Source organism: Macrotis lagotis, chromosome 5 (assembly GCF_037893015.1).
Source record: "Macrotis lagotis isolate mMagLag1 chromosome 5, bilby.v1.9.chrom.fasta, whole genome shotgun sequence".
In the NCBI taxonomy this organism is placed as follows: Eukaryota; Metazoa; Chordata; class Mammalia; order Peramelemorphia; family Peramelidae; genus Macrotis; species Macrotis lagotis.
In genome coordinates this window covers 230,350,567-230,422,655 of record NC_133662.1, presented here as the reverse complement: position 1 = coordinate 230,422,655, position 72,089 = coordinate 230,350,567, and the positions used below count along the sequence as shown (strand labels likewise).

General features: G+C 38.3%; 1 protein-coding gene and 1 long non-coding RNA gene across 3 annotated transcripts in view; one reads left to right on the top strand and one right to left on the bottom strand.

Moving 5' to 3' along the window:
- The window catches only part of LOC141488628 (uncharacterized), a 14,075-nt gene extending 11,651 nt beyond the window's left edge, over positions 1–2,424 (bottom strand). For both annotated transcript variants that reach the window (XR_012468741.1, XR_012468742.1), the window contains exon 1: positions 1–2,424. This exon is cut by the window's left edge. This is a non-coding gene — a long non-coding RNA (uncharacterized LOC141488628).
- Positions 2,425–31,683: 29,259 nt separating this feature from the next.
- On the top strand, positions 31,684–46,155 carry S100A10 (S100 calcium binding protein A10). The gene is made up of 3 exons (XM_074188869.1): positions 31,684–31,789; positions 41,764–41,916; positions 45,720–46,155. Exons 2-3 carry the CDS (start codon positions 41,785–41,787, stop codon positions 45,879–45,881), a joined length of 294 nt encoding a protein of 97 aa, XP_074044970.1. The 5' UTR covers positions 31,684–31,789; positions 41,764–41,784; the 3' UTR covers positions 45,882–46,155.
- Positions 46,156–72,089: the final 25,934 nt, after the last annotated feature.

The window sequence follows — 72,089 nt, the reverse complement described above, 5'->3', positions numbered from 1 at the left end:
ATTTAATATTGAGGTAGCCTGGACTGATCCAAGTCAGGAAGATATGGGTCCCAATCCCACCTATAACATTACCTATTTGTGTGACCTCACTGTAGCTCGGTTTCCTTATTTGTAAAACAGAGACAATAATACTTGGTGTACCTATCCTACAGGATTGTTGTGAAGCTTAAATGAGATGACAGATAGGAGGCTTTTTGCACACTTTAAAGTACTATATATATATATATATATATATATATATATAGAGAGAGAGAGAGAGAGAGAGAGAGAGAGAGAGAGAGAGAGAGATTGTGAGGGTCAAATGAGAGTATAAATGTATTTTTCAGTCCCTAAAGTATTGCATAAATGTCCTTTGTTGTTGCTAGGCAACAGGCACCAGATCCTTAGTCTCCAATGATTTCATTCCCCAAGTCTTTTACAGTTAATTCTTCCGCATACCAGCTTTCCCCAATGCAGTTTCCTTATATCATGGGTGGGCATGAGAAATTAAATGGAAATTTGTGAGGTGTTTTGTAGTAGCCTAGACAACACATCAAGGCCAACAGACCACACTGAAAATGTTTAGAAATGGAGAACTGCATAAAATATATGTATAGTATTGCATAATACCAATATATTTATCTTTAATACCTTAATAATTCAGACTTCTTTTCTATTGTTACTGTCCAATGACAGAGGAAGAGCCAGATTTTCCAGATTGCTAGATGCACTGTGATGTGGAAGGGATGACTGTCCTGTATTCTTAATGAATTAAAGCAACATCCATGGGTTTGCAGCTAAGCTCGCTGAAGAAAAAAAAAACTTATGCATACACACTTTCAAACTTCATTAACATCTGCTATTAAAATTTCAGTCTAGAAAATCAACAAAATAATAAATCAAACCCTGATTTATATCCATGATGAATTTATGAGATATAAAATGCTTATACTGAAAATTTAATAGTTCAGTTCTTACAAGGCAAGTAGAACTGGCTCCAGCACACCTCTGTATAAATGTCAGTAATATGATAAATGCAAAGTCTTATATTATGGTTCAAAAACTCAATTCCATAAGTATAGTGTGGAAGGTTATATGGTTAGACAATAGTTAATTTTTTTAGCATAGGACCTTTAGCTCTGTGTTGTGAGATGACTGCCATGAACTGAATTAATAGAAAAGCAGTATCCAGGATAAAGGGGGGACTGTTTCATTGTACAACTATATCTAGTATATTTTCAGTTTGAAAGCTACACTTTATGTAGCACATTGTTAATATGTCAAACGTACAAGGGAGAGTCAACAATAGAGTAAAAGGACTAAAAAATACACATTATAAAACGAATCGTTGAAAGAAGTGAGGATGTTTATACTAGAATACAATGATCTGAGAAGAATAATAGCTGTCTTCAGATATCTGAAGTAAATGAAAAAGACTAGCTAATATTTACATAGCTGTTATTTGAATATTAGCTTTATTTTCTGTGAGTCCAGAGGATATGCCTAGAACAAAAATGGTGGGCGTTATATTAATAACAGCTCAGAATTATAAAATGCAATAAGATTTACAAAACATTTTATAAGCATAATCTTATTTTATCCTCATAACAACCCTGGAACATAGATGTTAGTATTATCTCCATTTTAAAGATAAGGAATATGAGCTAGATAGAAGTTAAGTGACTTTCCCTGGATCACAATTTGTCTGAGGCTGGATTTGAACTCAAAAACTCTTGACTCTAGGTCCACCAGTCTATCCACAATGCCAACCAACTGCCACAATATAAAGAACAATTTCAGCTCAGTAAAAGGGAAAATTTTCTATTCATGAGAATTATCCAAAAATAAAATAGTCTTAGGAAGTATTATCTAATATTTATTGAGGTAGCAAAAATATAAAAGAAAACTCATTATTGGAGGGACTATGGGAAGACAAATATACTCATTCAATGCTGGTAGAACTGTGAATTGGTTGGGCCATTCTGGGAAACAATTTGGAATAATATTGGAAATAAAGTTGTTCATATTCTTTGATGCAGAGATTCCACTCTTAAGATTATATCCCTAGGAGACAATTGGCAATAAGAAAATACCGACATGTTAAAAAAATACTCTAGAACCTTTTGGGGGATAGCAAAAACTATAAATAAAACATTTGTTCTCAAATCAGGGAATAATTAAACAAACAGTGGGATATGAATGTAATGGTATATTAAAGAATAAGAAATACGAAGTATTTGAGGAAACCTGGGAAAACTTATATATAGTGATGAAGAATGAAAAAAAGAATCCCATAATGTATGATATTTGTGCTTTGTTTTCAAAGAAGACCAATGGTATCGTGGGGTGATATTTTAACTAGTTCATGAATTGAAATAAGAGAGAGTTGCAGTCAGCAGTCTCACTGTCTCTTCTAGAATCATTAAAGTCCAGTGGAAGAGCAAAAGTTAAGATGCCTAGCAATGGCCCAGGATGCAGGTAGATGACTTTGACATCTTCAAACTCAATCTACCAAGCTCCAAGCATTCCACAGTGTTTGCTTCAGTCACCTTCATGGTTATTGGAATAAATTGTTCTTCATCACCTATTATTCCATTAGGAGAAGTCTTCACAGGCTTAGGGTGGACATCCCCCTAACTCACTGAAGGACTGGTTACCCTAAACCTGATCTAATCTGTCTGCTTAGATGGTTTCACTGAAGTACTATACATACTACATTTTCTTGGAGTCACAGGTAAGAGTTGAGTGGCAGGTGAATACCAAAGGTGGATGAAGTTTCAACCTCAGGGGCAGCTAGGTGGTGCAGTGGATAGAGCACCAGTCTTAGAGTCAGGAGGACCTGAGTTCAAATTTGGCTTCAGACACTCAATAATTACTTAGCTGTGTGACCCTGGACAAGTCACTTAACCCCATTGCCTTGGAAAAAAAGGAGAAAGAAAGTTTCAGACTGGTCAAGTCCTCTTACCAGAGGTACTAGTCCTCCCTTAACACCCCCATACACCTCCAAAAAGCACAAGGACTCAAGAGTCAGACTTCCTGAATTCTTATCTCACCACTAGTATCTATTACCTGTACAACCTTGGGCAAGTCATTTAAAGGTACATTGTGTATGTAATTTGTTGTTCAGTCCTTTTCAGTTAGGTCTGGTACTTTGTGATCCCATTTAGGATTTTCTTGACAATGATGCTAGGGGGTTTGCTATTTCCATCTCCAGCTCATTTTAAAGATGAAGAACTGAGGAAAACAGTTAAGTGACTTCATTGGAATCATACAGTTCAAAATCTGGTCTGGCATTCTATCCACTGTGCCACTAGCTACAATTTTTTTGAGCATACTGTTGTTCAAAAAATGTATACATACTAACAAGAATGATAAAATAAAAAGTCAGAATGGAGAGATAAAGAAAAAGTCCATCAAATGGGATCAAATATTAGTAACATTGTCAAAGTTAAAAGACACACCCCCATCTTTCTGTTTTATAATCAATTAATTCTCTTTATAAATGTATTTTGTGTAGGGAAGAAGTTTGGGCATTTGTTGGGATGTATATCAATAAATGTTTAAATTTTTAAAATTGAAAGTAAAACAATTACCAAGAATTCTTGTGTTGTTCAATAAAAGATGGGGTATATATATATTACACACAAGCACACACACACACACAAACACACTGTTGACCCATAACAACAAAATCCTGTTGTAGCAAGAGTCCCTGGCAGTGCTGATATTCTGGAAGGGAAAGATTCATTTTGCTTTATGGAGTTCTTTAGCATAATAGAGATGGCACTCTTTTTAATGGAATGTCCACTATCCTGCTCTTCCATCCCATCTTATTCTGGGGGCTACCCCTTCTCTGACTGGACAAACTGGAGATGACTTTTCAGATCCCACTTTCTGATGGTCAAAATTTATTAAAAAAAACCCAGTTCAGAACTCCATTGGTTCACTAGTTAAACCCCCACACACACACATATATAATCAGTACACTTAGAAAAATATTAATAAATGTATATGTTAGCTCCATTCTGTTTTGCTCTTAAGACCAAACTCTGGAAGATAATGTTTATCCCCTTTTTTTAGGATAAACTCTGAAGGTTAACACATGTTTAATATGATGATTATTTTTAAGGCCAAATTTAAGGAGGTCCTCAATACACACACACACACACATATACAAATACATACATATAAAAACATGTGTGTATGTGTGTGTGTGTGTAAAATTGAATTTCCTTAGGAAATAGTGAATTCTCTGACAATGGAAAGGTTCAAATACAAATTGGATAATAGCTAGTCAGAATTGCTGTAAAATGTATTCTTTGGGTTGGAATGGATTGCTTCCATTGAAGGTGACATTGTCTATTCTTTCTGCTCCAATAATAACTGATTCAAAAAGATTCCATGTGGGGCAGCTAGGTGGCACAATGGATAGAGCATTGGCCCTGGAGTCAGGAGTATCTGAGTTCAAATCTGACCTCAGACACTTAATAATTACCTAGTTGTGTGGCCTTGGGCAAGTCACTTAACCCTATTTGCCTTGCAAAAACCTTAAAAAAAAAGATTCCATGTGCCAACTCCAAACCTGGAGCTACAACCCATAACTTTCCTTGTCATCATGTTCTCTCACTTGGCCTTTTCTTCAGCCTTCCTTTTGATTGTTGGTGCCTTCTCCCCACACCTAAATCCTCTAAACACATTCCAGTGAGTCTTGCCCACTCTGTGAGGAAGAACAAAGTCCTCTTTAATATTTCAATGAATCACTTCCTGTGATATCAGCTTCTGGGTCAAGGGTTCTTTTTTTTTTTTTTTTTTTGCAAGGCAATGAATGGGGTTAAGTGGCTTGCCCAAGGCCACACAGCTAGGTAATTATATTAAGTGTCTGAGGTCGGATTTGAGCTCAGATACTCCTGACTCCAAAGCTGGTGTTCTACTCACTGCGCTACCTAGCCGCCCCTGGGTCAAGGGTTCTTAACCTGAGGTACATGAACTTGGTTAGATAGATACACAGACAGACAGAAGGCAGGCAGGCAGATAGAGACAGATAGATAAACAAACTATATTTCAACAAAATTGGTTTCCTTTGTAATCTTATGCATTTTATTTTATACTTTTAAAAACATTATTCAGAGAAATAACTCTTAACATACTTTGCTCATGACACAGAAAAGGTTAAGAATAACTGTTCTGGGTCAAATAGCAGGTCCCAGAACCTGGACTTGAACAAACAGTACTGAATCCATTCAGATCTTCTGAACAGATATCAAATGGACTTTCTCTGAGATAATGAATTCCTCCTCATTGGAAGCATTTGAGAAAAGGTTTGGATTACAACTTAAAAAAGATGTTATGATGAAGATTTGACAACATAAGGAGTTGATGCTATTATTCTAAAGCATTAACCAAGGTAGAATGTAGTATAAAGGGAATCAGGAGATTTAAATTCTAGTCCTTATTCTTCCCTTAGCTCACTATGTGGCCTTGGGTAAATAGTTTAAATTCTCCAGGACTCAGTTTTCTCATTTTTAAATTTAGGCGATAGAAGGAAGTGACCACCAAGGTTCTATTCAACTCTGAATTTCTAGTATCCTCTGAAAATGTTGTGTTTTCACAGGAGCCAGAACTGGAAGAGAACTCATAGAGTTCAGAGTGAGAAGGTCCTAACAGCCAAAAGCTGAGCTAAAGAAAGAACCAGGTTATAGGACTTGACGACAAGGAGGGTGATAAGTTGTGGTTTCAGTTTCAGAACACGCTACAGGAATCTCTTTGAATCAGAAAATATCAGAGTTGTAAGTTTAACTTTTATTTTACAGAGGAGAAAATTGAGGTCTGGAGAGAAGCTACTTTTCCAAGAACACACAGGCTAATCCTGCCTGACTAGAACTATCATCCCACCGATAGCCAAGTGACTGATCTCTTAATTTGGCAATTTATTATGGGAAAAATCATCCAAACAGGACAATTAAGAAAAGAGACTGTGAAAAGACAGCTCTCCCTTGAAAACAAATGCAGTAACCAACCTGAGTTATAAGAAGGGAAGACTTCAAAAATATTTCATGATAACCTTTAAAAAATTCCTATTATATTTATAAATTTAATTTCCATACTACCTGCATTGGAATAGAGTTGATGATTAACTCTCCTACATGCACCAGATAGATTTTTGGACCCAGGTCTGCCACTGGTTAGTGACTGACTATGAAACATTGATCAGGTCACTTAATGACCTTGAGGAAAGTGAATTAGATGATCAATAAGATATCTTCCAACTCTAGAATTCCATGATTCTTTCCTTCTCATTTGTGTGTGTGAATACTTTCTCCACTTAATTTCTTTAATGACTAATCCAAAGAACTTTATCACTGTTTTCTATAGCTCTCTGAAGAACACGTTTTTAATCATTTTTCTTTTAAAGGAAAAAATTGGACCAAATATACAATGCTGTGACAATAATCATCAGAAAATTATATTTTTGTGATTCTTGATTATTTTGCATTTATGAAAACCTTTTTACAATGTCAATAGATATATATTCATCTCAGTTTTCTACTGAGTCATAATTTAGTTGCTGCTATTTATGACTGGGAAGATGTATTTTTGATACAGCTACCTCTATGAATATGAAACTGTAAACACCAATATCATTTTTCCATAAATAGTGTCCATCAACCTCAAAAATAAAAGAACATAATTGGGACTTAAATCCAGGGCCTCTGATTCCTCATTTGAACACTATTTCTGAAACTTTCAAGTCACATGACCAATAAGCTGGAAGACTAGACATTTTCTCCAATCCTCTTGAACTCGCATAACTCCTTAAAATAAGAATTAGGTACAAGAGATAGAGTAATTATAGCTGTCTACACAGAATAAAATAACAAATCTAACAAGGTAACAATGAATTAACAGTAAAGAAGGCTAATCCCTGATATACTCACCCATCCTCCTTCCCTATCAGTTCCAGAACTCTCAAAGGGCAACACAGTTTGACCCATCAGTTCATGCTTTGGCATTCTATTGTCATTCTCACCATTGTATAGCAACAAACAGAAGGTCTCAATCCTATACATCTTGTAATTCATCCTTCATTCTCAAAGAAGACCAATGACATCAAGAGGGAGATGTCTTGACTTGCAAGTTAATTGGATTTAAGTGAAAGTCATCAGGTCACTTTCTCCTCCAGAGTCACTGGAGTCCAGTGGCAACACAGGTCATGATGACTAGAGAGGACTACATTTGCAGTGGGAGACTTGGCCTTTTTTGAACCAAAGTCTTACCCAGGTCTGAATTTGTCTGAAGCAATATCCCTTTAGTAATTAAAGGTTAGGTAAGATCTGAGGCAAAAAAAAAAATGACTTACTTTGCATAAGGTGTCAATTTGGGGAGTTTCTTCTATGCATCTATTTTGGAGGAGGAGGTATAGGAAAGTGGAACCATTCTCTGCCTAGGACAGAAGAGTTCTCTTTTGGAGCAGTATTCAACCACAAAACTAAAGAAAAGAAAAGCACTAGAGCAGGATTTCAACATGTGTGGAAAACTGTACCAGACCTGAAGGAAAAGCAACTGGTACTTAGCTGGAGTCAGTTCTTTCCATTCCCCAGAAGTCCATGGGACAAAAACTGAGACTGGTTAAAAATAAAAAGGAATTATTCAATATGAGAGAAGATTAAGATAGCTTTGTCCAGCCTTCAGGGAACTTACCATAAAAGTGGGAGGAATCAGAAAATAAGCAATAGGGAAATATAAAGAGAAAAAACTAAATTATGTAAGCTTCTAGAAGGAAGAAAGCTTCATTTATAAATCTTGAACACAAGCGGATAAATCAACAAGGAAGATTTTAAAACAGAAAGATAAGATGATCACCAGAAAAATCTAAATGAATCTAAATATCTTTAAAAAAATATTGCAAGATTAATGAAATTGAGTCAATTCTTGATGAAATAGAGGACCAAGAGAGCAGGAACAGTAGTAGGACGTTCCTGAATAGTTGAATTAAGAAAGAAAAATATTGAAAGAAAAATTGATAGACTAGACAAACTTAAATACATGGTGGCAAATCTCCACAAGGAAACAAAAGCGACAAAATGGAGTTGGGAAAAAATATGTTTAAATAAAGACAACCATGAGGAAGAAAATCAAAATGCAATAATATAAGAATACATGGTTTCTTGATTCTTTTATTTCATGTATCCTGATCTCAAAGACAGGATGCATAGAGACAATTTAAGGTTCAAGGTTTTCTAAAAGAACAGAAGTTTTAAAACCTAAAAACCACAAAGAAAGAAACAATACAAAAAAATTCCTAGAACATCTGAATATAGAAAACAAAGTGTCAATTGAAAAAATATACAGATTTCATCCAGAAAGAAGAAAATAATCTTAAACTACAAACTCCAAGAGACATAAAGGTTAAATTTAATGATTCCGATGAGAAACAACAAATTGTGCAAGCAACTATGAAAAAGATCTACAAATATCAAGGGAAGAACATTTGAATAACACGAGACTATTGTTGTATAGCTATAGAAAGGAAAAGAATAATAGGTTCTGAAAAGCAAAGGAATTCAAGATAATACCTAAGGTGACATATCCTACAAACCAGAACCTAATCATCAATAAAAATATGGATTTTCAATGAAAGTAAATGAAACGTTTCCTACCAAAAAAAAAAGACATGAAATTATTCATTTTGCACACATTCATGACAACAGAAACACAAGGAAAAAGTGAATGGATCAACTTAACAGAGGCAGATGTCCCACTAAAGGACATAAGGAGAGATATTCTATAATGAGAGATAGTGAGCTCAGCATGTACACAATCAGCAAGGATTTGATATGTAGAGAGAACACTACTCATATGAGTGTTGTACCTTCATAAAGAGTATCATAGGGCAGGTAAGCACCATTGTTCAATTTGAAGCAAGGTATCTTGAGAGAGAGCTAGGAAACAGCATGTGACACTCAAGGCAATCCACTTCCGCCACCTTCACCACTATCTTTCCTCAGACCTTGATGCAGTCAGCCCAGGACTTTAGATGCAAGGGTCTTAGAAAAGGAAGTATCTCTCTCGAACCACCAGACTTCCTTCCAGTTCAGCCTCACAATCATCATTAAGAGGAGAGAGATTCCACCTTCTTTAACTTTACCAGTAGCAACAACCAACCAAACACCAATGGGCAAGTTGCTCACAGGAGCACCCCTCCCACCACCATTCATCATCACCTTGATCATCATTTCTCCTCATGAGAACCAGAACTTGGCAACTATTCTTATAGCTGCTGTAGTCAGGGCTACTGAAGACCCATAAAAGAAATCTCTTGCCACTGAAGTCCTTGACACTTCAACATCAGAAACTATGTTAACAATGAAAAAAATATCATTAAAGAAGAGATGTTAATGTCTACATTACCACACTCCACCAACTACACATGTATATCACCCACAATTGGAGGAAAAGCTGAAAATCTAATCTCCTCACTTGATCAATCATTACAGGATTCTAGAAAGCAAAGATCCCAACAAACCAGGTCCTCATCCATTCAGTGACAAATTCCAGTTCCTGCTCTTATCCCTTTGATTCAGAGTAATGATCTATGAAAATTCCCTCTACCCTGCTAGCTCAACCCATATTTTTACCAACCTCTGCCCTACCCTTCTGAAATTTGTATCTTCCTCTACCTTCCACTCCAATTTGTACCCTGGAACCCCAACTTAATTGTTAACTCCCATTCATCCTAGACAGTTCCAGTTCATATACTCTGTCTTACGGCAATAATGGAAATTCCCAGTTGCTTCCTGAAGACATTTTACTAAAGCATCATGATCTAGGGAATAGCAATGATCAGTGTTGGAAGGGATATGGGAAATCTGGACACTAACACATTATTTGTGGAGCTGTGAATTCATACAGCCTTTTTGGAGAGCAATTTGGAATTATGCCCAAAGGGCAACAAAAATGTGCATACCCTTTGGTCCAGCAATACCACTACTGGGTCTATACCCTGAAGAGATTATGAAAAAGGATAAAAGCATCACCTGTACAAAAATATTCATAGCAGCTCTGTTTGTGGTGGCAAAGAATTGGAAATTAAGTAAATGTCCTTCAACTGGGAAATGGCTTAACAAACTGTGGTTTATGTATATCATGGAACACTATTGTGCTATTAGAAACCAGGAGTATGGGAATTCAGGGAAACTTGAAAGGATTTGCATGAACTGATGCTGAGCAAAATGAGCAGAACCAGAAAAACATTGTACACCCTAACAGCAACACAGGGTGGAGGATGATCAGCAAACTTTCTCATTCCATCAGTATAACAATCAGGTACAATTTTGGGGTATCTGCAATGGAGAATATCATCTGTATCCAGAGAAAGAATTGTGGAATTCAAACAAAGACCAAAGACTATTACCTTTAATTTTAAAAAAAATTATCTTATTATGTAATCTTGCTATCTCTTATATCTCATTTTTTTTCTTCTTAAGGAGATGATTTCTTTCTTAACACATTCAATTTAGATTAATGTAAAGCATGGAAACAATGTAAAGATTAACAGACTGCCTTCTGTGAGGGGGGAGGGAAGCAAGATTAGGGGGAAAATTGTAAAATTCAAAATAAATAAAATCTTTCATATATCAATATCACCTTGAAAACTTAATAGCTATGGGATCCTAGACAGATCACTTAAATCTCTCTGGGCTTTAGTTTCCTCATATAAAATAAGTTGGACTCTATGGTTTCTAAGGTCCCTTTCAGTTTTAAATCTATGATCCTAAACTCCCTGATCACTTTTTCCAATCTGGTTACTCTTCTCAGCTACCTCCATAATCAAAAGTATTCCCTGCTCTTTACTCCCTCTGCCATCATGACCTAATCCAGATCCTTTTCAAAACAGTCTACCAATCTCTTGATGATTCTTTTTTCTTTCTCAAGGAAAATAATAATAATTTACTTTAAAGTTTGCAAAATACTTTACATACATCATTGCATTTGATTCTCACAACAGCTCTAAGAGGTAGATGGCATAATTATTCCTAGTTAAAGATAAAGAAACCGAGGCTGAGAGACATTAAGTGACTTTCTCAGGATTACATAGCTTAGCTAGGGTAAGAATCATACTTCAGTTTTCTTGACTCTAAATTTTAGTTCTTTCAATATGAACCATCACATGACTCCAAAAGTTCATTTGCATTTCAATGCATTGTTTAGTTGTGCTGATTTTTTTCTTTTTTCTTTTAAAAAATACTAAATGTTTGGTTGGATAGCTCTCTAGATGGGGGGAATGCTGAAGAAAACTATGAAGATTTTTTTTAAAAAAGACCAGTAAAAACTTGTTTTTAAAAAGTTTATCTTCAACTGATCACAGGTTCTTTTCAGAGACCATGTGGCCAACTCTTCATCATTAATCTCTTGAGGAGTTCAACTAAAATTATTTCTCTTTTTCAAGGTCCACTAATGGTTCCTCTTCTTCCAGGAAACCTTTAAAATCAAATCCCTTACCTCTAGAAAGAGGCTTTTCCTTTTTGAATCTTCGCTAACAAATTATTTTTTTGTTGCTATACATTTATAATATTGTAACTTTTACTACAGATACTTCATATCTTTTCTCTCACCCAATTATATCATGAGCTCCTTGAGAGCCATGGTTTATTTATCACTGTATATCCCAAGGGCCTCATACATAAAGCTACTTAATGTATGTTTGCTGAATTGAATTATTTATTAATTGATATGGAATTTGAGAATCAACAAACTTTGGCATCAATTTAGCTGTTAATCCTACCATATTACCAACAACATATACATCATAGGGTTTGAAATTAGAAGAAATCTGGTCCAATACCCTCATTTTTAAAATAAGGGAATTGAGACCCGGAAAGATTTCTCTATCAAGATTGCCTAGGTAGAAAGAGATATAGGTCTCCTGACTCAAAATTTAATGCTCCCCCCCCCCCCCCCCCGCAAACTATGAAATGACTAGAATGTATACCCCTCCTTACCTCTACTTTCTAGAATCCATTGTTTCATTTAAGGCACAGCTGAGGTACTATTACCAACCTGAGTTCTTTCCAGATGTCCCAATTATGAGCATTCTCTTACTCTTACAATTACTTTGTATATGTGGTTATCTCTTCTACATTGCAACTTCCCCCATCGAGTTCAATATATATCACAGGTCGAGATAAGAAATTAAATGGGAATTTTGGGGAGGGGCAGTTTGTGTAAATTGCAGATGTCACAAAAAGAACCATAGACAGCACAGAAAAAATTTAGAAACTCAGATGCATAAAATATATGTATAGTATTACATAATATCAACATATTTGATCTTTTAATATCATCATAATCCAGACTTCTCTGTTACAAAGGATGGCGCAGAAAAAGAATGTGTGCAGATTTTTCAAATCACAGTGCTGAGTCCCTAACCGTCCCCACCATGTAGAAGGGATAACTGTACTTAATTCTCTACATACTGACTCCTCCTGGAGGAGGACTCCTCCTCCCTAGGGGCAGAAACTGCTTCATTTTTATCTTTGTAACTCCAGCACTTAAGTCAGTGCATTTTACATAGAAGGCTAATCATTAATAAATAATTTCTGAATTGAATTAAATAATATCAGCCCTACATAAATTATAGAGTTAATATGAGTGTGGCAAAGCATCACCTCCCTGATGTCATGGTCTTCTTTGAAAACAAAGGACAAAAACAAATTAAAAATAAAAAAAAAAGAAATTAAGGGGCAGCTAGGTGGTGTAGTGGGTAAAGCACCGGCCCTGGAGTCAGGAGTACCTGAGTTCAAATCCAGCCTCAGACACTTAATTACCTAGCTGTGTGGCCTTGGGCAAACCACTTAACCCCATTTGCCTTGCAAAAACCTAAAAAAAAAAAGAAAAAGGACAAACAAGTAGAACAATATTTTCAATCATTATACAAAAGTACAGTATTAGCCTGATTATCAAGGACTGCTACTCTACCACGTCCTTCCCTATAGTAATACTTGAATAAATGAAGAATTAAAACCCAACTTTATTTATCATTCCCAACAATAACAGTCTTGCCCCTTGTCATTCTGTTTTCCAGTCTCAGGGAATCTCAGTTCTCACAAAAGCCCACATTTAACAAATTTCACCAAAAAAAAAAGTGACTGGAAGGACCCTGTGGGTGCAGTAGAAAAGCCTGCTAGGTTGGGGACCTAGGTTCAGGTTCTGGTTCTGATGCTTGCTACCAGTGAACCAAAGCACTTAACCTCTCTACAGATGAGAGCATCATCTGTAAAATTGGGAGAGAGTAAGAGGGACTGGATTAGATGTCTCTACTGGCTCTACCTCTACAATTCTAGTACAATTCTATGGCAGTTTGGTAACACCACAGATGGAGGCCTGACCTTGGAGTAAGAAAGAACTAAATTCAAAGCTGACCTCATCCACCTACTAGCTGGGTGATCCAATTCCAGTCACTTAACCTATATTTGCTCCAGTTTCCTCATCTTTAAATGAGAATTATAATTTTATCTATTATTGTGAGGATCAAATGATATTAATGTTTATTAAATGCTTTCAAACTTTAAATTACTTCTATAAATGCTGGCTACTATTATTACTAAGCAGTTTTCCCACAAAATTTTATCTCTTTATAACAAACTTGTGAGCTAACTAGTAGAACTATTATTACCTCCATTTTATAGATGAGGAAATAGTAATAATAGTTAATGTTGATAGTATTTTAAAAGTTACAAATCACTTTACATAGGTTATCTCATAAGGTTACCTACCTTATGAAGTAGGTGCTGTTACTATCTCCATTTTACAAATGAGGAAACTGAGGCAGGCAGCGGTGAAGGGATTTGCCCAGGGTCACATAACTGAAAAGTATCTGAGGCGAGATTGGAGTCATCCTGATTCCAAGTCCCAGAAACAGAAACTGGGAGAGGTTTAAGCAATTTGCCCTGGAAGCTAGTGATACTCAGAATCACGATTTGAACATGGTAATCTAGGGATTCAGGGTGAAATATTGAGGTCCCTGAGACCTGGGTCTAGTTCATATTTGTCTTTCCCTCTTCACAACACCTAACACAATGGAAACAAATAACAAATACCTGTTAATTGATTGATTAAGACATCAGTCTGCCTCTTGCTCACATGTCAGCAAAAACAAAATTGGTTGAATTGAATGATGTAATTGAAAGGTTTTGAAGTCTGCATTGCACCCAAAAACATCATCTGCACTGAATATTTCTAGGTGCAGACACTGTTGTTTTAGCCTCCCCTGAACAAAACAATATTGTTCCCATCATGTAAGAGCGGAGAAAAACAAACAAAGACCTAAGAGGAATGAGCTAATGAAACTGAGTGCCAGACTAAATTACCATCCTGTGTGGAGAACAGAAAAGATGTTTATTTTTACCTTGGACTGTGCCCAAGATCAAGCCTTGCTACACCTCCTTTCAGGGCTTTCAGGTTCCTTCTTCAGACTAGAGCAGCCTGGGGGGGGGGGGGGGGGAGAAAAAAAAAAAAGAAATGCAAACTCCACTCCAAGGCTACTCCTTCTGCGGCCACCAGGGGTTCCCAAAGCATTAGCAAAACATGAGAGACACACCCTCTTTCCATTTTACAACTCATTTATACAACAGTCTTCTCCAGTTTCCAGCTTGCTAAATTGCCTAGACATGCCAATGCCTAGTGCTCTCTGGCATTTAAGGAGGCCTAAATCCATAAGTAAACAGTCAACATTTCAGTTGGGGCTTGGGTTGTCCCCACCTTGTAAAATGCATTCCTTTGGGTCAAAGTCCTAAGTTAAAGAAAGCCTTCCAGCCTCATCTGCCAGGACGGGAGGAGGGTTCTCTTGGGGATTGGCAAGAAATGATCAGACCTGCTCAGAAAGAGGCTAGCATCACCTGTCATGGAACTTTAAGAGAGAAGATAGATCTTTGAATAGATTATATGAATCCTAGACCTGAAAAAAGACTCTAGAGACTACCTAGTCTAACTCCCTCTTTTTACAGATGAGGAAACCAAAGTCAAGGGAAATTGAGATTTACTCATGGTCACCACCAATTCCGAGGCTTGTATCCTTTCTACTAGGGCAGTTAGGTGGTGCAGTGGATCACTGGCCTTGGATTCGGAAAGACAGGGATTTCGAAGCCAACTTCAGACACTTGTCACTTACTAGCTGTGTGACCTTGGGCACACCTTGCCCCACATCCAGGGTCATCTCTAGTCATCCTGATTCATATCTGGCCACTGGACCCAAATGGCACTGGAGGAGAAAGTGAGGCTGATGACTTAGTACAGCATTCCCCTCACTCAAACCCAATTCACATTCTTGTCATGGCATCACCTCCCTGCTGTCATTATCTTCTTCAAAAATAAAGGACAAGCATTATTCTTTCTACTAGACTTTGTCAGTGCTTAGCATAGTCCTTGATATATAGTAAGAGCTTAAAGTCACCTCATTAATGCCCTCCCATTTTACATTGAGGAAACTGGAACCCAGAAAGGCTAAGTGATTTGCCTATGACAACATAAGTAGTAAGTGACAAAGCCAAGATTCCATTTCAGGCCCTTACCCTGACTCACAATTCAAAAGTCTTCCTATAGCACCACCATGTTGACATGTTGACTTAAAAGACAAAAGAGGGAGCTGGAATTCACAGGTTATTACTGTCAGTCACACAAACAACCAGTCTAATCAGTCCCAGAAAAGAACAACTGGTTCTCACTCTTCCTTGTTTCTCCTCTGAGTGTATACTTTGAGAAAAGAGTCCCACAGCAACCCTCATTTAGACTCCTACAGAGGTCATTGTCCTACCTCCGAGCTGTGCTATAATGGCACCCAAGATCATGAAACTGGGAGTATTAGAGCTTTCTAGGCCAGGGAATTCTTTTCCTGGGGTCCATGACCTTGATTTTCAAATATTTTGTGAAAGGTATTGAATTTCCCCAAAGTCTCAGTGGTTTTAAGGAGTCAGTTATTAAGTACCTAATAAGAGGCAGGCATGTTGCTAAGTGTTGCGTACCCAAAGAAAGGCAAAAGACAACTCCTGATTCCAGAAGGATTCATAATGAGAAAATGCTACCCACCTCCAGGTAGAAAACTGATGTTTTTCTATTTTTCTTACTTATTTTCTTTTCACAATATAGTTATTGTGGAAATATTCTACATGACTCTCTCTCTCTTTCTCTCTCTCTCTCTCTCTCTCTCTCTCTCTCTCTCTCTCTCTACATATATATATATGTATATGTATATGTATATATATATATATGTGGGTATTGTATTTCTTATCTTTCAAAGGGTAGGGGAGGGAGAGATTTAGAATTGAAAATTAAAATTTAAAATTAAAATTAAAATAAAGAAGGGGACAGCTAGGTGGTGAAGTGGATAGAGCACTGGCCCTGGAGTCAGGAAGACCAGAATTCAAATCTGACCTCAGATATTAAATAATACCTATCTGTATGACCTTGAGCAAGTTACTTAACCCCATTGCCTTGAAAAAAAATTAAAGAAGATGAAGGTAGAATTCATAATCTATTGAGGAAATGAAAAGCAAATAATTATATACAATCAAATAATATATTGGTTAATTTGGAAATAATCCACAGAGGAGAATCTACAATTATTAAAGGAGAAGAAGAAAGACTTTTTAAAGGATTTAGGCCTTTAGCTAGAACTTGAGAGAAACCAAGGAAGCCAGGAAATGGTAATCATGGAGGAGAGAATTCCAGGCAAGGGGAACAGCAAGCCAAAGTCAGGAAATGGAATGTCTTATTTGACTAACAGCAAGAAAGTAAATGTCACTGGATTGAAGAATTCATGGGGAAGGAGGAGGGAATGTAAGATATAAGAAGACTGGAAAAGTAAAAGTATGTCAAAATGGAATTTTTTTCATTTTTAAAATTCTGAACTTATAAATACAAATAGAATGAGCACTTCTTTAGACAGAGAAAGATGGTTCTTCATTAAATTGTGAATCTCCACTATATATAGTTTGTCATATAATCAAGTCAACATTAAACTTGTCCTATTTGTCTATGATCTTTCTGACCTTCCCTCTGTTCTTTATCTTTCTTGATTAATTATCAATAATTGGTCAATATAAAAAATATTAAATTTTCATTTTTGCCCATCACCTCCCTCCACCCAAAAAAAAGATTCAAAGGAAGGAAAGAAGGAAGATTTCCAGTTTTTTGTTACCATAAAAAAGAAATGCTAAAAAATATTTTTGTACATATAAGACCTCATTTTTTCTTTGATCTCTTTGGGTTATAAGTCTAACAAAGAATATGTATCTTTTTTTAGTATCTTTGAGGGGATAATTCCAAACTGCTTTCCAGAATGCTTCAAGAAACTGATTCAAATTTATAAGACTAATAGCCATTTCCCAGTTACAAATGGTCTAAGAATATGAAGAAGAAAGTTCTCAAGAGAAGAAATCCAAGCTATCAATTGTTATAGAAAAATGCTCTATAATCATTACAATACAGAAATGTAAATTAAAATAATTCTGAGTTCCTACCTCACATTCATGATTTTGGCAAAGCTGACCCCAGAACACAAACACACACACACACACACACACACACACACACACACACACACACACACACAAACACACCCCAAATGTCAGAGAAACTTGTAGAAAAACTGTCCCAATGATGAACTGTTTGGTGGAGCAGTAAGAGCAGCAGCAACAACAGAATTATTATTCCTATCTTTCTTTTTTTTAGATAAAGAGTTTGATTATCTTTGCTATTTTATTTTTATTTATTGATTTTTTGTGAGACAATCAGGGTTAAGTGACTTGCCCCATGGTCACACAGCTAGTAAGCATAAAATGTCTGAGTGACATTTGAACTCAGGTCCTCCTGACTCCAGTACCACCTAACTGCCCCATCTTTCCTGAGAGAATTCAGATAGAAACAGTCCTAGAGCAATTACTATCCTGCTCTTCTCCTTTTACTTTTGATGCTCTGAGGACTATTGCACAAGTGGACAAATAGCTTTTTGTCATTGAACAAAAAGTTTTTGGATATCAGCTCATCTTCCACATATTCACTGAAAGCAGTTTCAGAGTAGACAGGACCATAAAGGTGGCAGGTACCTCTTTGTTTCCATATGGTTTTTATTTTTTTCTGTCTTTGAAGTAAAGGGAAGAAAGTGAAATTTCATCATACTAAGTCTCTTACCTGGTCTCCCTTGTGAAGAGGAGAAACACCATTCCTCCAAGGAAGAGAAAAAAGTCCATTTCATCAAACTTCCAGACTAGTCTCTCTCCCTCAGCTCACGGAACTTGTTCAGTTATAGCCCAGAGAAAATTTCAACACTTTGGACAATGCAAATCTACTTGAACTCATTTCTCAATGACTAACAAAGTCCCCCATGGTCATATCTTGCCCATCTCAATGATTTTGAACCCTCTGTTGTTATCATTCAAGTCTCATTGCCTGTTCCTCACTTCCCAGTCTTTATTCCCATTCTTGCAACCCAACCCTATCAATGTGTCTCTCTAAAATGACCTTCCCCTTGCACTCTAAAATGCCTGGTCATTCAACAACAGCTCCATAGGCACCAAACCTGTTGTTATCTTAAATTTTTCCTTTCCCACTCCTTCCTGCTTCTCAATCTTACTATGATGTGGTTCTCTCCTCATAACATAATTTCCTTGGTCACTGGTCTTGCCCAATCTCAGTGGGGAATTGGCATCCTCATTGCTCCCTATTGCCACTTCTAGATCCTTCTTCTGCCACCATTAGTCAGTAACTTTTCTTCCTCTAAGGGTCCCCCAATCCATCTCTACCAAACAAAATCTGACAGCTGGGAGCTGTAGGACACCCCCTTTCTCCTTTCATTGAGGTCAGTACCCAGCTCAACAGTATTGCTCTCCTTCTCAACTCCTGCCCACATTCTAGGGATTTCCACATATTTATTGCTTCTGCCTTAAACACACTGATCTCCTCAGTTTACTCACTTTCACAACTCTTCCACCTAAACTCAACCGTATTTAAAGATAGCCAATTACACCCTTGATTTTGCCATTACTCTCAAATACACCACTTTCATGTTTTTGAACTCCGAAATTCCCTTTTATGATCACAGCCTATCATCATTTCACTTCACCCTCTGCCTTGCAACTCCAACACTGTTAGCCATCCACACCCTAATTTCCAATCCCTCATTTCTCTCCCAAGCTATCACCTCTGCACTAGCTACACTCTTCTTCTTTTCCCTATCATGATCCCTTAGTGAACTTGTAAAACTCTGTTATCTGGGGCAGCTAGGTGGCGTAGTGGATAAAGCACCAGCCTTGGAGTCAGGAATACCTGGGTTCAAATCCGGTCTCAGACACTTAATAATTACCTAGCTGTGTGGCCCTGGGCAAGCCACTTAACCCCATTTGCCTTGCAAAAACCTAAAAAAAAAAAAAACTATGTTATCCTCATCTCGAGTCCCTTCTTATCATATAGCTAATCTTGCTTTGCTCAAACTGATACTTGGAGCATCTATAACATCAATGGATGAGAGAGTTTTCACTCTGAGGCTTCTGAAAAAAGATGAATCATGAAACTGTGTAACTGAGTTATATTAGATAACCTTACCTGGTTCCTCACTGCTGTGAGGCAATCCTTTTTATTTAATTTTATTGGGGGTGGGGGGCTGTTGCAAGGCAATGGGGGTTAAGTGACTTACCCAAGGTCACACAGCTAAATAATTATCTAGTGTCTGGTCATATTTGAACTCAGGTCCTCCTGACTTCACCTAACTCCTGATACCTCCTAGCTACCCCAAGGCAATCCTTTTAAATATCCTTAATTAGCTTATTATCCCACTTAGTACAATGACTCTTCTGAACCTTTTCACCTCTCCTCAAATTTTCCAAGACTCTTCCTTGCCCATCCTCTTAGCTAAGAACCTTGCTTCATGTTCTATAGAAAAAAACTGAAACCATTTGCTGAGTGGCAAAGACTTGGAAATTGAGGGGATTCCCATCAATTGGGGAATGGCTGAGCAAGTTATGGTACTTGAATACTATGGAGTATTATTGTTCTGTAAGAAATCAGAAATGGTCAGACTCTAGAGAAGTATGAAATGAGTTACAGGACGTGATGCTGTATGAAGGGAGCAGAACCAAGAGAGAACAATTTTCACATTAGCAATATGATCAGCCTTGATGGAAGCATCTCCTCTCAGCAGCTCAGAGAACTACAATATTGGACCAGTTATGGACAATGCTAGCCCCATCCAGTGGAAGAAAAACAGAACAAAACAAAACAAAAACCCATCAGAATCTGTTGAACACTTTACAAAAATTACCTCTTATGTCCCCCTTTCCCTTAATCCTAATTCCTCACCAAAAATGACTAATCTGTAAACAAGTTTATCAAAAATATGTAAGTACAATGTTAAACTGATTGTTCCCTGCTGAGGGGGGGTGGGAAGGAAATTTTGTAACTTAAAAATATACAAATGCATATGGATGAATGTTGAAAAAACTTTCACAACATGTATTTGGAAAAATAAAACATCAATTAAAAAAAGAAACCATTTGTTACCTCTTCTCATCTCATATACCCAGAAGCCTTCTGCTACTCTCTCCTTTTTTCTCCCTGCTTCACCCAACTCCTTACCAAGGCACACCTCTATACATGCACAAGTGACTGATCCTATTCCACCCTGCCATTGTCCCTGCTGCCATCCTCACACTGTCATTTAACTTCATTCTCTCCCTGTCTCCTGATTACTTCCCAGTTACCTTCAGACATGATTTCCTTTCTCCTCAAAAAATCCTCACTTGATACATCTATCCCTGGGAGCTATTGTCCCATATCTGTCCTGCTTTTGTGGTTAAACTTGGAGGAAATCAACTACAACTGGTGTTGCTACTTCCTTTAACCTCGTCCTTTTCTTAATATTTTACCATTTGACTTTTGAGGCACAGTGGCACTGTGCCTGGGAGTCAAGAGTTTAGGAGTCCGAATCCAACCTCAGATACTTGATACTTACTAGTTATGTGACCTTGGGCAAGTCACTTAACCCCAATTGCCTCACCTGATCCAGATCTGGCCACTGGACCCAAATGACTCTAGAGGAGAAAGTGAGGCTGGTGACTTAGCACAGGACCTCCCATATTCAAATCCAATTCATGTGCTTGCCATGGCTTCACCTCTCTGATGTCATGGTTTTCTTTGAGAAGGAAGGACAAACATCATGACTTTATCATTTAACCGAAACTGTTCTTCAAAGTTACAAACAATGTTTTAATTTCCAAAGCAATCCTCATTCTTCTTGATTCCACCAAAACCTCTGACATTGTTGATCATCCTGTTCTCCTTGCTATTCACTTGTACCCCATTTTTTTTTTGACACTACTCTGGCCTGTTTCTCCTCCTACTTACATAGTCGCGCATCAGTCTCATTTGTTGAATTTGCATCCAGGTCATGCTCTGCTAAATCTAGGTGGCCCATAGAGTTCTGTTTTCCTCTTCTTTTCTTCTGTTTCTATACTATTTCATCTTACCTCATCAGCTGCCATGGATTCAATTATTATACTGATATTAATGATTCTCAAATCTACTTACCTAGGGGGCAGCTAGATGGCGCAGTGGATAGAGCACCAGCCCTAGAGTCAGGAGTACCTGAGTTCAAATCTGACCTCAGACACTTAATAATTTCCTAGCTGTGTGGCCTTGGGAAAGCCACTCAACCCCAATGCCTAGCAAAAAAAACTTTAAAAAAATCTACTTACCTAGCCCTGATCTTTCTGATACTTCCAGGTAGATCTCCAACTATCTGTAGAACATCATGAACTTGATATTCCATAGACATAGAAACTCAAAATGTCCAAAATTCATTATGCTTTCCCCCAAACCCTCCTCTTCCTAACTTCCCTATTATTATATAAAATACCACCATACTTCCACTCAGGTTCCCAACCTAGGTGTCATCATCCTTGACTATCTACTCTCTCACCCATCTTCCAAGGCAAAGGTCTGTCTCTTTTATCTCTCACACTGCTACCACCCTGGTACAAATCCTCATTTTCTCATGCCTTGATACTGTTTCATTTCAGCTGTGCCTGATTCTTTGTGACCCTATTTGGGCTTTTCTTTGGAAAAGATCCTAGAGTATTTTGCCATTTCCTTCTCCAACTCATTTTACAGATGAGGAAACTGGGGCAGGTAGAGTTGACTGACTTACCCAGGGTCACACAGCTTGTAAGTGTCTGAGGCCAGATTTGAACTTAGGAAAATGTATCTTCTTGACTCCAGGTCTAGAATTCTGCATGCTATGATGCTACCTATCTAGGTATTCAGTAGGCTCTACATTTTTGCAGCTTGCAGTGATATGTTGCATAGTTTATATTGTTGCTTTATATCACCTGCACTGATCACTAAATCCCTTTTCCTTCTCTAGGCTGGTGGCAATAACAAATTTGACCTTCTTATTGGCCAAATCAAGACTTCCATTGAGCTTCCTGGCCTCCCCAACAGGTGGTACTTCCTTTCTTTCACCTACTCTCTGTCTTTCCAGTTCCATTTTCTAGTTTGTCTTCCTCCATCATAATATAACCATATTAAGAGCTGGGATTATCTTGCTTATCTGCATTTGCATCCCTAGGGTTTAGCTATCTGTTTTTAATATTCTATGGGCTATTGAAAAAGTAGATAAAATAACTGCTTTTATAGTTTAATAAGATGTAGGCATAATTACCTAGCTGTGTGGCCTTGGGCAAGCCACTCAACCCTGTTTGCCTTGCAAAAACCTAAAAAAAAGATGTAGGCATCAGGTGGTTGTATAGTGCATAGAAAGCTGGGCCTGGAGTCAGGAAGATTCATTTTCCTGAGTTCAAGTTTGATTTCAGACACTTATTAACTGTGTGCCCCTGAGAAAGTCACTTCATCCTGTTTTCCTCAGTTTCCTCATCTGTCAAATGAGCTGGAGAAGGAAATGATAAACCACTCCAGTTTCTTTACTGAGAAAACCCTAAATGGGGTCACAAAGAATCAGACACAATTCAACAGCAACTAAATTAGAGTGTAAGCTCACTTTCTCAAGGCTTACTCTAAGCATCTCCCTTTAATACAATTCCAGACAAGAATTGTATCTCAGAATTGGATGTACTTTACCCAACTCCCACCTGATTTTGATTTCTTCCGCTAGTTCTCTATAGTTTGAAGATTTTTTCATTCCATGCAGTTTGGACATTATGAGCATCTGTACAGTCACATCTATCAAAGGCATTGTTTTTAAAGTTGAACATAAACTTGAGTTGTATGACTGACATAATTCAATTTGTTTCAAATCAACATTCACTAATCACCTATCCTGTGCAGAGCTCTCTGTGAGGCAGTAAGACTTAAAAAGTTTAGGCAAGACCCAACCTCTCTCCTGATAGAGCTGATGGTCTGATAAAGGGATAAGGCACAACTCTAAGTAGCTATAAAACATGATATGGCCCTCCTAGTGGAGTGCCACATTGAATAATTGCTAGACAGGAAATCTAGGTTAACTGAGCACCTAAGACTCACACCCTGTAGGACCCTCCTTCAAGAGATGGCAGGATGTAATTAAAAACTAGCTTCTCAGTCTCCTTTGCTTTCTCTTCTAACATAGGACTGACCTTAGGGACATATTTGAAGCAAATATAAACATCCAGTTTTCAAAGACAAGCTCTCATGAGTGAAGTTAGCACCACTGTTAGAGAGAAAAAATAAAAGGGATTGCTGAAATCCAAGCTCTACTATCCTGGCAACAGTCAAGATGAATCATGTGCTGACACATCGAGGATATCCCCTGAGTCTGTACATTCCTTTCTGATCATTCATTCCTTTGGGATGACCCCTGAGAGAAAAATTACTTAGGAAAGAAAGAAAGGACTAAGAATTATCCTGGGTCATTTTCTTTTTCTTTCTTTTTTATTTTTTTGCAAGGCAACGGGGTTAAGTGGCTTGCCCAAGGCCACACAGCTAGGTAATTATTAAGTGTCTGAATTCGGATTTGAACTCAGGTACTCCTGACTCCAGAGCCAGTGCCCCATTGCACCACCTAGCCGCCCCCTCCTGGGCCATTTTCCACTAGTACTTGTTTCCAAATATGCCTGAAGTAAACTATAATAAAATCTGTGTGAATGCCTTTGAGACGACAATGATAAAGACCAGACTAATCTTTTTTTTTTTTTAGGTTTTACAAGGCAAATAGGGTTAAGTGACTTGCCCAAGACCACACAGCTAGGTAGGTAATTATTAAGTGTTTGAGGGCAGATTTGAACTCAGGTACTCCTGACTCCAGGGCTGGTGCTCTATCCACTGTAACCACCTAGCTGCCCCCAGACTAATCTTCTTAATACTCAATTCTGGCCATATCACATCATGTTGATGGCTCCCTGAGACCTATAGAATCAAGTCTGGACTCAGTCTGGCATTCAAAATCCTCCATAATCTCATTCCTTCTACCATGTGGCCTTGAGGCAAGTTATATTGCTGCTCTGAGTCTGAGCGTCAACTCAAGGAGTTGAACGCAAGTAAAGGTCAAATACTTAGGGCTTACAGGTCATCTAGTCGAGTTAATCCTTGCATTTTAGGTAATAAGCAATTATATAGTATCTACTAAGTGCCAGACACTATTAAACACTTTTTAAAACACAAATTATCTCAAACATTTCGTAAATATTATTTGACTTTACAGGGGAAGAAACTGAGAAGAACCCCAAAAAACTAAATTCCTGACACAAGGTCACACAGATAATAAGTGGATTAAACCCAAGTCTCCTGGCTCCATATCTAATTCTTTTCCCCCTTCACCATGAGCTCTGTAACCTGTAACTTCCAACCTACCTTGGTCTTACATCACATGACTCCCCTATACACTCTATTCTCTAGGCAAACTCAGCTGCTTAATATCCCCTCTATATGCCATATTCTCTTGTTTCTGCCTTTCTTTGCATTGTTCCCTAAATCTTCTCTCTTTACCATCCCCTTTCATCATTGTTTATTTAATAGTAATTCAAGCTTTAAAGTCAATGGTGTGGTGATAAAAGTTTAACAACCAGCTCTTCCCCAAAAAATTGTATACAGGTCATATTTTTAAGTTTAAATGTTTTCTCCAACACTTTACTAAGTCTAGACAATCAACAGAACAATAAATCAAGCTCTGATTGATAGGGTTTTATGATTTTCAAGGTATAAAATATACATTCTAAAAAATTTAATAATTAGCTCTTTCTAGTGGATTCACACTGGCTCCATCATGCCCCTCCTTAAAACTTATTTGAAGCACCTCCTCAGTTATTAGAATCATAGGATTTAGAACTATAAGGGAGCCTAAAATCAACTAATCTAACTTCATCATGTACAGAGGATGTTTGACTTGCCTTGAGGTATTTGGGTAATAAGTAACAGGTTTAGAGAAAGACTGAGCAGCCAGGTGGTACAGTTGAATGAGTACTAAACTCATCTTCCTGAGTTTAAATCTGGCCTAAGACATTTACTAGTTATGTGGCCCTGGGCAAGTCACTTCACCCTGTTTGCCTCAGTTTCCTCATTTGTTAAACTGGAGAAGGAAATGGCAAACTGCTCTAATACCTTTGCAAAGATATTAGATCCCAAGATCCCAAATGAGATCATAAAGAGTCAGATATGACTGAAAGATAACTGAACAATTGGAGAAAGTTTTACATTCAAGCTAGCACTTTTTGTCTTAGCAAAGAATTTAAAATAAACATCTGTTGATATGGGAATATATTATAAGAATCGTAAGACTGCAAAGTGTTCTGGTCACAGTCTACACTTGATGAATGTCTATTTTATTGAATTGGATTCAGCAGAGACTAACGATGGACTTAGGAAAGGGAAGATGGTAGAGAAAAATCAAGTATAGCCTTTATTCATGTCACTTGCCTTAAACCAACAAACATTTAGCTACTGCCAGAAGCAAGACCATGTATTATGGGCTGTGAATGGCCCAGTGTCAGTGTTGTAAGGAACATTTCACTCAACCTACACAAACAAGAAATGCCTGCAATGTCTCAGATAAATGGTTACACAAAAAAGACATAGCTCCTGTTCTCGAGAAATGACTAATCTAGGATGCACGAGCTCATGATCCTAGTAAAAATTACCTTGGAGTAACAAACCTAGGAATAAAGATATCCTGAATCAGGGAAATAGGTCATAAAATATTGCTCCGTGTCCAACTATCTTTCTATCACCAGTAAGAACAACTAGAATACCTCAAAAGAGATATTAAGGCACAATTAGATTTCCCAGTCAATCTTTTGCCAATCCTTGTTCAGGCAATCATGAACCAATTTCCAACAGTCTGATGACTTACCAGCACTTTGAAGTGACTTTTTCTGAAACCATTGACACTCAGAGATATGATGGTTATACCACATGTGGACCTCATGTGGAACAGATATTCCCCAGGGATAAATATAGATAGTAGACTTTAGAAAGCTGCCATACCACCTGACATGCCTTTTAAAAGGTCCTATGCTACTGAATACTGACAACAAACTCAGGGCAATTTGGTTTTTTCCCCATTTACTGGTATTTTATTTTTTTAAATTAAAAGTAAAGATAGATTTTGTTGTTATTGTTGGGGTTTTTTTTTTTAGTTTTTGCAAGGCAAACGGGGTTAAGTGGCTTGCCCAAGGCCACACAGCTAGGTAATTATTAAGTGTCTGAGGCTGGATTTGAACTCAGGTACTCCTGACTCCAGGGCTGGTGCTCTATCTACTGCACCACCTATCTGCCCCTAAAGATAGTTTTCAACATTCTTTTTTTTTAATTTTATTTATTAAGGAAATGGGGTTAAGTGACTTACCCAAAGTCACACAGCTAGGCAATTATTAAGTGTCTGAGGTCAGATTTGAACTCAGGTCTTCTTGACTCTGGAGCCAGTGCTCTATTCACTGTGCCATCTAGTTGCCCCCACAACATTCATTTTTGTAATATTTTGAATTCCAAAGTTTTCTCCATCCCTTCTTTCCTTCCCTATTCCCCAAGACAGTGAACAATCTGATATCAGTTATATGTATACAATCATGTTAAATATATTTCCGTATTAGTCATGCTGTAAAGGAAGAATCAGAACAAAAGGGAAAAACCATGAGAAAGAAAAAACAAAACCAAAAAAGTGCTTAGATTTTCATTCAGTCTCCATAGTTCTTTCTCTGGATGTGGATGGCGCTGTCCATCATGAGTCTTTTGGAATTGTCTTGGATCATTGTATTTCAGAGAAGACCTTAGTCTATCTTAGTTGATCATCACACAGTTCTGCTGTTACCATGAACAATGTTCTCATTCAGTGCACTTTGACCTGGTATAGCACAACCAAGGCTAAGAACCTTTGGTGCCAGAATCACCATCAATACTGTTACTCATTAGGTCTGACACCAAAACTTCCTGAATGCCAAGGCAATGAACCTCTGGAATTATCTATAGAAAATATTTAAGATAATGAGATTTGTTGATCTTATTAGGCAAGTCGCTTAACTGGTCTTCATGATCTCTAAGCTCTAAAACTATGAACCTATAATCAGACTAGTGCCAACTGGGTGGCACAGTAGATATAGTGCTAGACCTGGAGTCAAGATGACTCATCTTCCTGAGTTCAAATCTATATGTTTACTAGCTATGTGACCCTGGGCAAGTCACTTAGACCCCTTGGCCTCAGTTTTCTCATGCAAATCACTCCAGGATCTTTGTCAAGAAAACCCCAAATGGGGTCACAAAGAGTTGGACATGACTGGAAACAACTGAACGGAAAATGTCTGATTATAAATCAAAAATAATTAAATTTATAAAAAATTGACCTCAATGAGACACTATCTGGCAGAGTGGACTGGGAATCAGGAGACATGGAAAAAGAAGAGAAAATCTCCCAAAAGCAACATTGCATAGAGATAGAGAGAGTTGGCCTCAAAGTCAGGAATCCTTAGTGCTAACAGCTAAAGGTTGCTGAGTAAGTCACATCCTCCCAGTGCCTCCAGACAAATCTCTAAGATTGGAAGTTGAAGAAAAGATATAAATCTGCATTGGTAGCAGAAATTCCTCAACAGGAACTCCCTAGAGCAATGAAATCAGAGGTCTGGCCAAGAAATAAGAGGGTTGTTTCTGTTGTTGAGGAAAGGTCTACTTTGTTAGAACTTAAAGTGCTATAAAAATGACTATTACTATTATTCTTTATTGAGGCTCTGGAGTTAGAAAGAAAAAGACAGACCTTACCTTCAAAGGAGGCTCTATCCTAAAAGGAAGTCCAGTATGGACACAGATGAGCATAACAAAAGATATGATGTGATGGGGGGAAGGGACAATAGTACTTAGATCTGGAGCTAGAGGAGATGAGAGAATGGAGATCCCTAGAGGTTAAGGGACTCATTCAGGATCACACAAGCAGCACACAAGCAACAAAGTGATGGATGCTATTTTAACTTAGATCCTTGAACTCCAAGCTCATCACTCTTCAGAAGAACATTATACTCTAGAGTGAGAGAGGAGGCTTGGCCCAGAAAATCAAGACAAGCTTGATGTTTCCCTCAAGACTCAGCTGATGGCTCACCTTCTTCAATAAGCCTATTGCTGTCTTCCACACGTCTTAGTGTCTTCCTTCTGAGATGACTTCTCATTTACTTTCTCTATATCTTATATAGGAGCAGCTGAGTGGCACAGAGTATAGCGGGCTGGACCTAGAGACAGGAAGACTCATCTTCCTGAGTTCAAATATGGCCTCAGATACTTGCTAGATGTGTAACACCTGGCAAGTCACTTAACCCTAATGACCTCAGTTTCCACATTTGTCAAATGACCTTGAGGAGGCAAATGGCAAACTACTCCAGTATCTTAGTCAAAAAAAAAAAAAACCAAATGGGAGCACAGAGAGCTGGACATGACTGAAACAAATGAACAACAAAAAATCTTATATGTATGTATATGTGTATATGCATTCTAATTCTAAGCTCTTTGAGAACAGGGAATGTGTTTCTTTTTGTTAGAAGTAAGCACATTGCCAGGCATCTTTCTCCCCATCTTTTCTTTTTCCCCAATCAGTTCTGTACATTGTGTGGATACAGGGCAGCATATGGACTAGCTATGTGCCATCTCTCACTGGCTACATGACTAGACTGATACAAATGCTTTAAGTGAGCAATTTGTAAAACCTAGAAACCTCCGCTATGCTTACCAAAACTATTTGTCTCTCCATTGCCTTTTGGATACACCATAATTTTGATTTCTTGGAAATGTTGGTTATTGTGTGAATTTCAGAATATTGATATTGAAGTATAGAACTGTGCTTCAAGGAGAAGTTTGAAATCATTAAAAGCATTCCATAATTTCCCAAGTTCAAGACCAATCCCTCTTTCCACTCCAGCTCTCTTTTTTTCTTTTCAGGTACAGGCTAAGCTTATTATTCATTCACACTGTCTGTCTAGGATATAAGTACTAATGGAGCAACTTTATGGGCTCTCTAACTAACATCACACCATAGTAGGGATGATAAACATTCTGAGTAGGCACTTTGGAATTGATTGTGCAGCATGGGAGAACCTGACCCAGGACCACTTAGCATGGCCTGGCATGTGCTTACCTACAAGTAAGAAAGAATGGAAATAGCTCAAAGGCAACTGGAAATGTATAGAGTATCCACCCCAAGTGTTCCTGAGGACTTTTTGTGTGTGATCTATGGTGGAACATCATAAGCTCCTATTGGTCTGATCAACCATAGTCGGACACACTGTAGCTTATCTCTAATATAGTGATGTCATTTTTAATCTTCTTCCATATAGAAGGACAAGAACCAGAAGATAAATACTTGCTGAATTGTTCACTGAATCAATTTTGAAACTTATATTTTTAAAGTATCTGCTAAAATTAAAGTTGAGACATTAGCCAATGTAGAAAATGGAACTAAAAGAAAAGAAAAGGCAAGTCTCTCGTTAGGTAAAAGATGGCTAATGAACATTTCAACCTAGGAAGCCAAAAAATTTCAATGCAAACTAGTAATTATTATATTAAGTACTAGGTCCTGGTGATACAAAAGCAAAACAAAGCAGTTCCAGCCTTCAAGAAGCTTACATTCTCCCATAACAAACTGGAGTCCCTTTTGATCCCCTCAGAATGTCTTCCTCCATACCCTTGTTGACCTACTGAGAAGTTAAAGTAAAAAGTGGACTGCTTTCGTTTCTCTCCCTAAAGAGGTATGAGGGATTAAAAACTACCATTACAAGTAGTTGGAAAAACAAATAAATATGTTTTAAAAATTAATGGAACAGCTTGGTGTTCAAATGGATAGAGCACTGGCCCTGAAGTCAGAAGGACCTGAGTTCAAATTAATACTTACTTGGGTAATCCACTTAACACCTTTGTCTTGCAAAAAAACAAAAAAGAAAATTTACTAAAGGAAAAAAAGGGGGGGGGGGTGGACCAGCCCAGATAAGAAATGGAGCAAAGAAAAGGCAGTTAGGTGGCCCAATCCTGGAGTCAAGAGGACCTGAGTTCCAAGGCCACACAGCTAGGTAATTATGAAGTGTCTGAGACCGGATTTGAACCCAGGTACTCCTGACTCCAAGGCCAGTGCTTCATCCACTACGCCACCTAGCCTCCCCCTGACACTTTTTTAATTGAAGATTTTATCTATTTAGAGTTTTACAATTTTCCCCCCAATCTTACTTCCCTCCCCCACACCCCCCCACAGAAAGCAATTTGTCAGTCTTTACTTTGTTTCCATGTTGTGCATTGATCCAAATTGAGTGTCATGAGAAAAAAAATCATATCCTTAAAGAAGAAACATAAAGTATAAGAAGCAACAAGATCAGACAATAGAATATCAGTTTTTAACCTAAGACATTTAATAATTACCTAGCTCTGTGACCTTGGGCAAGTCATTTAACCCCATTGCTTGCCCCCCCCAAAATAGAAAAGAAATGTAGCAAATCAAAGTTTCTGTACTTATCAGAAGTGTGAAAGATCCCAAGAGGATCCTTGGACTATCATTCTGGAAGAGAGGAAACCTAATCTTAAAACAAAACAATCCTCCCTCCACCGAATTAAACTAAAACAAAATGTTCTTTATATCAAAAAAAAGAGTAATGAGGGAAACCCCCTCTAAGCAGTGACACCCCAGCCAGGGAGGAACCTCCATTGGCTTCAGGGTTCTTTTAAGGTATGTTCTTGGCAGAACCTAAATCTTAACCACTTCTTAGCTTCCAGATGGTTCCACCTTCTCCCGACAGAAGCGTGGAGAAAGACAACAAGCCTTGGAAGAAAACAATCCCTAGGTCAGGATAATAGCAGGGTGCCTGTTACAACTGGCCGTGCGCCAAATGGCCCTGCCCACGGCCTGCTGGAAGCTTTTGTGGCCACCATCATCCATCCAGTCAGGGAGGGTGAGAGCTGTGCTCGCTCCGTCCCCCTCCCCCCCCCACAGCACCCCCATCCCCCCCACTTCCACACCCCCCCTACATTCTAAAAGTAAATCAAGCGGGAAGGGCACTGGTGCTGTTCAGGAAAGCCCTGAAGCCTTCCCTGGGGAAGCGGTCCGTGGAGAGGCGCATTCCTTCGGGCGCAGACGCCTGGAGGAGGGAGGGGACTGGAAAAAGTTAGAACCCCGGCCCTGGAGATGGGAGGGAAGGGGGGGAAGAGGCGGGGCCGGAGGAGCCCCGTGCAATCAAAGGCTCCCCCAGGCTCCCCTGCCCAGCCCCCGGTTCCACCCTCTCCCCCACCCACCCTAAGCAAGCCAGCCTAAGAGTGCTCGCTGGCTACTTCTGCTCAGCAGGTCTGCCTGTTCCGCTCAGCAGCTTCTTGGGGCTCCAGCAAGGTGAGTTCCTCTCTCTGACTCTCTCCCCGTAGTTTTTCTGGCCTCTTTGTCGCTTCCCCCCGCCCCACCGAGGCGCGGATTAGCGGGGTGCTGGAGCTAGATGCAGCCACCCCCGGCGGGGCGCGATTCCGGGCTCCCCGGGGTTGGACTCGCTCCTCCAGCCAGGAGGGAAGCAGGTTGCCCCAGGCCAGCCCCGAGATCCTGCTCCGGCTGCGAGTCCCTGCGAGGTCAGGGTTTGGGGGTACCCCGACCAGAAGGTGCCCGGAGCCACTTGCGGGTAGCTGTTCGCTAGGGATCCGCTGTTCCAGAATGAGTGGGACCACACCCAGGGGCGAGCCGTTGACGCACCCCTTCCCGACCCGGGGCTAGGTGGGTACCTAGGCAGGGCAGGAGGTGGGGCGAGGAAAGGAAGGGTGCCAGGGCACCTGGAATACTCAGAATATGCCTGCGAGGATCCATCTGGGCCCTTTGGAGGAACAAAGGCGACGGACAGACACCTAACAGCTACAGACACCTACACCTCTCCTGCATCTCTCCTTTTTTCTGCCATTTCGTGTCCTGCCGCTTCCATTCTCCAGCCACTCAACCCCTCACCTGCTGATCCTCTGGACACTGGGAGCCATCTTTCTGATAGGCAACCTTCAGCCAGAGGTGGCCACACTCCCTCCGGCCACATCTTCCTCCAAATATTTATTTCCAACAAAGAGCCGTTAGGAAATCCCCCCCCCCCCCTGGAATAGACAGGTATAACGCACGTCTACCGGTTCGGGCAGGGGAGGTTGGACGTTGCTTGAATTTAATGTCGGTCACTGCCTGGGACGCTAGAATGCAGTTAGTTAGGTCCCTACCTTGCTTCCCTGTCTCGATTTACACTCTTGAAAGCGTTTTCTCACTCCTAGGTGCTTTGGGCTGGGTTTCCTGTTGTTATACACTTGACTAGAAGGTGGCTGGCTAGTCCTTACCCAGAGGGGAGGAGGGGAGACAAGGAAAGGGAAACAGAGGGAAGGATCTGGAGGAGGGAAGATAAAAGAGATAGGGCAGGAATCCAAAATAATCTTAAAATCACCCTCAGAGCTGTTTGCCTTGGAAACTGGATAAGAGGAAGCTACAAATAAAGCGTTTCCTCTCCCCAGAACAAAAAAGTTTCAATTTCATCCTGACCAAGTTAGAAAATCAAATGTGAAGGAAAAGAAATATGACCTAAATTCCTAATCCCAAGTTAATTTTGCCCAGTGGGAAGACCACAGACCAGGATCCACAACTTTACTGAGTCATTCGATTATCATTAACTATCACTCCAGATCTTATTACTGCACTATCTCAACTTTAATTCTTCAGGGAGAGCAGGGGGGAAGTTAACAGCTATATTGGGGATATGAGACTAGAAGGATTCGTTGGCCTGTTTGGGGTGGTTAGGAAACATCTGGAAGAAAGAGGAGGGAAGGGACTACATTAGAAGTGCTTTGGCACCTATCTCCTCATTCTTCACTCTGGGTCCAATGGCCTCTAAGAGCATAAGTGAATGGAGCACACTCTGTTCCTGGATACATCAAGTGGAGGAAGGCTGAGTGATACAGCAAGCCAGAATCTTGTGGGTGTGGTCCTGGATCGCCGAGGTTTCTCTGATAGGGCAGAATCGTCTCTAAAGGAAAAAAGGGAAACTGCCATTTTAGAGGATATTCCCCAAGAGGAAGTCAATCAATGCCAAATTTGAACTGTGATTTGAAAGAGGATCAGTTTCTTGACTGGGAGCGCCATCCTCTAGGACAGTTATAAAATTGAGAGATTTTTGTCAGGTTATCATTCATTCATTCATTCATTCATTCATTTGACATTGATTTAGTAGGGCCTGGGGTAGATGTGGGAAGAATATAGTTCCTGCCATCACTTGTTTCTAGTGTAGGATGTCTAATTTATATCACTGACAGCTTTGGCAGTCAATTGAAACCTTTGGATCTCCTTTTCAGAACAATACTTTTATAAATTTTTTTTTATTTTTAAGGCAATGGGGTTAAGTGATTTGCCCAAGGTCACACAGCAAGGCAATTATTAAAATGAGATCAGATTTGAACTCAGGTCCTCCTGACTCCAGGGCTGGTGCTCTATCCACTGTGCCACCCAGCCGCCCCAACAATACTTTTTAAACATAGAATTTCAAAGGAAAAATGCTATCCTAATATAGTTATTCAATATTTTTTAAACATGATCATAAACCCAGATGCAAAAATGAATGTCAAATCAGCATCTAGATATGATGGAAAGATTGGGGATATAGTGCTTCTTTCCAAATCCTTCCTGTATCCCTCCAGACAAGTCACTCATCTTCTCTGAAAAGGAAAGGTTAGAACAGATGACCCATAAAGTCCCTTCCTACACCATAACCTAGGATCTTATTAAAAAGTAGGGTGTAGTCAGGAGTACCTGGGTTCAAATCCAGTCTCAGACACTTAATAATTACTTAGCTGTGTGGCCTTGGGCAAGCCACTTAACCCCATTTGCCTTGGAAAAACCTAAAAAAAAAAAACAAAGTAGGGTGTAATTATTATGTAAGAGAGAAATAAAGACCTATGGGGATCCAGAGGAGGGAGATATGATATCTAAACTAGGGGAATAGGGAAAGAAAGATTTCCTGAAGAAGAGAAATTGGACTTTGGCCAATTTTAGCAGGCAATGATGAGGAAAGAGCATTCCAAAAGCTAAGGGCACTTTGTGTGAAAATACAAGATAAAATCAGGGAAACGGGAGTCTAACTTTATAACTTCTTGTCTGCTAGATGCACTTACAGGTTATTTTTTTTCTGGTTAGGAAAGAGGCCAGTTGTTGCTACAGACTTTTTCCTCTGAAGCTTGAATTTCAATAATTAAGTGCTAGGTTTTATATTTTGAACTGGGGATGGGGGGAGGCTAGGGCCATGGAAGCATTGTCAGTAATAACTCGATCTTTGCCTCTAACATATTCCAGCAAATTGCTAAAGATACAACTATGGGTGGGGGAGAGGACAGAGTTCATAAGTCATTTCAGATTTCTTCTTCAACCCCACCCCGCTAACTGCTATCCAATTTTTATCCTCTTGTAAGAAATAGATACTTCCCATTTACAAGAGGCCAGTTTCTTACTACATAAATCTATAGTGTTTAGAAGTCTTTGGGGAAATTTTAAGATTAGCTCGGATAGCTAACTGGTATGAGTTCATATATATTTGAGCAAGAGAAATTCTATTAGGTGATACTTTTTGCAGAATGTTTCAAGTCATGAGGCAACCTCTAGCCAACTATTTTGTATGGTCCCTGGGGTGTTGAGTTGGGTGGGGCTGAGATTGGGTGTGCCCTTGCTCCACTCAAAAGAAAAAAAAGGCAACTCTATTAGAATTTGGCCATTTAGAGTGAACTTGGATCCAGAGTGAACAGTTCCATTGTTTCCATCGAGTTCTGCATATGTTAGCATTTTGAGCTCAGTGAAATGCCAGCAGGGTATTTAATGATGTATACCATAGCCCATCACCTCCCCTTTAACAAAAGTTTCCCAGTATTTACCATCCCTTTGCTAAGTAGCTTCTACCTGCCAATCCCAAATGGCTTGACTATCAGAGGATGCATAAATCTAAATGCGGATATATAGCATATCTTTGGAGAAATATATATACTAATGAATAACTGATATTTTTGATTTAGCAAAAAAAATCTGAGTTAATTCCTCTTACTGAAATTTCAACTTCAATATTTCATCCTGAATGTTTTCTCTGCTGCTTAAGGCTTTGACAAACCATGTGCAGCAGGGCAGGAGATAGATTATACCCAGACCTATTCAGTCAACCCAATTCCTCTGACCCCCTAATGGGCCTCCCTGTTAAAGATCAAACTCAATAATTCCTTCTAGTTTCAGCTCTGAAACTATTACTTTAAGACTTCCCAAAGGCAAAAGCAAGAAAACCTCAAACATGCTAAACAGCTCTTTGTTTTTGCTGAAAGTTTTTTCTGAAATGCTTCCAACCTCAGGCTGGGCTGGGTGGGCTACAGGAAAAGAGGGACAGATGAAATGCATGAGATGAAAAATGGTGGTGTTCATATGATTCTAATTAAAAATTAGAAGTATTTTTCTATTGTTATTGTTTTTATTTTGTTTTGAGCTGGGGCATAGTCCCATGGTCAGTTCAAGAGACTGTTTAGAGGTACTTTCCAAAAGAAACCCCCCCCCACTCCCTTTTAAATTCCACTGTTTCCAAGAAATAGGTATTCATTCATTTCATTTGCATCAAAAGGATTTATTAAATGTAGAAAAATATTTGGGACTGTGCCCTTTCTGGAGTTCATAGTCCAAGAGAGGGCTGGTTACAATTGATGTATCAGAGGAGCCAGGTTAATATCCTGACTATTAGCTGTATGTCCTTGATCAAATCACCTCCCTTCTCCCTATGGCCTCACTTTCCTACATACAAAGAAAAGGAGGTTAGACAAAATCACCTCCAAGACCTCTTCCAAATCTATAATTAAGGTATAGCTCATACTGGAAATAGCAATAGATGAATATTAAACAAATACAGAATGAACATTAAAGATATACAAAATAATGAATCTTCTGAAGTGTTCTCAGACATCAAAACTCTCAGTATTTGAAGTTATAATTGTGTGAAATATGATCTTTGGTACCAACACAATGGACACATGCTGTGTAAATTTGAATGTGACCATTATTCACACTCTTTGGAACCTAACTCCATAGAATAGAGGGATCAATCATATATATATAGATTGTTATAAAGATTTTAAAAAATCCTAAAGGAGAAAGGAGTGTGACAGAAAGTTTAGCGAGTGGAAAATCAAGATTAAAAGGAGGGAAATGTAATTTTAAGGGTCTAATCAGACCTGTTTTGCAGGATTCATATTTTCCTTCGTTTCTGGAATGTGTTTTCTCTGTCTGCCATCCTGAGGCCCTTCCTTTCTCAGCCCCTCCCTTCTGTTACATCTGGTTCAGACAGTTACGGTACCTTAAGCTCCATCTAGTGTTTTCTCATTTTTCCCAGTCTTGACTAAGGGCCTTACACACTTTTCCTTGGGTTCTGTTTTAACAGTTTTAGAGGTCCTATTCCATTTGGAACCAAAAACTCTGCATTCAAATCATAGCCTTCTGCAGTGTCACTGAATTTCTGGGTCCTCAGTTTCCTCCTCTGTAAAATAAGGACACAAGTTGATGAGCTCAGGCTGGCACAGTGGAAAAGGGGCTGGATTAAGAATCAGCCTCATTGTGAATCCTGTTGGACAAGTCACTGGACATTCTGGGACCTCATTGTCCTAATCTGTAAAGTAGAGGTGCAGTGGGTGACCCCTGAGCTACCTTGCAGATTCTGTACTTCTAAGCTAGCCAAGGGCTCTTCTTCAATCCCCATGACCCTTTTCTGTCAACCTCTTTTAGAGCTGTTTGGGGTAGGATTTGAGTTTTCAGTAGAAGATGGAGGAGCCCCACCCTCTCTTCCATCCTGAGTAGCTCAGCTTAGGAGGATGGCTGTGTGAATGGAAATGTTAGGCTCACTTCCTCTGAAGTGCTGCCACCAAACTCAGCAGAATTGGAAAGGGTCAGTTTGCCCAAGCCCCACCCAAACGGAGAGGTTTTAACCAAGCTGATTCAGCCTTTGCAGCTGCCAGAGAGGGAAGCAGGGGGGGCCCCCAGCAAGAGATGCAACATTTTGGTGATTCATCTACGAGTCTGGAAGGCAGCTTAGGTACAAATTTTCTTCCATTTCTTTATTGATTTTAGAGTTGGCCAACCTCTTTCTACATAACACAATCCCCCAACTGTAGTCCTTAGTCAACTCCCACTAAAGCCTTGGTGAATAATTATATTCAAAATGCAGGCCTTTTGTTTCAAGAGGTTTTTTTTCCTATTTCATCACTATGAATCTGTCTCCCTTTTCTGCTTTTTCATTCCAAAGTGGGAAGAGAAAGCAATCAGCAAATTGCTAAGTTTTCAATGAATTTACTGAATTAAAAAAAAAAACTACAGGAAAGAATGAACAAATACCAGTTCTGATGTTTAGTGATCAAGTCACTTTCATCTCTTTGTGCCTCAGTTTCCATTTAAGATCTCTTCCAACTCTAAATCTATGTTACTGTAGGCATGATGAAGTACTGTGGAGTGGAGTCAATCAGTAACCTTAATCTAGGGCCTATTATGATAGAATGAAAGGCAAAATGTTCCCTGTTCTCAAGGAGTTTCATCTTAAGAAGGAAGAACCTCTTAGAGAACCAGAGTTCCAATCACAGAATCTTCCACTTAGTACTCTTGTAACCTTGGAGATCAGTTTCCTCATCTTGAGAATGAGGGAGGGGGTTAGGTGATTCCTGGCAAAAAAATATTCATGAAAAGAAGAGACAGAAACACATATGATAGGGGCGGCCAGGTGGTGAAGTAGATAGAGCAGCAACCCTGGAGTCAGGAGTCCCTGGGTTCAAATTTGACCTCAGACACTTAATAATTACCTAGCTGTGTGGCCTTGGGCAAGCCACTTAACCTCATTGCCTTGCAAAAATCTAAAAAAAAACAAAAAAAAAACCCACCTATGATAGACCAGACTCCAGTCTGAATCTTTGAGGATATCTGGTCTCTCCCTAACATCAGGTCTAAATTTATCTCCTAACAAGTTCAGGAGCAAATGGAACAAATCTAATCCCTTTTTCATATAACAGCCTTTGGAACTGTTTTCCTAAACATTCCCAATTTATAGGATCATGGGTCGAGTAGACTCTAGAGTTTGAAGAGACCTTAGGGACCATTTTCTCAACCTTTTTTGTAGATTAGGAAACAGGCTAAATAACTTATCTAAGGTCACCCATATCAATAATATGCCATAGTTAAAAAGTGATTCTCTGGATGTGAAGTTTCTAGAAACCTGTACCCAGAGAGAAGTCAGAAAGGTTGATTTATAATGGAGAAAATTTTCCAAAAGAAAATGTTTTGTTCTACCATTTATAAATAAATAAGCAGAAACATTGATTTCATCTTTATGATGCTGGATTTGTGATCTTGCTAAAGCAACAGTTGTAAGATGTTATAAGATTCCAGTCAGTGTGCTTTACCCTATTCCATTTATTTTAGCCAAGTCTCAAGGCTATTGGCCATCCTGATCCTTCTTCTCTGGAAGTTCTTAGTTTAGCAGTATTTTTGGAGCCCAGAACTGAATACAACTCAAATGTGATCAAACTTTCTCACTTAACAACCTTCCGAAATGTTGTTTTGGAAAAAAAAAAAAAACGCTACTCTGGGAATATTCTGCCTTTACCTATGATAAAGTAGAGAAATTGTAAGGTAGATTAAAATTTCTAGAAGTCTTTAGAAATTAATAGGGTTGAGGCACAGCAGATCTGATTTCTGGGGATTCTTTGAACTTTAGAATAAAGAGTTAGTTTGGTGGTTGTTTTGGGTTTTTTTTTTAAATCTCTGTGGTATGCCTTTTTGGCTTCCTGGATTCAAGCTATTTTTGATTTAGGGTGGGGTAACAGGACCTCCTCTGATAGGTGACTCATTCTCATTTTAATTCTCTTAGAGAAGACAGATGGTAAGACACTCTTTGGAGACTTTGACAAAGACTATCCTCCAGAGCAGATCCCTTCTACTGTTCAGGTATTTAATTCTGTCCAGCTTTGGTGACCTCAGTGTGATTTTTCTTGGCAGAGATATTGGAGTGGTTTGCCATTTCCTTCTCCAATTCATTTGCTAAGATGAGGAAACTGAGGCAAAGAAGGATCAGTAACTTGCCCAGAGTCACACAGCTAATAAGTGGTAGCAATTTGAACTCAGGAATGTGCATTTTCCTGCCTCTGGCCCAACACTCTATCCCTTGTTCCACTTATCTGCCCCTAAAACCTCTTCCATAGCTCTCTTCAGACTCAGATGGTCTATCTCTGGATTTTACTTTGTTTATTTTGTAAAGCAGGACCGAGAATCTTCAGGATATTTCATCCCACTGTAGTTCTTACTCTTCTCTCCAAATGAAGTGCCTTCCTAGTTAGGTCTTCTTGGTTCTAGTTTATAATATTCTAGCTGAAAAGGCAAACACGATCCAATAGCTTCTGCGACTCTCTGAGCATAAAAAAGGGAGAGGGGGACTGACTGTTCTTCAGTGTAATCAGCCCTCTTGTTCTCCAACTTAACTTCACCTTGAGCTCAGTAAAGGAGATCCCAGAAGAGATCCATTAGTATTGAATGTGTAACAGCTAGTTAATGGCCAGCAAAAAAACCCACAGCTTTTTTTGTGGTTTTTAAGTGGTTCTTTGAATGCCTCAAAAAATCTTGCATCTGTTCCATATCTAGTGATTAATTTGACAAGAAAACTTTGGTCAAGATCTCCCTCTGTTTCTGCCAAAGCATTTTTTCTGAGACTTTAAGAGACTTCTCCTCTTTCCCATTCATTATGTTCAACTAGTTAAAAGTCTTTTAAACTAAGCATCTTAACTGTTACCATTCCTAGAAATATGTTCAACAGATTCAGCTCATCCAGTACACATTTCTTAAATGGCTATGTGTCAAGCATTATGCAAGTCTTAGGAATCTAAAAGCAAAATAGTCCCTGTCCTCAAGGAGCTTACATTGTACTGGGGGAACCAATATAAACTCAAATAGTCAAATACTTCAACAGATCTGTGATTTCATAAGGGAGGATGTTCCCTCCACTGATGCAAATTGCAGCCATCCATTCCTGCTCAATCTCATGACTTATAGCTGCCTCCCCACCCAAATTCACCATAAATTGGAAACCTTCCTTTTCTTGGCATCCCTAAGATTCCCTTTGGAAACCAAAGGCCATCCAATCCCCCCCACACTCAGCATTTGGTCAATTCATCCCTTTTCTTTCTTTTTTTTTTTTTTTAGCAAGGCAATGGGGCTAAGTGGCTTGCTCAAGGCCACACAGCTAGGTAATTATGAAGTGTCTGAGTCTGGATTTGAACCCAGGTACTCTTGACTCCAGGGCAAGTGCTCTATCTACTGTGCCACCTAGCCGCCCCTCAATTCATCTCTTTCAACCACTCATTTCTTTGATATCATCCTTTATTCCAGTTCTTCATAGTTCCTAATTTTGAATATGTTGCAGCCTACCACATGAAATGCACACAGATCAAAATATCAGAGAAGTTCTTTTTCTAGCTATCAAAAATTGGTCTCTCCCTTAGGAACTGGGATCAGCAACAATCAAATGCAATTCCGAAGGATCAATGATGAAATCTACTCCCCCCTCCCAACAGAGAGGTGATAGAGATATAAATTCTGGACATGGCCAATGCAGGAATTTGTTTTGTTTGAATATACATATTTATTGTTATTTATTTTTTCCTTTCCCACAACATATTAAAGTACATGGTTACCCACAGACTACCATAGAACCTAGGCAAAACAGCTGCAGTTAGTTTTTATTTGGTAAAGGCATGCTGTTTCATTGTAAAATATGGAAATTTAATACAGTAGCAAATTACAGCCACCATATCAATAAGCATCCGGGGATTTTAGCAAACTGTAGTCATTTGCAAGAAAATATTTTCCTCCTGCACTTAGATACAACTAGATTTCAAAAAATAGTTTAAAGAGCTGATTTTTCATATCTGTTAACTGAATGTGACTTCATGGGTTTTCAGTACTTAACCATCCATAAAGCTTAATTAAAATAAATTGTTTTGTCAGTTAAAAAAATTAGAGAATGGGAGATGGGAGGAAAGGGCTAGGATAGACATATAAGAATGCCAGGAATTCTACTTTTCCTAATAATTAGAGTTAGGTTTAGCTGAATCAGCTCTGAGATGGGAGGAGAAATGGTGGCAGCTCATTCAAAAGCTGTTAAAACATACTGTCTTCTTGCCTTCATTAGAACAGAGGTTGATGCCATATAGAGACACCTATCCTGAGAAAGACCAGTATCTAGATTATAGTTTCATACCTACTGGGCTTAAATTTATAAATGAACTCTGTGTGTTTGGGGCATCTTTGAACAGGTTTCAGAAGACACCGCCAAGATGCCATCTCAAATGGAACATGCCATGGAAACTATGATGTTTACCTTTCATAAGTTTGCTGGAGACAAAGGCTACTTAACAAAAGAAGATCTAAGAGTTCTCATGGAAAAAGAGTTCCCTGGATTCTTGGAAGTAAATATTGAAAAAACTTTTAACAGATAGAAGGGAATAACTTAGTCTCTAGACTTTCGTTTTCTTCTTCTTTTCCTATTCAATCACCCCTTTCTAATAGTGGCACAAGTCATTTCTATGGCATAAGCATTTGCATTTATTCAGTAATTACTAGATGAGTGCCTGCTATATACAGAAGGAGGTGGGAGGGAAAACTGAAAAGATAAGACAGGATTCCTATCTTCAAAGGGTTTATATTCTGATAATAGTAACAATAATAGCTAAGTTTATGCTGTACTTTGGGGTTAACAAAATGCTCTGCTTTGATTCTCACAAATAGCCTGTAAGGTAGGCGCAACAATCATGATTCCTATTTTACAGGTGAAAAAAACCTCAGGCTCAGAGACATTAAATTGATTTACCCAAGTTCACCAACTAGCAAGTACCTGAGACAGGCCTTTCCTAATAGCATATTCAACTTTCCCTTCCACTAATAACCATAATACAATACACACAATGGCATAAGAAAAGTCAAAACAAACATCATTCAGGGGTATAGAATCACTAGAGGATGTTATATGGAGAGAAGATAGTAAATAAGTGAATTGATTCATTTCATTTCTCAAAATCAGGGTTGTAGCCCCCATATCTTGGCCAAATATCATAATTTAAATTGACTTAAATTCCTTAAAGGAGATAAGATATTTCTTTTTCCCCCAATTCTAATCTATAATAATATTTTGATAATAATATAATAATGATTATATTATCATCATCATCATTTATTCTTAGTGGAATTCAAGCTTCATTCTATGAGGAATAGCTTTTCCATGGGAAAATGAAAGACCCTTTTATCTGAAAATGCAATGAGAATGGAGAGTCATAATTTAGAATAAGGGAGATTTAGAGCTGAAAGAGATGTCTTACTTTGTGACATTTCTGCTATTATATTTCTCTTTTCCCTGGCTTGGAGAGTCTATTTGAGTAGAAGTCTTAGTCTTTCAGATTGATTGGACCAACTAATCTCAGGCGATAAAACTGATCAGCAGATGGAAATGGGCATGGTGATGCATTAGACCTAAAATGGGCCCTTCCTTCTCTGAAATAATCATGATCACTGGAAAAGATAATTCCTGTGTTTGACATTGAATAATTTAATAGCTTCTGAAGGATGAAAGGATAGAAAGTTAAAAGGCTCCAGGCTGCCTCTTAGCATTTGTCCCCAGGAAATGGTACATTAGTAAAGCAGATGACTCCTCTTTTATAGGCATAGAGTAACATCATGGTGTACTATGACTGGCATTTTGTTTATAGCACTATTCAGACTGATTTCAAGGATGACTTAATAATGAATTTTACTGATTATATCTATTATTGATTACTTGGTAATTATGAATGTGCCCAGGTTGGTGAAAATGAGCAGTAAAATAAAGAAAATAATCCACTGATAAGCATTTATTTAGTATTTACTGTGCAACTGGCCCTGTGCCTGGTTCCAGGAATAGAATAAGTATAGGGAACAGAGTTTGTGATTTCTTTAATATAGGGAACACTTAGATAAGGAATTTCTTCTACCTGTGCAGATTTACACTTTCTTTACAAATTACAGTCTTTAAAAATTTGCCTAGAGCACTTAAGTCAAACAACCAGTATAGTATGTCCCTAATACAGAATTCAACTTGGGACTTCCTGGTTCCAAAGTTTCTTATACTGGAGCTGCCTCTCAGGCACTGGAGATAAAAAAAAAAAAAGTTTAAAAGTGAACTTAGCAGGAGCAGCTAGGCAGCCCAGCGGATAGAGTACTAGCCCTGGAGTCAGGAGGACCTGAGTTCAAATGCAGCCTCTTAATAAAAAAGGTTTTTTTAGGTTTTTGTAAGGCAAATGGAGTTAAGTGGCTTGCCCAAAGCCACACAGCTAGGTAATTATTAAGTGTCTGAGACCAGATCTGAACTCAAGTACTCCTGACTCAAGGGCCGGTGGTTTATCCGCCAGCCACCCCCCAGCCTCTTAATAATTGCCTAGCTGTGTGACCCTGGGCAAGTCACTTAACCCCATTGCCTTAAATAAATAAAAAAAAATTTTAATGAACTTGTCCTTGTCTTCAAGTTTGAATCTCTTCTCTGAACACAGATGATCCAATTCCCTACCAACCAGTCAGGAGGACTCCCTCTGCCCCTTCCCAACTGAGTGATGCTAAGGAAATTACTTGACCTCTCTGACTCAGTTTCAAAATCTATAAAATGGGGTCAATCATCACATTGACCTCCCAGGATAGTCATGAAGATCAAATAAGATCATGTTTACGCAGTGTTTCACAAACCCTAGAATGCCATATAAATGTGAACTGTCATTACCCTACTTCTAAAAAAGCCAAAGCAAATCCCCTAAGGGCCGGTTTAAGTCTAGGCTCAGAGATGGGCCAGATCTGGATTGCCCTTTGTGTGTAGTTTGGTGAGTGAGAAAAGAAAACAGGGAGGAGTTTTCCCCCAGAGTATTTCACCTCCTTCTGGATATTGTAATATTAATTCGCTGTTTTTCTCAAGTCTGGGGCATTCCAAATCAGCCCTTCCTGGCTCTTCATGATCCAGCCCACAATAGACAGCTAGCCAAGGGTGCTCTGACTGCCCTGTGTCCTAGATCTTGAAAAATCAATTGGCTTCTAATCTGGAAAGTGTACAAGTTAGAGAGCTAGCTGAGGCAGAGACATTTACTTTTCAAGTCTGACAGGTCTGGAAAGGACAGGGGCCATCTCAAGGGGATATGTGAGTGATTTATTGGTGGTATGAGGTCATGATTCCAATCCTCCACCTTCCTCTTTCTTACCACACCTCATACCCTTTTATTTCTTCAAGTTCGTTCCTTACATCATATAAATCTCACCCACCACTCTCTGACTGTAGTGAGAAAGTTGCAAGCAGGGCCATAATTTGCAGAAACCTCTCCCTCAAAGCCATCAACTTCTCAGAAATATAGAACCAGACATTAGTCCTCATTTTATTGCTCAGGGCTTGAGATTCAAACTCTTGAGAGGAAAAAAAACCAAATCTTTGACTTTGACTTTCTAGATTTCTCTATGAAAGTCAGTGACACTCAGCAAAACAACTAGAGGTTTTAATGAAAGTTGGAGAACATTTGCTCCCATTATGTTTTGGTGGTATTTATTTTTTATATAAAAACAAAAGATAAAAATAAAAATTAATTTAAAATTTGTTTAAATTTATTTTTAAAAGAATATTATAGGGGCAGCTAGGTGGTGTAGTGGATAAAGCACAGGCCCTGGAGTCAGGAGTACCTGGGTTCAAATCCAGTCTCAGACACTTAATAATTACCTAGCTGTGTGGCCTTGGGCAAGCCACTTAACCCCGTTTGCCTTGCAAAAAAAAAAAAAAAAAAAAAAAAAAAAAAGGAATAGTATAGCTACAAGGAGAAAAGAAAAAAATAAATTTACTGTAAAAAAGATGCAGTTATACAAAATAAATCTTCCTATGGCTTTACATAAAAAAAATGTGTCTCATTTTATATTCTAACTCTATTACTTCCCTATAATGGGTAATATGTTTCACCATGAATCGTCTGGCATCATGAATACCCATTACATTGATCACAGTTTTTGAAGTTGTTTTTCTAACCCTCTTTCTCCCTCCACCCTTTCTAATCTTTCCCTCTATAAACTAGTTGATCTCTATAGATTCTTTGAAAAATCAAGATCCAAAAATTTAGGTACTTTCTCTTTAATAGCTAGCTCTACAGATCCCAATCCCTAAGTCCCTTGGTCCAATATATTTGACTCACATGCTTTTGCTTCTTGTGATTCTTTTTTTCAGAACCAGAAAGACCCTTTAGCTGTAGACAAGATTATGAAAGATCTGGACCAATGCAGAGATGGAAAAGTGGGCTTCCAGAGCTTCTTTTCACTTATTGCTGGGTTGATCATCGCATGCAACGACTATTTTGTCGTACATATGAAGCAGAAGGGGAAAAAATGAACCCAAGCTAAGGAACTCCTCCCAATCCTGATCCATTGCAATATCCTGAGTGCTCACTTTCAAGATATTACCATATAGCTGCCCCTAGAATGAAGGATTTGCATGAGCAGACCCAGGCCCTTAGAATGTACAAATGAACTCCAAGCTTACAATTTGATAGCTAGGGAAAGAAAATAGAAATATATATCAGATAACCTTTTGATTGTTTTTTTTATTATATGTACTCCTTAACCCACAATAAAAAAGAAAGCATTCTTTTTTTTTTTTAATGTCTAATTTGGGTTGACTTCTTTCTTCGGAAATGTTGTTTTGCTTCCTCACTTAACACACAGAGCTCAAAGAGACATCTTGCCCTTGGCACACTTCCCATCCTCCCCATGCCAGCTGGCGAGAGTGATGCTCTGTCACCATATTCCACAGAAAGGGAATGAGTTATTCTTCCAAGTTCTGCCTGATTGCTCAGCAAGAGAATGGAGCTTAAAACTATGTCCACACTAATCTCCTAGGGAATAGGCAACCTCCCTACACAAGGGGGATCCCAAATGTTAGACTCATAAATGTAGTCCTCCCTAGTTAAATGGAAAAAAAAAAAAACTCAGAAACATGCCCTTCAACCCTCCCCTTTGCAAGCGTATCTAAGAGACACTTGGCTGTATTTTTCATAGCAAACAATATCAGTTGAAAGTTTGCACGTTATAAATAACTAACATTGGGGGCAACTAGGTGGTGCAGTGGATGAAGCACCGGCCCTGGAGTCAGGAGTACCTGGGTTCAAATCCGGTCTCAGACACTTAATAATTATCTAGCTGTGTGGCCTTGGGCAAGCCACTTAACCCCATTGCCTTACAAAAACCTTAAAAATAAATAAATAACATTTACATAGTATTTTTAGATTTATGAAGCTCTTAGTTAATCCTCATAATCCCATGAGATAGGTTTGTAAGTAGAAAGTGTCTTAAACAGCGTCATATAGCAGGCAAGAATAGGACAGGATGTAAATGCAGGTCTTCCTGACTATGTTCTATATTCACTGTATACTCTCTGCCACCTAGCTGCCTCTGTGTTATCTCATTAGATTTGAGAAATCAGCCCCACTTTACAAAGAAGAAAACTGAGGCTCCAAGAGGTTAAGCAACTTTCCTATGATTTCATAGGCAGCTAGGTGGTACAGTGGAAAGAACAGTGGGCTTGGAATCAGGAAAATGCATCTTCATGAGTTCAAAACTGACTTCAGACATTAACTGTATGACCCTGCTTGCCTCAGTTTCTTCAATCTGTCAAATGAGCCTGGAGAAGAAAATGACAAGCCATTCCAGCATCTCTGCCAAGACAATTCCTTCTTTTTTTTTCTTTTTTTTTTTAGGTTTTTTGCAAGGCAAATGGGGTTAAGTGGCTTGCCCAAGGCCACACAGCTAGGTAATTATTAAGTGTCTGAGATCGAATTTGAACCCAGGTACTCCTGACTCCAGGGCTGGTGCTTTATCCACTACGCCACCTAGCTGCCCCCCAAGACAATTCCAAATAGATCATGAAGAATTGAAAACTAAAATGACAACAACAACAAATGATTAGCAAGTGTCCACAGCAGAAATCAAATCCAGGTCTTCTGCCTCAGATTTCAGTGCCTTTTTATTATAGCACACTGATTCACACAATAAACCAAAAAATTTTTTCAATTAAAGATCCCTAGAACAAGGAGTAATGCATTCAAGTCCTAGAACAGAGAATCGACTTGCTAAAGGAATAGAATCCTTCAGCAAAATACTCATTAACATTGATTGAGTGCCTACTGTGTGCTTTGTTAGGCACTAGGGAAAGAACTGGACACAGCCCAACACAAATTTTGTAGAAAGGAAACAAGAATCACTTTTCTTAGTACTAGATTCAAGCAGTTCTAGGAATTCAACAGATATTTTATATGACTTTTTTCAATTTCATGCTAGTTTTTTTCTCCCTTTTTTATTTTTTTCCCAATTACATGCAAAGATAATTTTAAACATTCATCCTTTTGCAAACTTTGAGTTTCACATTTTTCTACCATTCTCTTTTTCCTCCCCCCTCCCCATGGAAGAAATCTGATATAAATTGTACATGAAGAATCATGTTTAAGATATTTCCATATTAGGCATGTTGTGAAAGAAGAATTAGAACTGGGGGGGGGGGGAGAGATTATGAGAGAGAAAGAAACAACAGAAAAGAAGTTTTTAAAAGTGAAATAGTATATCTACTTTGCTCCAAATTCAGAATTCATAGTTTGTTCTCTGTATATGTATGGCATTTTCCATAATAAGTCTCTCAGGACTGTCCTTAATCACTGAACTGCTGAGATCATAGTAAATCATCTCACAATGTTGCTGTTCATGTGTATAATGGTCTCCTGGTTCTACTCACTAGGATTTTTTCCTCTAAGTGTAGACACTAAAGCTTCTAGAAAAGAAGGAGGTGGGGAACTCTAGCTTATATACCCTCTTTTTATTTTAATTATTTTATTTGTTTTTCCAACTACATGCAATGTTGATTTTTACCAATCATTTTTTTGGGCAAGGTTTTGAGTTTTACATTTTTCTCCCTCTTTTTCTTCCCTACCCCTCCCCTTGACAGGAAGCACTCTGATAAGGCTCCACATTTATAACCACACTAACTATAGATCCATATTGATCATATTGCACCCCTTTGATAGCCACCAGGACAACTCACTACAGCTTTCTCCAGTTCAAATAAGTTATATCTTCTTTTTTCCCATGGATTCATTTATCAAAAAATTCAGATCTTATGGAGTCTGCAATGCCTCTCTTCCAAGGCAACTGTAGTTCTGTGTTGGACTAACAATTGCTGATCAAGGACAATCATTGCTGATCAAGTGGTATGTAGCAGATATATAGTCCAGTCACAAAAAGATACCAACAGGGTTCTCCTGGCCCCAAATCCATGACTTTTCACATCTAATCACTTTATCTAAAGCCAAAATGTCAAGACATGGGGTTTAGATTTCCTCAACGGTGATTTAGCTGAATTCTCCCCTTCTGCCATTGGTAAGTTACTGCTGGAAACCTTTATTTTAAGGAAAGCCCCAGACCAGTCAGCTCTCCTCTAGAGTAGATCTTGCCACCAAGCTTCCTCCCTGCTTTCAACTTCCTTTTATTTATTGTCTAACTCCAGCAGAATGGAAGATCCTTGAGGGCAAGGATTGAATTGTCTTTTTTTTTTTTGCTTGATTTTGTATCTCTAATACTTTAAAAACTTCATAAATTTCTCTATACTTGACTTGCCCAAGGTTGCCAGGTAGGAACTGGCAGAATCAGAAATGATTGCCTTGCCTGGTTACTCTCATTTGCACAGCTTTCCTCAAGGCTGATGGTGGGGAGATTGTAACTCAAAATGGATACCCAGCTTTGTAAGAAATGTCATAATTCTACAAGTAGGAAATTAATCCAAGGGAGATTATTCCATGGTTTAGAAGATGCAAAAAAAGTCTCTGAGTCATATTTGGTAAAGCAAACCTTGACAAAGCTACAGAGGAAAAGGAGGAATGTATTAGTTATGACAGGAAAGAGAGGAATCCCAAAGGAAGGATAAGACCTCTTCTCCAAGCGAAGGGCCATACAGATTGCTATCAATGGAAAATGGAGAGAAAAAAGAATTTTTTGACTCCTCATTTTTCTTCTGTTTTTCCAACCAAAGAGAATGAATCTTTGGGTTAGAAGAGACAGAGCAAAGATGGTGGCTAAGACATAATAATAAGAGTTGACGTTGATGAACTTTAGGACTAGAGGAATACAGGTTACAGAATGAATTAGCTAAGGAACAATAATGATGAACGATAAAGATACTTCAGGATTGGAGAAGGGCAAATGAATTAATTTTTCAAAGTTAAAAAAAAAGAAAAGAAAAAACAGTCTGCTCACTATAGGTCAGTTAAACAGACATCAGTTCCCAGCAAAATTCCAGGAGGTGTTCATGTTTTTCCCCCCCTACAGTTTTAATTACTCTTTCACAACATGACTAATATGATATTTTAAACATGATTGTACAAGTACATGTACAACCCATATAAGATGATCCTCCGCCATGGGAAAGGAGGAGGAAAGGAAAGGTGATAGGAAAATGTGGAACTCATTGAAAAAAAGATGAATGTAGAAAACTATCTTTGCATGAAATTGGAAAAAATAAATTAAATTTAAAAATTCTCACTAAAGAGATGGCTAACAAATGTCATTCATTCACTCACTCAAAAAACATTTCTAAGCACTTACTATATGCTAAACACCGGGGTTATAAAAAGATAGTTCTTGCCTTTAACAAGCTTAGAGCCTAAAGTCAGGAAAAGTCAATTGGATTAACTTCAATTTCATTTTTTTTAATGAGGCTATTAGACTAGGGGGTTGGGGAAATGGGGAAGGGAATAAACATTTATATAACTCCTACTATTTGTCAGACATTGTTCTTTACAAATATCTCACCATGTGAGATAGATGTTGTTATCTCCATTTTACATTTAAGGAAACTGAGGTCTTCCTGGTTCCAGACAAAACTCCCTCTCCACTGCAGTGCCTAGCTATAGAGTATATGTGGGGCGGGGGGGACCTCAGGGTATTGGACTTGGAGGCAGGAAGGTCAAAATTCAGATCTGGTCTCAGACATTTACTCTTTGTCTAAGTGACTGGGCCAGACACTCTGTCTGCTTCCATCTTCTCATCCTGCCTCCATCCCAGGATTGTTAGGAGGATAAAATAAAATTGTGATAGGTTGTCCCCAGATGACAGAAGGTACAATCTAAGAAATTCTTTTCCCAGTCTCACACACATCTACTACTCCCTCCTCCAAATCAAGTTTATTAGATTACCCCAGGGACCAATAAACAAATCAATTCAGTACCTAGGTTTTTATATGTGTACACATATGTATGTATGCAAATGTAGATATATTATATATAAATATTATGTATAATTGCATATATGGGTATATATAATATAGATATATAATTATATGTGTATGTGCCTATTTGTATGTATAAATACACATGTGTGTATATGGACATATATATATATATAATATATATATCATCTTCTATCTACTCTGTATCTCACCCTATTAGACTGTGAGACTGAAAGCAAGTATAGTCTTTCTTTTTATCCCCAGTTAAGTACACTGCCTAGCACAGAAGGGCACTTAGGGGCAGCTAGGTGGTATGGTGGATAGAGTACCAGTTCTGGAGTCAAGAGGACCTGAGTTCAAATCTGCTCGGACACTTGATACTTATTAGCTGTGTGACCTTGGGCAAGTCACTTAACCCCATCTATCACCTTCCAAAAAAACAAAAAAACAACAAAAATGTTTGTTAACTGATCAACTTCATGGAAGGTGTGCAAACTTTAAAGCACAATATATTATTAGCTACTATTAATATATGAGTCAATAATGGAATACAGCAATCAAAAATCTAAATACCATCTTTAAGCTGCATTCAGAAAGCATCACATCCAGGGCTATGATGCTGGCAGGTCTGATAGATTCTGCCCCAGGAAGACCTCAGTTCTGGAGCATGCCATTTTAGGAAGGGCATTGGCAATCTGGAAAGAGCTCAGAGGAAAGTGAGCAGGATGGTGAAGGAATGTGAGATAGATGAGAATTGGTTCTCTAGTCAAAGAAGACATACAACAGAGAATAGAACATACCATCTTGCCTTCGAGACTATGAAGGTCTGTCATGTTCAAGAGAGATTTGACTTGATCCAAGAAGCAGAGCTAAGAAATGATTAGTGGACATTGAAAAGAAGCAAATTAGGGCAACTATTCAGATGCTACTGAAGCGCACTGGTGTGCTTGGGTTGCTCTCTGCCTGAGCTCTTACATAGAGGCTGAATGATCATTTGTCACATGAATTATAGGAGGGCTTCTTTTTCTGGTACTGGTTCAACTACACGCCTTCCAAAATCCCTTCCAACGGTGAGAATCGATAACTCTGAGATTCCACAGCCTTATTTTAAACATGCCCAATAAGGAGCCATAATAAGAAAAATATACCTTTTGTTGAAATTTTTAAATTCTCTAAGATCACACATGAAACAGAGAGACCCACAACAAGTCCTGGTAAGTTCTAAAATGATATCTTCCAAGACCACACTCCAAAGGTTCCAAAAGGACACTCAAGATGGAAGGTTTTGGCAAAGCATCCTGCTGCATATTTAAAGGTGGCCAAGAGACACTGCTGCATGCCTTGAGATGGCTACCAGCCACCATGATGAGTGCTCCGGAAAATTCCAATGACGTTTCTGGGTAGCTGGGTTATAGGGGCAGCTCTCACTTCTCTCCACACCCAAATATGACAGGAAAAGAGAACAGCAGCATAGAAAAGCAATCTAAAGTAGTCTCTAAGATTAACAGAGAAAAATACCTAACACACACACACACACACACACACACACACACACACACACACACACAGACGCACTGTCTCTCTCTCTCTCTCTCTCTCTCTCTCTCTCTCTCTCTCTCTCTCTCTGGTTATAAATATGCCTATTTTTTCCAATCAATGATAACACTTATAATTTAGTTGCGAAGATGAGACAAACACCTAAAAAATTAAATAGCAATATTAGAAGATAGTATAAAAGATGTTATCAGATGGTATATGATTGCTGTTGATGTCGAATCATTTTGTATGATTGCATTTGGGATTTTCTTTTAAAGAGACTGTAGTGTTTTGCCATTTTCTTCTCCAACCCATTTTACAAAAAAAAAAGGGTAAAAGACTTGCTCAGAGTCACACATCTAGTAAGTGTCCGAGGTCAGATTTGACTCAGGTCTTCCTGACTCCAGACACGGGGTTGCCTAGCTGCCCAATCGTTCCATTAAAATGCTAGTTGATAGTAATTCACACTAAGAATGAAACTATCTCTCAAGGAATGGTACAGACATTAGAGTGCAGGTCTCTCAGGGACAATTTTTAACTTTCTTTGTATCTCCTACATTTAACACAGTATCTAGCACATAGTAAGCCCTTAAAATATTTATTGATTAGCAGAAGAGTTCAGGGAAGGAAGAGATCATTGAAGTCTAGAGTGCTCAAAGACGCTATCTTGGAAAGACCTGAAAAAATGGGCAGGTTTCAGATCAGTGGAGAAAGAACTAGCAGGAGAGGAGAAGATAGAAATGAGAAAAAAAATGAGGAAAATAAATATTTATTTAGTGCCTAACATGTATCAGGCCCTGGGCCATGAGCTTTATAAATATTATTTCATTTGAGTCTCACAATATAGGATGAACTGGTTATTGCTAACCCATTTTACAGTTGAGGAAACTGAGGCAAAGGATAAATGACTCACTCAGAGCCATACAAGCAATAAATATCTGAGGTTGAATTTGAACTCTGGTCTTCCTTAAGGTCCAGCTGTCCACTAGCTGACACTTAGATGGGATTCCAGGAAACATTAAAAGTATGAGCAAAAACTGGTCATATTCAATCAAATAATAATGTTTGTCCACCATTCTCAAAGAAGACCATGATATCAGGGAGGTGATGTCATGACAAGCACATAATTGGATTTGAGTGAGGGGGGTCTGTGCTAGGTCACCAGCCTCAACTTTCTCCTCCAGAGCCATCTAGGTCCAGTGACCAGATATGAATCAGGACCATTGGAGATGGCCCTGGATTCAAGACAATAAGGGTTAAATGTCACATGGCAAGCAAGAGGCAAGTGTCTAAGGTCAGATTCGAACTCCTGTCCTCTGACTTCAAGGCCAGATATTCAAAGCCACTGAGTAGACCATTCTAACGAGAGCACAGTAAACAAGCAAGGTGTACATAGGGATTTAGGCAGGGACAGATAAATGGAATTGCATACGAGAGGGCTTTGTGGTTCCTAGGAAATCATGTGCTCTTTGAGCTCAAAGCTCTGGTAGAGGTCTTTTTAATTATTACTGTTATTGTAGAGAATTTAAGGAACAGAGACCACTCCCAAGTTTAAAGGGAGAGTACCGGATATTTGACATGCTTCCACATAGGAAGTCAGCAGAGACCACGTTCTACTGGCATTCTTTCCTGTAATGCTCATATTCCACTCACATTCCAGCTACAAAAGAGAGAACAGGGTGGGGATTCATGCTCATCTTTCAAAGAGGCCTCAAAAAGTGGGGGGGAAGGGGAAAAGGGTGGAAGAAAAACCACATTCTTTGGGAGTGTCCTTGGTGGTCTGAGGCGATCACACAGCCTCTGCCCAGATGGGTCTGGAAAGGATTGGAGAGCTTCCAGGAATTCAATTCAAGTCAGAATAATAGGGAGCAAGGTCAATGAAAAAAGATTCCTCCCCATGATCTTGGCTCTTCTCATTCCCCCAACAAGATTTCCCTTATTCTCATCTCCCTGACCCACAAATACTGCACAGCATCTTCAAATGGAAGTCTGGTTCTAATCCAAGAATCGATCTGTAGGTCTGGCTGTTGACCACATAGCCCAAAAAATGCCCTGGCTGTTCTTTTCAACCCTTCCTAGTCTTGTTTATCTTTAAGCTGACAAGCATCCACTGGCTTTTGGCAGCAAATGAGAAAGAGAGGGGTTGTTTTGTATGTTTTTTGAGGAGAAGAGGAAAGATTTGACTCTGCCTTCCACAATGAGGGATCTACCCTCCTCAGTCATATCAATTATGCTAGGACTCTGAGCCTGGTGAGTATGAGTCAGTATTCTGAGCTGTATTTCTTAGTCTTTGGACAAAGGAATTTCTAAATGTCACAGTAAGAGCTTTTGAAAAAGCAGTGTGGCTTAAAACATAGAGACAGAAATCTGGGTAGCAGTGTGAATATGGTCTAGGATCATATATGCTTTCAATTCCCAAATAGAGAAAATAGATTTGACAGTTTCTATTCTAGCTACCTCACAGGACTCTTCTGAGACTCAAATGAAATAATCGATGCATAGAAAGTGTTCTGCATTAATATAAATTATATATGTGTCAGAGAGGCAGGATGACATAATGGACAGATGAACTTGTAGACAAGGAAAATCTGAGACTGAATCTTTGCCTCTAACACATAGACCCTGAGCAAGTCAGTTAAATCACTCTTAGTACTCTAGGCAAGTCTCTAACATTTTATACTTCAGAATCAAATTGTTCAACCACAGAAATGTATGTGGTTTTATCAGTGCAAATGACATTAAAGAAGAGGGCTTACCATCTACTTGGCTGCTGCACCCTAAGGAACACTGGATCTTTCCATTGTGTTACTGCCAGTACTAGAATGTGAGCTCCTTGAGAGCAGGTGCTGTCTCCATCTGTATCCCTAGCATCTAAACTATATTGTGTCTGCACAAAGTAGGTGCTTAATAATTCATTCATTTAAAAAAGGAGTTTACTCAAAGAAGACCAGGACATCAGAGAGGTGATGTCATGACCTGAGAATTCCCTATACTAAACTCAATGTCATTTACTATTTCTAAAGATTTGGAGAATTTGATTCAAAGTATGTCTAACCAATATATTCCCCTGCACTTTTGTGAAAATTACAAGATTTCTAAGATCAAAGATTTAGAGCTGGAAGGTACCATGAAGATCATCTCTTTCAACACTCTCATTTTACAGAAGAGGAAATTAAAATTCCAGGGAAGGTCATGACTTTCTTTGGTCACATAGATAGTAAGTGACAGAGGTGAGATTTGAACCAAGATTCCTTAGACTCCAAAATCAGGGCTCTTCTCTCTCCAACTCTCTCTCTCTCTCTCTCTCTCTCTCTCTCTCTCTCTCTCTCTCTCTCTCTCTCTCTCTCTCTCTCTCTCTCCTCAAAGGACTAAACAGTATTACTGAAGAAAGAGGCAAAAATAACAACACAAGACCATAAATAAGTGAAAAAATCAAAAGTTTACCCAATAGTTAGCAAGACAAGTACAGAAATTTTAACAAATTTTATGCAGAAATTAGGACCTGAATCAGGTCCTGAAGACTGAGTAGTATTTGGTTTGTTAATAAAAGACATTATAGTAAAAAAAGAAAATCAGCATGGATAGGGTCACAGAGACAGTTAAACATGGTTTGGGAAGAAGGCAGTGAATTTGGAATTTGACTTGACTAGGAGCGAAACTTTCATGAAAGGGAGTTATCAAAGATAAGATTGAATGAGTGGGGTGGGGTTGGATCAGAGTATCAGCCTGAGGAGTTTGAACTTTAAGAACAATAACTTTATTCCTATCAGAAATGAGGAGTCATCAAAGGATTCTGAGTTGAGGGAGACTTGATGAGAGTGTAACCATTTTTTCAGTTATATCAGGGTTTTCTGGGCAAAGATACTAGAGCGGGTTTTCCATTTTCTTCTCCAGCTCATTTTACAAGTGAGGAAACTGAGGCAAAAAGGATTGAGTGACTTGACCAGGGGTCACAGCTAACTGATTCCAGGCCTGGCACTATATCTACTGTGCCATTCTTCCTTGAGGAAAATAGTAATAGAGTAACATATGAAATAGTGGTTAGAGTTAAGAAAACCTGAGTTAGAATCCTAATTCTAAGAATTCCTCACTATGTTCCTGGGTAAGTCAAGTAACCTCTATTTACTTCAGGCAACTTTCTGGGACATATTTATCATGTTATGAATAGATTGGGATCCTACATAAATAGCAATATGAATCTAAAAGTCTTATGTACATATCAGGAGTGGCCAGGCAAGCTCTCAAACAAAAATTTGGGGGAACAACTACTTCAAGGGTTCAGGGAAAGGACAAGAAGTCAATGAAGAAGTTAAAGAAAGAACAGTAAAGCAAGTCCACTCTAACAAGGTCGTCTGATCATCCAGTCTTTGTTTAACCAACTTGAGAAGAAATCCACTATATCCCAAAGTAGTTTATGATGAATTAAATCTAGTCTGTTTTTTTAATCAGTACCAGATATCTTTCATGATGGCTGCTTCATAGTATAGTTGGAAGTCTCTGTAAGTGCTACTCTCCCTTCATTCCTATATTTTTTTCCATTTTCCCCCTTATTAATCTAGATTATTTTTGTCAAGTGAGTTTTGCAAATTGTTTTTTCAAGTTCTATAAAGAATCCTCTTGGTGATTTGATTGGTACAGCATTAAAAGTATAAACTAACTTTGGTAGCATTGTCATTTTTATTATATCGCCATGGTTTAGCCATGAATAATGTATGTTCCTCCAGTCATTTAAGTTGTTCTTTATTTCTTTAAGGAGTACTTTGTAATTAAATCTATACAAGTCTTTTTTGGGTGATTTGATCCCCAGATATTTTATATGTGTTTTGTAATTATTTGGAATAGGATTTCTTATTTTATTTCTTCTTCTTGGTTTTTTATTTTTATATAAAAATGCTGTTGATTTTTGATAGTTTGTTTTAGAACTTGCAATTTCATTAACACTATTGTCTCAATCAGTATCTTGCTACTTCCCAAGGGTTTTCCAAATATTCCATCATTTCATCAGTAACTAGGGATAGTCTTAATTCCTCTTTGCCTGTCTTTATGTCTTAAATTATTTTCTCTTGTCTTATTACTTTCCTAGCATTTCCAGAACTGCATCAAATAATAGTGGAGAAAGGGGGCATTATTTCATTTTGAGTCAGTTCTAATAGTTAGGGAATTTTTCTTTAAGTGAAATCTGAATTTGTTTCTTTTCAACCTCTACTATTTGCTCCTACTTCTGCCCTTTAGAGACAAGCAAAACAAATATAATCCCTCTTCCGTGTATGATAACCCTTCAAAGTAACAATTTGCCAGCATTCAGTACAGTGCCTCAGATACATAGCAGGTGCTTTATAAATCCCTGTTGACTTGATGACTTTAAAATACTCAAACATAGCTATCATATCCAAGTTAAATATTTCCAATTCCTTCAATAAATAATGTCCCTGAGGACAGATTTGAACCCAGTTCTCATATGGCATGATTTCAAGGCTCTTCACTCCCCTGTTTGTTGTCCTCTAGACATAGAGGTTTGTCAACATCCTTCCTCAAATGTTTTGCCCAGAACTGATAGCAACACTCGGGGATTAATAGTCTGCCACCTAATATAATCACTTCATTTATTCACTCAGATTAGTTTTCCCTGGTTTTGAAACCATTTCACATTACTGACTCATTTTGAGCTTGCAAGTCATGAAGACTTCTATATTTTTTTTTCAGGTGAGCTGCTAGTTTAGTCTGAGCTTCCCCTAAGGCTTGGAAACCAAGGCAGGAGAGTCTATCAATTAAAAGGGGTGAGACAAGAATATTAAACCAAGGGAGGATGACAATTGATTTGCAATTAGGAGGTAAGAGATGCCTAAGGTTGAAGAATATGGGGAGGGAAAAGGTCATGTTTTCAAGAACTTGGCCAGGTAATGGAAAATAAAACGAAAGAGAGTAATTGGATACCATAGAAGGTCACAGGAATAAATAAATATAAAAACAAACAACAATGTGGTTGTATTAGAATCATAGAATATCACAAAAACAAAGATGGAAGGGAACTCAGAGAAGATCTAATTCTGTTTACTCACTTTTTAGATGACTTGACCAAGGCCACACTTATAGAAAAGAACTAGAATAAAAACCAAGGAGCCCTGACTCCCTTTCAAGCACAATTTCTAGTCCACAGAAGTGATCTGAGGAAAGAGAGTTATAAATAGCTTCATGCAGGTTTTAGTCATCTCCAATGGAAACAGAGTCAAAGAGGACATTGATACTTTACTGGACTTTAGAATCTTGACTCAAACCACTCTTAAGGTTGTTAGAAGTTCATAGTCATTCAAAAGATTTCAGAGGTGGGAAAGATGGCTGAATTTTGGAGCAGTGAGTAGAAGGAAAATTCTTGAGTAACCAGTTTTACTTCAGACTCAATTTGAAAATCAAAGACTATTTCTTTTTTTGTTGATCTTGCTTATACATTTGCAAATGTATAAGCCTGAGGGAATATAGGGGAAAAGTGATATTAATTCAATTTTATTATACCCTGGAGGGGTTAACTCTCAAAAAACTGGAATCAACTATACTGAGATGGTATCTGATCACTCTACACAATTGAAGAAGCAATGAAAGTAAGTAAAAAAGCTTAAAATGTCGGTTTCAGCAAGGATTTCTTAAATACCTACTCTAATAATGCATGCACAAAGAGGGAAAATTTAGATAAAATGTAATCCCTTTACAATGGCGTGGGAGGAAGAATCTAGAGAGTTCATTTCAATACACAATAGTGCTTGATCCCACAACCAGATATGCAAAACAAAGAGCCAGGTGACTTTCCAGGGAAAAGGTTGTCACAATTTGGTTGAAGTGGAGAATTCATGATAGGGAGATAAGATTGGGAAAATAAAGAAGTACAATATTGTGGAGGGTCTTAAATACCAAATCTTGGGATTTATATTTATGTTTAATGTAATTTTTAAAATATTTTAATTTAAAAATATAACTCAAAATAATGCTGCATTTCAAAATATTTTACTTAAAAACAAATTCAATAGGTTTATTTATAAATATTTTAATATTTTTAAGTATTTTATGTATATTTCATAGATTTAGAGCTTGAAGGGACTCTAGAAAGCATCTAGTCCTATCTCCTCATAGAAGAGGAACTAAGGTAAAAAGAGGTTAGGTAGGTATATATAGAAGGTCAATATTGCAAGGCTGGAAAGACTCTTTTGAAGAGAGTAGATTCAAAAAGATCCATTAAGAAGCTGAAATAAAGTTCAGATCAGTGGAAATGACAGTCTATACAAGAAAGCTACAGGAAAAAGATACTAGGTATGAGAAATTTTCCAGAGGTCAGATCACCAGATAGGGTGAAGGGAGATTCAGGTCACAAACTTGGGAAGTGGAGGTGCCACAGTTAGAAGAAAGAAAGTAATAAACCAGAAACCTCCATTTGGGACATGGGAGATAAAGGAAGAGACAGCAAATCATAGAACCAAGGACAGTGTTTTAGACTTGGTAGCTCAGGAAGCCAAAGGATCACACCCAACCTGAGAGTTCAAAGTTCTTTTATTATAATCAAATTCCCATATCAACATAATGTGCATGTCAGGCCACCATTCATTTGATGTCGTGGTCTTCTTAGACTATGAAGGATAACAGTCATCATCATATTCCCATATCCTCAGGTAAGAATAATTCCCAAAGTGGTTAAAAAGCACAGGAAACCAACAACAATGTTAAAAGCAATCAGCTAGGAGGTTCCCCAGGGATCTCAGAACCTCTTCTCCAAACATCATAAAACTGCCTTTAGATTCTTCTATTGGGTCCTGGATCAATCCACTTGGGGATAAAGTTAACTTGAATTGGCCCAGGCTTTCACCATCCAATCCTTGCTCCCAGAATGCTGTGGGAATGTGGGAGGAATTAGCTAGTGCTGTTCAAGTTTCACCAATATCCTGGCTTACAACTTTCTATCAAGTTTTAGAACATAAACTACCCAAATAGACTGTTGTTTTATTATAGAGCATTATTTAGAGGGGGAAAAAAAGGTGGATTTTTCTCCACTTGCTTAAATTATCGATAGCCATCACAAAGCACAGATTTTCTGAGAATGGCCAGATTGCCACAAAATTAAACCAGATTTTTCATTATTGTGTTTCCATTTATTGTGTTTTCCATAAACTTTGAACACAATACTTTGGTCCAAACAGGTATTAACTGAGTTTGTAATATACTTTCTAACCCTCCAGAATCTTAATAACTGTAAGACCTGCAGTCAATGTTCCCCTCAAACATTGCGAAATCTGAATGTTTTTAAGTCATGTTGAGAAAGTGACACTTTTTTTTTTTTTTTGCAAGGCAAATGTGTTTAAGTGGCTCATCCAAGGCCACACAGCTAGGTAATTATTATGTGTCTGAGGCTGGATTTGAACTCAGGTACTCCTTACTCCATTTTTTAATAAAGTAGAAATTTCACAACTTTTGACAAGCAAAATTTACCAGAATTCAAATCACTGAAATGTAATATTTTTCCCCTTTAATAAACCTCTTTTATCTGTCTACTAAAAATAAAATCACAGACTTTCATTAAAAATTGATCAAAATTGCAAAGGGAAAATGAGCAAAACCTCATTTTCTTCAGCTTCAAAGCAAGAAAAATGATATGAACAGTTTTGGATTTAAAGGGAAAAAATCCAAGGGAGTATCAGGTTCTTGCCTTACAAACAATTGGGAGAGGTGAACTGAATGTCAAAATGACAAAGGTCAGAAGGAACTTCAGTTTGGAATATGGTGCATTTTGACCACAGTTTCAGGTAGAATGATTCTCTGACTCCTTTTGTGGTTTTATGAATTATTAGGTCTTACCTCAATGCTTCTTACATTAAGAATTACAGCCCATCCAATCTACCACCAAGAGCTTAGTCATATATCAGATCTGAAAGCATGACAGAGTGGGGACTTAACATTTATCTAGGTTCTGAAACTTCTGTTTTGTTTTCCTAGCCCAAATCCCACCCCCAGGCAGGACTGGTAAAAAGGTAAATGAATTATATGTGTCTTTCTAATTAACTTGCATTTTCAATCCAAAGTAATTGATTTATAGTCTGAAATAGTCTCTTAATTCTCAATGGACTCCAAAGTCTCTTCACTTTATATGGAGTTTCACTTAGTAAAACTAAAAAGGATAGATTCCTTTAAAAGATAAATAGATAGATAGATGGATGGATGGGATGGGATGGGATGGATGGATGGATGGATGGATGGATGGATGGATGGATGGAATAAAAAAGGTAGATTAGTGCTGAGGAAACTCATTAAAGCACAATTAGGTATATATATAGATCAATACTGCAAGGTTGGAAAGACTCTTTTGAAGAGAGAAGATTCAAAAAGAACCATTAAGAAGCTGAAATGTCAGGCCACCATTATTTGATGTCATAGTCTTCTTAGATTATAAAGAATAACATAATCTAGGTGACCATACAAATAAAGAAACTTTACTGCAAAGCGATAAAAGCAATGGAATTAATGATCTTGGCCCTACTCCCTTTTCAGCATCTAAATCCCTGAACTCCCTTCTCTATTTCTTTTTTCTCTTTATTTTCCCTTCCTGTCCTTACTTCTTTCTGCAATGTTCTTCATACTCTTACCACTCACATGTAACCTACATCTTAGTCTGTTACTTGACCTATAGCCATTTTAATCCTTATCAAACCAAATTCTAAGGTAATCAAAGAGTATGTTTTGGTCTTTATTAATTGCCAAATTCAAAATATCCCTTTTATTAATTGCCTCCAAAGCCCCAGTTTATTAAATGATAAATATTTTAATTATAAACATTTAAATGAAAAATTTATTTTCCCATGAACAGTTTCTCATCAGAGAGAGAGAGAGAGAGTAGTGATAGATAAATGATAGACAGACAGACAGACAGATAGATAGACACAGACAGACAGACAGACAGACAGACAGATAGATAGATAGATAGATAGATAGATAGATAGATAAATAAGATATATGGGGTTCTCAGAGAGGACTAGCACCTCTAGTGTGAAGGCTTGCCCAGGGCCTTTTCAAGGCTGCTTTTCTTGGGAGCTCAGCTCCATCCAGCTCTCACCTGTGGTTCCAAGAAGCTATGCACAACAGCCACATTCTACTAAACCATCTAGCACGCAGACTAAACCAGATAGAAGATAACTGATAGACTTCAAGCCTTTCTGTGAGTTAAGGGGATGTTGGTACCAAGCATAGAAGACATCCCCAGAGGAGTCAGATGAGAACTTATTCCAACTGTCATGAAGGTTACTGAAGCAAACACCGTAGATCACTTAGAGTTTGGCAAGTCATCAAAGATGCCAAGATCATCCACTCATCCCTGGTCATTGCCAGTTATCTTTTGACTTTTATCTTACTACTGGACTTTGATGATTCCAGAAGGGAGAGCAAAGCTGATGACTTTGTAGGACTTTGTATAACTCTGCTTCACTTCAATTCACACATAAATCATGACTTCACCTTAAGATGTCATTAGTCTTCTTAGAAAATGGAGCAACAGGGGTGGCTAGGTGGTGCAGTGGATAAAACACCGGCCCTGGAGTCAGGAGTACCTGGGTTCAAATCCGGTCTCAGACACTTAATAATTACCTAGCTGTGTGACCTTGGGCAAGCCACTTAACCCCGTTTGCCTTGCAAAAACCTAAAAAAAAAAAATGGAGCAACAACCACAGCTAGCTATGCCTTTACACATGTGTGCTCGTATACAATCATATATGTGTGTTGCAACATACATGCCCCATGTACTTACATGCATGTGAATATATCCAGATATACACATATACTCTATACTTTGTGTATGGGTGTGCATTCATTCATTCCTTGCCCAGAAGTTCCTTGAGGACAAGGAATGAAAGTCTTTCTTTCTGTCTGTATTTGTATTCCCACAACTTTAGTTAAGTGACTAATGTGTATGTGTTTATATACACACATATGCACAGCACATACAAATACATACATGTGTGTCTACATGCACACCTAGCCAGTAATTATTATGTTTATTTAAGCTTAAGATATTTAGTGATATATATATATATATATATATATATATATATATATATATCTCCACCTTTTTTTCTCTAAATAATGCTCTATAATAAAACAACAGTCTATTTGGGTAGTTTATAGGTTTATATGGTTTTTGTATAGTTTATATAGTTTTTTTAGTTTTTATATATATATGTATGTATGGTTATATGTTTGTATAAATAGACATATGTATGTCTTTATATACATGTGGGTATTGTGTGTTCAAATAAACATCACAGTTACTAGCTATATCATTTATTCACAATTAATAAAAAAGGAATAAATCACAATTTACAATGTTTTAGCTGTCAGAAATGTCACATTCACCTCTAACTGCTTCTTTGACCTTCTCATATCTGGAAGGAACCCAGCATTTAGCTGTAAGGATAGCTGCCAAGATCTTTCCATAATTCTCTATATTATAGGATTTCACAAGATGAAAATTCAAGGCATTTCTTCATTCAGAAATCTTCATCTTCTTTCTCTTTATACCTCACTCAATCTATCTTCAGATATGACAGTCTCTTCAGTCTTTTCAGAATACAGTTAGACCAGTGGGGGGGGGGGGCGGTTGAGGGAAGGGGAGGTGAGAGAGAGAAAAAAAAAAGAGTGTCAGAGACAGAGTTTCAGATGCTCAGTGGGATTGACTTGAGAGAGAAAAAGAATTTAGGAGCTAATAACATGAAGGGCATCTAGATGATGCAGTGGATAGAGCACCAGCCCTGGAGTCAGGAGTACTGGGTTCAAATCCAGTCTCAGACACTTCATAATTGCCTAGCTGCATGGCCTTGGGCAAGCCACTTAACCCCATTTGCCTTGCAAAAACCTAATAAAATAACATGAAGAGAAAACCAACTCTTCCATGTTCTGAATTTTTAGCTTGCTTTTGACTAGCATTTTATCAACCAATTAGGAATCTTTTGCATATTCACAGAGACACACAAAAAAAGTTGGAAATACCATTTTTCCTTCCTTCCTTCCACTTACTCCTTTCTTCTTTCTGTCCTAAACCTGTCCTTCAGAATATTTCACTTGTTTTTGTATTCCCATAATCTAGTATACAGAAGGAGAGTAATTTTTTTTTTTTATTAATTGAGTGATTGATCCTCTAAAAAGGCAACATGGTATAGTAGAAAGAGCTGAAGTCAGCAAAGACCCACCTTGGACAATTACTGGCTGGGGAACCATCTATAATTCACTTGGTGCTGCCTTCAAGCCACCAAACACATAGCTTTGCCAGGGGTTTTTCAAGACACATGTGTTGACTTTCCTTAATGACACAACACGACCACAATTCTCAGAAGACTCGACTCTTAGATTACAAATTCTAACAAATCTCTTTCCCCTGCCACTTTGAACTTACAAAGTGCAGACTCAATTCAAAACTGATTTATGAATGTACATGGAAACGAGAAAACAGAACATTTCTCAGAAATATAAAAATGATAGAAATCTAAATTTGGCTTTTAGTCTCTGTCCTACATTTGGACTTTATCATGCCACAACAGACTCCTCATCTTGAATGTTTACTCTGTCCCTGGCCTTCTCACTCTGGAAGTACTTTCTGTCCCTGTATCCCCCTTTTTTTTTTTTTTTTTGATTGACTGGTCTTCCCAGAACTTCCATTTTAAGGAAAATTCCAAGTCCTATACCTCTCCAGACTCCATTTCCTGACTATGGACCTTTTCTACCATATTCGTGGGTTCTTTATCCAGTCTGCACTGTACCTACCTCCTCCTAGCTTCCTTTTATGGGTTATTTTCCTCTATTAGATTGTAAGCTCCATGAGAACAGGAAATGAATATCTTGTTCTGCCTTATTTCCAGAACTTTAGATTGCTTAATAGATGCTTATTGATTTGGAGAATCACCTGCCTTTTTCACCAAACCTCATTCACAAGATCATGACATTTGACTTTTTTGGTGACTACAAGATTAAAATATGATAAAGTGAATAATCGTGTTGTGTGTGCTTTGTCCATAAAGAATAGTTTGTCCCAAGGGCATGTACAACTATGACCCACAGGGAAGAGTGAATCTCAAGTCTAGAGTCTTATCTGCTCCTCTCCAAAGGATGCTTGGGGTTCAATAAGAAGGGGAGCAAGAAATGGGGGTTGCAAGACTTTAAGATCTTTGTAGACTCCTCCCCAAAAACAGTTTTCTATAACAAACTACTGAACTTAACCCTTACATAACAAGAATAGTTAAAATAGAAAGCTATTAAATGGGGGGAAAGAGGGACCAGAGTGAGGTTGAGAGTGGTAGAGCAGCTTCATGGTTTCCTGGGTCTCCACTCAGGAGAACAATTCCCCTGGATCTCTGTTTTCCCCAGGCCAGTTTTTTTTCTGTTTGCATTGGGTGTAGTTTGTGATTCTTGCCTCAAGTGCGAAAATTTCTAGTTACTGCTCTGCTGGATGCATGTCACCATTGTCTTGCTGATCATTGTGCAGTGATTCAGAAAACATGACTGTATCCTACCCAGCTTCTACACACCCCTATTCAAGGTCCTTATCTCCTAAAAATTCTTTAACCCAAGGCCAGTGCAAATCTCAATAAGATCTTTCATTGCCTCTGGCCATTCAAACTCACTTTATAAACAAACGTAGTAAGTCAGGGTTATTCTATAAACAAGAATTATTTTTTCAGGTCATGGGTCCTTTTTGGCAGCAATTCTTAATATTTATAAATGCATAAAATGAAATGCATAGAATTCCAAAGGAAAACAGTTATCAGAATATATGTTTTTTAAAAACAGGTTCTCCATAGGGACAGCTAGATAAAGCTGTGGAGAGAGCACCAGCCCTGGAGTCAGGAGGACCCAAGTTCAAATTTTACCTCAGACACTTAATAATTACCTAGCTGTGTGATTTTGGGCAAGTCACTTAACATCATTACCTTGCAAAACAAAAACACAAAACAAACAAAACAAAAAACAGGTTCTCAGATTCCCAGGTTAAAAAACGCCTGTCCATAAAATCTGACAATGGAATTAATCCTGGTGTTCTCGTCATCTGCAATCCTCTTGGCATCTGCAACCCTGCCAGGTTTCATTTCCATGGAAGAAGATGACCCCAAACCAGTGCCCTCCACCCTGCTTTCTGGTCTCCATCTGTGTACTGTCTTCTCCCATTAGATTGTAAGCTCCTGGAGGACAAGCACTGCCTTTCTTTTTCATATTTGTAATATCAAAACTTAGCACACTATCTGAAACATAGATACCTAATAAATTTTAATGAATTGAATTATTGAATATATATCATATTCAAGACACATATTAACAGTTATCTATAAAAGTTTTGCCAGAATAGGATACAAAAACAGCAACCTAATTACTACCATGCTATAGCTACTATATACTTATTAAAAAAATCAAACTGTACATAAGAAAATTTAAAAATTCCTTATAAAATCATCTTTTATGTTCTTGTTTGTATATTGAAATATTCTTGCTTGTAATTGTTGAGTTCATAATAAGTTATCAGATTAAGAAAAAAACATTCTTCTGGAGTTTCTCTATAGACTGATTTCTCTCTTATTTTTCTCAGGGAGAAATCCCTAAAGGATCATGGGGTAATGAGGACATGGTTATAGGGAGGTCAATAAATCTGTTCATCATCATCATCATCATCGAATAAAGAAGACAGTGTCTTCTTCATGAGGTCCATTAGTGCCCAATACACTATGTTCTTCATTAATGTTCAATCCTAATAGTGACCATTTTACTCCTATTTACTGTGGTGTGCTGCAAAGAATTAGCAAATGAACTAAATGGATTTTTCACATCTGGGAAGTGAACTTTTTTGTGATTTTTCACATCCTGAATGAAGTTGTTTTGGATTCCTCTGCCTCCTCATCTGATGAGAAAGAGTTAATCCTGTAAAAATGAGCATTCTGAAATCTGACTAAATTTGGACTATTTAATTTTTACTTCTAAAATCTTCTTTCCCTTAATCTTATAATTTTTATCATCATAATGCCACCACAGGGCTTCCACAAGGATCTCCACTTCCCTTCCATAAATATCATAGGATCATAGATAGAAGGGATCTTAGAGGTGTCAAGTCTAACCACCCTTTATTTTGCAGATGAGGAAACTGAGGCACAGAATGGTTAAGGGACTTGCCCAGGATCATATAACTAGTAAACATCTGAGGCATGATTTGAACCCCAATCCTAATGACTATAAGCCCTATGCAGACACCATGCTGCTTTTCAACTACCAAATCCTGTATAACTTAACCCATCCCAAAACTGTTATTTGATCTTTTCATTATCATCCTTTTCTGACTCAACGTTTCTCCAGACTTCCCTTGATGTGTGCTTATGCTTGTAATGTGTATACCTAGGTGGTCAATGGATAGGGCACTGGCTGGTGACTTAGCACAGGCAACCCCCCCAACTCAAATCTGACAAAATGACAAAGCATTTAGTTCATTTGCTAATTCTTTGCAGCACACCACAGTAAATAGGAGTAAAATGGTCACTATTAGGATTGAACATTAATGAAGAACATAGTGTATTGGGCACTAATGGACCTCATGAAGAAGACACTGTCTTCTTTATTTGATGATGATGATGAACAGATTTATTGACCTCCTTATAACCACATCCTCATTACCTGGGAATCAGGAGGATGGAGTTTTAATCTGGCCTCAGAAAACCCTGATTGCCTTGCATCCAGGGTCATCTCCAGTCATTCTGATTCCTCTCTGGTCACTGAATCCAGATGATTCTGGAGGAGAAAAATGAGGCTGGTGACTTAGCACAGGCACCCCCCCCCCCACCTCAAATTCAATTCATGTGTGTGTCATGGCATCATTCCCCGATGTCTTGGTCTTTTACGAGAATAAAGGACAAGGGGTATCTGGGTGACACAGTGGATAGAGCACCACCCTGGAGTCAGGAGTACCTGAGTTCAAATCTGACCTCGAACACTTAATAATTACCTAGCTGTGTGTCCTTGGGCAAGTCACTTAACCAACCCTATTGCCTTGCGAGAGAGAGAGAGAGAGAGAGAGAGAGAGAGAGAGAGAGAGAGAGAGAGAAGGACAAACATCATCATACTGCTACTTCCTTTCAATGTAGTAGTAATATTTGGCTCATATCCCCGTGAAATGTATTCTCTACTAACAAATTAAGCAGGAACTATAAATCAAATCTTTAATTAAGTCTGAATAGCAATGCATTTGAGAGAAAAAAAATCAAGCAAAGAAATAATTCCATTTCCCCTTACACAAATGAGTACAATCTCTCATGGATGCCCTGTCTGATAGGGAAGAGAATAGATCTTACAATATTCATTCTGTGAGTGTGGGAAGGGTTTGAACATTCCTCAGCTTTCTGACACAGTTTAGGAACTCCAATACTTCTGGCCTCCATTTTTTCATCCACTTCCAACAAGGTTGAGAAGTTCACCTCATCTCCCTATTCTAACAGTTGTTTGCTGACCCCAGGCCACTAGTGATGCTTTCTCCATTTTTCCTTTTGTCTTCCTCTTATCTTTAGGCTCCTTCACTTCCATCACCAGAGGCCTTGATCCATAGAAATGTTATCATTCTTTCTGAATGAGGCTGCAACAAGTCCCAATTTATTCTTCAACTCTGCTGATAAACAACCCCATAGTTTTCACCGGGGCCTAATAAGAGAGCAACTGGTTTCTTCGACAGATTTCTTTGACACATCCGATTCTGTACGAGGTCTCCCAGGTGTTAGCTCCAGATGAATTAGGCTAAGTGAGTTTGATGCAATAGCACATTGTCTCCCCCATATGGCTGCCCACTAGTTCTCTCTGAGACTGGGAATAAGCATACATATATTTGCCCTTCTACCCTTTTCATGTACCCAGGTAACTACACCCAATCATACATCCAAATAATCCTGAAACTCTAATGAGCTTCCATAATGCATTAGAAAAGGAGATAGGAAGACAGAAAGGGAGAAAGAATGAGGGACAAGTTAGCATCCTGCTAGATTCTGTTACCCTAGCAAAGATCCCAATTCCCCTATCATGATGAGAAAAAGAGACATACAGAAAGGAGAGACAGAGAAAGAGCCAGAGAACCAGAGCCAGAGACGGGGGAAGAGGGAGTGGTCCAAACACATTACTCTCTTTCTCATTAGCAACATGTTTTAAATTCAGAGTCAAAACTGAGCAAATGCAAATTCAGCCATGCACAATACAAACAGCAATCTAGCAGAGATCAATATTGCAGAGGACAGTCTAGTTGGGGAAGACAGAACACTTTGGATGCAGCTGCTCCCCTCCCCACCAGCAAGTATGTTCCTCATTCTTCAAGATAGGGGTGGCACAGTAAGAGGATCCTCTCGTATTTGACAGAGGACTTTGAGAAACACAGTCACCCTCTCTGAGGCAGAATTTGAACTCAAGTCTCTCCAGATTCCAAGTCCTGTACATGATACTGTGCTGCTTCTCAACCATCGCAATCTATGCTCTTTCCCTAGATCCCAAACCTATTTTTTTCACCCTTTCTTTAGCATTCATTTCTGACTCTTGCGATGGAGCAATCATCCTTTGGCATATAACTTTGGGACAAAGACTCATTTACCCTATGCTAGCTGTGACTCAAAATGTGGCTTGGCTGCCTTTTAAGGTCAGCTGATTTTTTTCTCCAGCAGTTAAGTATCTTTGCCTCCTTGAGATTTCTCAAAAATTAATATCTCAATGCCCTCAAAATTGTCTTGCCTCCAGCACACATCTTCTGGATATGCTTGTTCTCATTCAGTAGCAATTCTCTTCTTCATATTGTTTAGTGAGATTTCCATTTCCTCATATATGAATACCTCAGAAACTGAAGTATTCAAATCCAAATGTAGTGGTTCCATTCTCATTTTTTTCTTTTTTTAGATTTTTTTTTTCAAGGCAATGGGGTTAAGTGGCTTGCCCAAGGCTACACGGCTAGGTAATTATTAAATGTCTGAGGTCGGATTTGAACCCAGGTACTGCTGACTCCAAGGTTGTTGCTCTATTCACTGCGCCACCTAGCCGCCCCTCCATTCTCATTAATGATGAGACTAGATTACTATCAAAAGCCTGGAAAATCTGGTCAATTTTTCATCTATTTTGTTCTCTTCATTCCAGTTTCATATACAAATATTTTGGTATGATCTGACTTAAATGGTTATTCATGCCAAATTTTACTTTCTTTTTTTTTTCAGGAATCAAACAAGTTTAAATTCACAGTGAAAGAAATGGCTTTATGCCACATTTCCTGCAGATGAATTTATTCCCTCACCTCTTCTGCTTTTGGTTGTTTCATAAGACTATTTCTTCTAATCTTCCCCCATCCTCCTTTATAAAGTTTTGCAAATGAGTTTATATTTTAAACCAGTGTTGCTCTTTGTTGCCACATCTCTGCAGTAGTGGGAGACACACTTATCTAAGGGTTTCCATTTAACTATCCTAGTTTCCAAGCACGTTGTGTGTCAGAATCCTCTCCAAAGCATAACTGAACCCTTACCGCTGTTTGTACTTTTGCTAATCTGCAGAAAGAACACAGTTCACAACTATGGATATTACATAAAGTACAAACTAATAAAATTAACAGTGGAACATTTCCCCAATAAACTTGGAACTTACTCTCCCACAGACATATAAACATTTAGAAGAGTAAATCTGCCTAGGGATGGAGAGTCTGCACTTGAGAGTTGTGGAACATGTATTGTCAGAGCACCCACATGGAGGTGAGAATGCACAAGAAAAAAATGATCATGATACACATCTGGAAGTGCAACTCACATCTCCAATGAAATAAAGTTATCTTGTCTTCTGGGGATGTTATTACACTGAAGTGTAAATAATTCTGGATGTTTTCACTGCCCCAACTGATTAAAGATATACATTTCAGAGGGTCAGTATCTTGCACAACATCCACTAAGATTCTCTATGATAAGTAGACGTACCCCTGTAAGGAAAGCTACAACCCTACTAAATTCTTTTAAGCAGCCTCAGAAAAATGCTATGGCTAATAAGCCCTCTTCTGCAAGAAGAGTGCTATAACCTTTATCAGTTCATTCCTTCAGCTTTCTACTGTGCCTCAACTATTTTCCTCAGCTGATGAGCTAACTTCAGAACTACTACTCTTCTCACCTCTATCACTATGATTAGAAAACTTCTCCCCTAAAGAGGAAGGGGATCAACTATCCTCAACCAGTAGTTATGAAGTTCAGCCCTCTCTCAATAACAATGAAATACTTCCTCTTAACAAGACTGCACAAGAAAGTTGCAGAGTCCAGCCAGCATCCTCTGTCCTTCAGTTCTTTGTTGAGTTCTTATGTTTGACTTCTTTCTGAACTCCTTTTGGTTCTTTTGACTACTCTGTCCTTTACTGCTTCCTCTTGTCATCTGTCAGTTACAGTCATAAATTCATTTTAGTTCTTTAGTCATCTTACTTCAGAGAAAGATACAGTCAGAGACAGAGATACACAGATGGAGAGGGAGAGAGAGAGAGAGAGAGACAGACAGACAGACAGACAGACAGACAGACAGACAGAGACAGAGAGAGAAATATTCTAGTTTCTACTTCCTAATATGGAAAACTAATTAAATAATATTATAGTATAGAAACTGTTTTCAATTAGCCTTCCCTCCAACTCACTGACATCATGCTCCTCTCTTTTACACAAATAACACCTTTATGCTGACTAAAGTCTATTAGGCTACTTCTTTCTCAGGTCTCCCTATGACTTTTCTTTGGCAAATCAAAATAACATTTTTTGACTAAGGTGA

Excerpts from the sequence above, each read along its gene's own strand:
- S100A10 (XM_074188869.1), top strand. The coding sequence starts at position 41,785 with ATGCCATCTCAAATGGAACATGCCATGGAAACTATGATGTTTACCTTT. Across the intron at positions 41,917-45,719 it reads AGTTCCCTGGATTCTTGGAA|AACCAGAAAGACCCTTTAGC; the intron begins GTAAATATTGAA and ends TCTTTTTTTCAG.